This window comes from Podarcis vaucheri (genome assembly GCF_965113315.1).
Source record: "Podarcis vaucheri genome assembly, chromosome: 3".
Classification (NCBI taxonomy): domain Eukaryota; kingdom Metazoa; phylum Chordata; class Lepidosauria; order Squamata; family Lacertidae; genus Podarcis; species Podarcis vaucheri.
In genome coordinates, this window is record NC_138761.1 from 31,643,957 (window position 1) to 31,709,470 (window position 65,514).

At 44.1% G+C, this 65,514-nt stretch overlaps 1 protein-coding gene across 2 annotated transcripts; it reads right to left on the minus strand.

Annotated features, from left to right (window-relative positions):
- Positions 1-9,277: 9,277 nt before the first annotated feature.
- On the minus strand, positions 9,278-60,369 carry DUSP10 (dual specificity phosphatase 10). 2 transcript variants are annotated; one of them, XM_082217736.1, is made up of 4 exons: positions 60,237-60,369; positions 56,622-57,461; positions 18,176-18,556; positions 9,278-12,681 (listed from the first exon to the last, which is right to left on the minus strand). In XM_082217736.1, the coding sequence occupies exons 2-4, from the start codon at positions 57,418-57,420 to the stop codon at positions 12,416-12,418; spliced, it is 1,446 nt and encodes a 481-aa protein (XP_082073862.1). In that variant the 5' UTR covers positions 57,421-57,461; positions 60,237-60,369; the 3' UTR covers positions 9,278-12,415. The 2 variants fall into 2 exon arrangements, with proteins under 2 accessions (XP_082073862.1, XP_082073863.1); XM_082217737.1 differs by having other exon boundaries at positions 60,348-60,366.
- Between the last annotated feature and the right edge of the window lie 5,145 nt (positions 60,370-65,514).

The window sequence follows — 65,514 nt, forward strand, 5'->3', positions numbered from 1 at the left end:
ATGAAAAAGCCCTATGTGGGATTAATCAAAGGAAGGCAACCCCCACCCCCTTTCCAAGTTATCATTCAGCCAAAACCACATATATAGTACTATGCATTTTTCATCGTCTTGCCTTTGTGTTGCTATTAAAAATGATGGGTGATGTTTTAATGTTGCTGGAATGATGCAGCACCCTGTGAATGCTGCGAGCCTGCCAATGAGAGTGAGATAAATGGGCTAGGATTCATCAACTATTATTCATTCAAAACCAACCAGTCATAATAGTCCTAATGGGTGCACATTAATGCATTAGTCTCTCTCTCTCTCTCTCTCTCTCTCTCTCTCTCTCTCTCTCTGTGTGTGTGTGTGTGTGTGTGTAGGAATAAATGGACCCACACACAAGCCACATTCAGCCCTGATGCTGAGATCATCTAGAGTGGCCTCACAGGTCCATCCACCTCCCTAAATGATTACTATATCTTAAAAAGAAATGGAATACATCTCACCACAGTGGGGAAGACTGTGAAGAAGTGACCTGGGTGCCTGCCGAGTCTGCTTGTTTAGGTGTTAATTCTTGATGGGTAACTTCAAGGCCCTTGCCATCCCTTCTCCTGGTTCTTTTATCTTTAATTCAGACAGCACGTCAAATAGAGGGCTGTCCTCTGTACAGTAGGATGCATTGTCGCACTGGTTTCACAGAGGATTTCTGCATGATTACAGCATGGCCATGATATTGAAAAATAGATGGAATCTTGCACCCAAACATCCCCCGGAACAGAGAGAAAGCAGATGCCATCTATCAAATCTGTGCAGTGCAGTCAGCAGTTCATTCCATAATTGCTTTGTCAAGGCCAGGACTTAAGGAGGCCCCCATCTGATGCCCGTGTAATTCAGACTGCAACTGTCAGCCAGTCAAGGAGAAGCACTGCAGTTGACACAAGTTTCTTCTAACAAAAGTTTGCTTGCAATGCTTTGACCGTTTACTCCAGAGAAGTCCTACTAACTGAAGGCAGCTGAAGAAGTGACTAGAACAAACTCGTACCCAGACCCACAAAGATTGCACAGGTGAACCTGAAGGTGGCTATTTTGCAAATCACCATGTCTTTTAAAAAAATCATTGAAAGCATAGTTAGAATAGCAACAAATTGTGATTGCAGTGATGGCATAGGGTTTCCCTTTTCTTTGTTTTAAAAATGAAGCTAGCTTGAAAAGGAGGGTCCCTAGCTCAGAGGTGGAGCGTGTCCATTGGATGCAAAAGACCACACACACACACACACACACACACACACCCCGGGGATCCTGATAGCTAGGGAACACACTAATGGCAAGGTGTAGTCAGTGAAAGAGACTTGAATGATAACATGGAAAGCTATTTTGGCACTTGAAAGGAACTTGAAAGGCAACCTATTGGCACATGGAAAAAAGGCTTCAATGCATGTCCTTTGAAATGAACGGTGTGGAATTAGGTAACTAATTCTTTAAAAATGCAGCACAGACTGAGAGGGAAAATGGCAAAGACAGGTTATTTATTGGGACAGTGTGATTTTTGCAGCTGATGTTAAAGTTGCAAAACACGGGACAGAACAATGGAGAATTTCTGAAACAACAATGGGATATTAGCTCTGCCCAAGGCATGATGGAGAACAGCAACAACCAGGAAAAGATAGACACAACGTTTTACAAGGACAGGAAGAAACATCATGGACAGAAAAATTGTCACACACAGGAAGAAGGACACAGTTTGAGTGCCTCACTTGTAGATTTATATATCATGTAATGTGTCAATACGAATGGAAGTTGTTAATATTGCAGTTGTTGTATAAGGGATTGTTATTTTGACTGGAGTGTAATTGAATTTAATAAGATTCTGAAATGCAGAAATAAAGTAAATCATGAAACCATCAATTCTAGCATGCAGGCGGCCACCTAAATTATATAATTTGGTATTTGAATGATTGTGTATTAGTAATTGTATTATAATTTGGCATTGTTATAATGAGGCTATTATTGAAATGTAATTGAAAACTAATAAAAATTATTATAAAAAAAAATGCAGGACAGTGTATAGCAAGTTGAATAACATTGGTTTTGCAGGAAACTGAACTGCAGCAGAACAAAAGCAACACTGCATGTGATGCACGTGGGTTAGAATGGAAATTGATGCCTTACATCCCTAGTTATAACTCAACTAATATTCCTTGGACCCTCACATTCCAGCATTCATTTTTACCCACCTTTCTTCATTGTGTATCCTTTTCTATCAATCTCCAGTGTCTTTTTAGTTATGCCACTTATTGCCATCTGTGCCTAATTCCAAAGTCTCACAGAAAGCCTCACCTTGTTTTAGTCTACACAAAGAGCTCAGGGTCACAGAGTCCCCTCATAAAGTAACTACCGTATTTTTCGCCCCATAAGACGCACCGGCCCATAAGACGCACCTAGTTTTTTGGGGGGGAAATAAAGGGAAAAAAATTATTTCCCCCCCAGGTGCGCTGCGCTACACCAGGAGCTTGGGGCGTGCCGAGCTCAGCGCGCCCCAAGCTTCTGCGTGCTGGCAAGCAGTCCGCTAGCCCTGGGAGAGCCGCGGGGCTCTCCCAGGGCTAGCGGATCGCTGCGCTACACCAGAAGCTTGGGGCGTGCCGAGCTCAGCGCGCTCCAAGCTTCTAGGTGCGCGCAAGCAGTCCGAAGCACAGGGAGCCCAAAGCACGGGGAGCCCAAAGCACAGGCTGCCGCCCAAGCCTCACGCACCCGGTGGGACCTCCTGCCGGGAGCACGAGGCTTGCTGACACTCACCCGAAGCAGGGGGAAGCCCTCCGGAGGGCTCCCCGTGCTTCGGGTGACAGGCTGCTGCCCCAAGCCTCGCGCACCCGGTGGGACCTCCTGCCGGGCGCGCGAGGCTTGCAGGCATTCGCCCCATAAGACGCACCCCGATTTCCCCTTCATTTTTGGAGGGGAAAAAGTGCGTCTTATGGGGCGAAAAATACGGTAATTTATCCCGAAAAGGCATGATTGCTTTTAAGCAAAGTATAGAAGCATAAAAGGTCTGAGGACACTAATGGTCATAATAGCGTGCTCTTGTGTTCTGACACATGTCTGGTTGAGGCATAAAATGTCCTTCATGGCAGTTTAAGAAATGGTGTATGTTTGTGAAGCCTCTCTTATTGTGTTTTGGGGGTAGATCAGGGGTCGGCAAGGTTTACCTCACCTGGGCTGATTCACTCCAGCGGAGATCCCTCCGTGGGCCACAATTTCCGGCACCTGTGTCTGCGCAGACACAATTTTCGGCGCCTGAGCATGCACAGATGTGATTTCCTGCACCATGTAAGCGAGTCCCCATGCCGCGCTGCGCCGGTTTAGTGCAGAGTGTGGGGACTCGCCGAGTGGGTGGCTCAGTTTGGGGGCGGCTCATGGGCTGGTTAAACGACCCCCGTGGGCCGCTTGTGGCCCATGGGCCTTAGGTTGTGTTAAGTTGTGGGTGAACATATCAGACGACACAGCGATTCTTCAAACAGCTCTTGTTTATTCAGAGGCCAGAACAGAACTGAACCGAAGGGTTCAGTCAGCCTGCTTATATAGAGCTCCAGTACCATGTAACTGTAACCATTTCCCAAAACTATCCAATCACTGAACGTCACTTGAAATCCCTTATTTACATAACTATCTACAGTATCCCCCTGCTGGCCCAGGGTGAGAACTTCGATACGGTACATAACAGGTTGCCTACCTCTGGGGTAGTTCAATCCCATATTCAAAAAGGTTGAAATGCTTATGTTTCAGGGTTTGATTAATTACTCCATCATTTGCCAACAGCTTTGGGCCAGTGGAGACATTTTGATAGTGCTGTAGGTGCTACTCACAAGATGGCCATCATGGGTTGTGTGGCCACAAAATGGCTGCCACATCTAAAAGAGCAGAAAAAGAGACAGGATCACAAATTGGTATAGCCAGGCCCCTACATCTGCCACTGCAACACCCGTTCACAGAGAGAAGCTCTTTGCACTTTTCCTCTGTTCAGAAGGGAAGGGAGGAAGTGCACCCTGGTATCCAAAGAAATGTTGCCATGTTCAAGGAGACATGTCCAGTACAGGAGAGTCTGGACCTGGAACCAAACTGGAAGAGCAAACATTCATTCACACACTGTGGATTTCTGAGGGGGTATTTACTGAGACCTTTTGGGTGCACTGTAGCAGGTACTTGTGGGCATATTGGTACCTGCAGGCACCATGCTGACAAGATCTGAATTATTCACACTGGTGGAGCCTCACAAACTGCAGAAGCGCAATGCTGTCCAATGGGGTGGCAAGTCTTGCTTAAATTACCTTTCTCTGGCAGGGAACCTGGGATTTTATCAGCCATGTGGCAAGCAGAAAACTCTGGGAACTCTGGGAATTGTAGTCCTGGGAGGGGTATAGGGGTCTCCTGACAACTCTCAAGAGCCTAACTCCCAGAATTCTTTGGGGGGGAAGCCATGGCTATTTAAAGTGGCAACATAGTGCTTTAAATGTAGTGTGTGAATGTGGCCAGAGTTCCTGGAGGGGCTGGCATTGAAGTAACCTGATAGTGGGCCTCGCCTTCTGACCTATTCAGTGCTGGTTTGAACTGGAATATGAGTTCGTGGTTCTCACGTGCTTGTTTGCCTTCTGACAAAACAACATCTAATTTTGTGCCATGGTCCTGTTTTCCTCTCACTAAAGGGACCCTCTATTAAAAGAAGGGAGAGAAGGGGGGTCTTTAGGACCCAGGCGGCAGAATGAGCAGGTACACAAGATGTCACCTGGCCACAGTCTTGCCAACCATGGGGAAGATGCATTCTATTTTGGTTTAAAATAACAGCCCTGATGTCTAAACCAGCATGTGCAAATTGTATGCAAATATATGTCTTCTTTTGCGCTCTCTCTCTCTCTCTCTCTCTCTGATGCCTGACTCTGCCTTTCCACGGCCATCTCTTTGAACACATGGAATGCGCACAGCCCTGAGCTACAGCCAACCCAACACTTCAGAGGGGCGTTACGTGATTTATTTATTAGCAACAATGGATTCTTTTCATAATTCAAGCGTGTGCTCAATTATTTATTTCTCCTCTAAATAGGGAAAGGATCTTCAATATTTGATGGCCCCAGCTTCCCTAGCTCCCACTGCATTTACTAGGACCCTCCTTTCTCCTGGTACATTTCATGGACACTGGCAAACAGGAACAGATCCACAGGAGCTGTAAAAAGCTTTTAAATCTGTTAAAAGAGGATTGGACAAATTCATGGAGGAGAGGGCTCTCGGTGGCTACTGGGAATGGTGGCTATGCTCTGCCTTGAGAGCCAGTAATATTTCTTTTCAAGGAACTCTGGGAACTGTAGCTCTGTTAGGGGGTCTCTTAACAACTCTCAGCACCCTTAACAGACTCAGATTCCTTTGATGTGGTTGGGGGGAGAACCATGACTAGGCAATCCATCCATCTAAACCTTCACTGGCACATAGACAAAACTTCGAAAGGTTCAGTACAGTAAAACCGCTCAGCAAAATCTACACCTAACAGTTAAAACACTGCTGTATAATATTCATGAATCCTCATTGCGTGTTACAGAGACCTGGCTACTATCTCCATCTTATCCCCATCCTGAGGAACCCATCCATTAGGAAGGTTACCTTACTTTGTCTGAGAGCCACTGCCTGCTAACAACCAACTGATTAATGAACATAGATCGAACTGTGTGATACAACAGGTAGTGCAAAAGAACATGCATGACTGGTTCTATACCATTCAGTCCACGGGGGCATAGTCTTTCTGTGAGGAGTATTTTCTGGACTGCTCCCTCTAGCATTGCTGAAGGTAGCGCATTCAGTCTCGCTAGCATGTACGCCCTGTGTTGATTCAGGTTGGTCAAATGGGAGAGATAAGTCGCTGTTGGCTATTCACATTGCACCATTCCCAGACATGCACAGTCCCTATTCCTGATTTGGCTACTAAGTTCTTGAAATTCGTTGTCTAACAATCTACGGTTTAATGATCTCAAATGCAGCCTTTTCTGATAACCCGTACAGGGAGTCTAGTGAGATTCCTATCGGTTTAGTTTTGTTCTTAACCCTCCTGATGATTGGCATTCAGCTAACATGGCCGCAACAAGACTATTAGATTCAGATCTGTAATGCAGCCGAAAGTCAACATGGTATTGTAGTGCTTTGAATGTCTAGGGTGAATGTGGTCAGGGTCTGTATGCTGAGGTGAGCCACTCCCATGGCTCTCTCATTCTTTTCTTTCTTTCTTAATTTTTTATTTTATTTTGACAAAGTAATAATCATAAATAAGAATAAAAATGTGCACCCCAACCACCGAGACCATTCCATTGTAACTATCCAACCTCCCAAAATTTCAACACCTCTTGTGACAGTTTGACCCTTTTCCGTTTTAACAGTACAAATTCTACAAACACCCTCCATATCTCCTCAAAATCATTTCTCCTGCATATTCCCCGTCCTATCTTAATAGCACGTTAATATATCATTAATAGCTATATCTCACACCTCCTTATACCGTTCTTCCATTTTATATTCTGCTTGCCCCTTCCACTTCCTAGCTATAATAACATGTGCAGCTGTCAATAAATTTGTAAGCAAGTCTATAGCCTGCCAAACTTCCACCCCATCGTAAATTGATAATAATGCTACCTCTGGACTTTCACTCAGCTTTAACCCAGTGATTTCTGTTATCTCCTTAAACACCCTTTGCCAGAAAAATTGTACATATTTACACCCCCACCACATGTGAACATAATTCCTGTTTCCTGGCATCTCCTCCAACATAACACCGAATATTCCCTATTTATTTGATTTAATCTGACTGGTGTTAAATACCATCTCCAAACTAATTTATAATAGTTTTCTTTTATTCTTATAGACAACATTGTCAATGTACATTTCACCTCCTTCTCTCCCCACCCGCTGCCACTGCTCCACCTTTTTTGCAGTGCATGCACCCATTTTATTTTATTTTATTTTATTGCATTCCCCTCTATTTCTCTCCCTCTAGGCTTCTTCCCCTAGCTGCTGAGAGACATAGGGACACAAAAGTCATATGCTGTTGCCGTGGTTGCAGCAATGCTGGAAAGCCAGGGTTCGAATCCCCACTGAGCCATGAAGCTCTCTGTGTGACCTTGGACCAGTCACTGTCTCTTAGTCTAACTTACCCTCACAGGGTTGTCGTGAGGATAAAATGGTGAGGGGGGAGAACCATAGGTGGTGCCTTGTGCTCCTTGGGGGGAAAGCCAGATATAAATGTACAAATAAATAATATAATTGGTTCCCAATCCCTAATTTAAATCAGTGCATCCATCCTGCTTTGAATTCTCTGCTGCTATTCTAGACTGTCTTTAGGAGCAGTCCAATTCTAGGAGCCTTATCTACAAGAGATGCATGAAATTTGCTCCCTGCACATTAAAAGGTATTGGTCCAGTAACTGCAGCAAAGACTGCAATATCCATTTGACCAGCAGTCCATCTCGAAAAGATCAATACAAATAAAATAAAATAAAAAGGGAACTTGTAAATCAGCAGATATCTAGGTGGTTATATCATCTATAGTGGAAGAAGTGTGGGGAGAAGAGGAGAGAAAAATAAAATATTTCGGCTTTCCCCTTTCTAACCCAGAGCATGGTTTGCTATCGTGTTCCAAAAGAAAGAAAAATAAAAGACATCTGCTAAATAATGTGGTTAGAAAAGATTCCTCTAAATAATGCAAACTTAAAGAGCACCGATGTATTTTCTTACGAAATGACATAAACCTCGGTGGTTGATGCACAGCCTCGACTATATATAAAGCCAGCTCAGTCAAGTAGAAGTCCCCTTGGGCCTGTGGTGGAAACTTGCCTTTCCCAAATACGTTGAACACACAAGCCCAAGGCTGAAATGCAGGATTGCTGAGATCAGGGCTATTCTGGTGCAGACAAGTTATGCACTGCTGATAGGGGAGGATTAATGAGCCAGTCTGCTCATCCGTTGCAATTAGAAACAACACACTGGAACTATTCTGGGGCTGTTTCTGCGCCGAGAACGACAGCTTATCAGAGCCCAGCCTCTTGTAGGCCTCCATGGAAAATGAGGCGAGTTATAAATATAGGGTAATCAAACTGGGAGCAGAATCATACATGCCGCTCTTTGTTTATCGAGGCAAAGGGCTGTTTCTTAGCAGTCACGGAACAGTCTTCATAAAGGATAGAGGGAGCAGCCATAGCAGGATTTTTAGTGTCTCTTTATCAAGAAACTCAGATTGTCCGAGTATTGTTTACCCACAGAAGGGTGCACAACAGCTCACAGCTCAGTGGCAAGAGCAACTGATTCAGCTGAAGAAGATCCCAGGTTCAGTTCCCAGCACTGACATGGAGAGGTCTGTGGCCTCAGAACCTGGAGGTTTCATATTGCCACCATGGCTAGAAGCGTTTCCCTTCTTTATCTACAATCCCCTTTTAAATCCTCACAGAATCAGAGAATAGTAGTGTCGGAAGGGACACCAAGGGTCATCTAGCCCAACCCCAGCAGGAACTTCCTAAATTAGTATCACCACACCTTGTTGCAGTTGGTTCCATCAGTTAGGAATCTAGGGAGCTGCCTTCTACTGAGACAGACCATTGCTCCACCTAGCTCAGTGTTGTCTACCCTGACAGAAACCATCCTCATGAACTTTCCATGGTATTCAGAGTCTGCCAATGGATTAGAATTACATTTGGAAGATTCTGGAAATTTGCAACCTAAAAAATGCACACCACTGAGTGCTTAAGAGGTATGTGGTCCCTTACTATTGGCCAAGTTACATACATATAAAAAGACACTGTAAATATAACCATTGTGAAATTTGGAGAGCCCTTTCCTCTTTACGCTTTCTGAAATTTAGTCTACATGCTGTTAAGCATATGCTTAACAAATTGTTGAATGAAATGTGTGTTTTGTATTTTAGTTATTATGGTATAGAGGAATGTGCTAAGTTTAATGGGTTGTGCCCAATGTTAGTCATACTCAGCAGAAACCCGCTGAAATTAATGGACATGACTAACATACGTGCATCAATTTCAGTGGGTCAAGTTCCAGTAAAATGGAGCTTGATGCAGCCCAATATTTTTAACCTTTTCAGGATGGGTACAAAGAATTGGAGAAGCAGCCCTAGAAACTAGCCAGCTCATTTTAGTCAAATGTTCTCTCATCATTTTTTCCTAAAGTTCAGGAGCCATCTACTTGTGGCCCTTCTTTGTATTGAGGAGAAACAAAATCAAGACAGAAAGTCTACTACATTCAGAGAAAGCAAAAATAATCAATCCTTGTATAAAAATAGTTTAATAAAGGCATAAAATTTCAAGAAAATATATGTATAGTAACAACATTGTTGAGTAAAAGTGCACAGCAATTTACACATCTGGGGTCAATATACACAGTGTTCTTTTGACACACCTCACTTCACTTTATTCTGCCTGTACAGAATTTGATCTGAAGCAGCTGGTTGGGGAGCCTTCACTGTAGTACAAAAATCCCACAAAGGTCATCTAACTGGAACATCTCTCTAATCATTCCAAATTCATACTAATAGGAGGCACAATTCACTGGGAAGTTCTTCAGCATGCTCCATTGAAATGAACGGGAACTGCATAAAAGCACTCATTTTAATGGCACGAGCAGCAGAACTTTACCATGGATTATATCCAAGCTTTGGACTGGCAAAGGGAGCAAAGACTAGCACATCTAAATGAGAGGTCAGTGATAAATGCCCACTTTATAAGCCGCATCTCACACTGATGTGACCATGGCCAAAACAATAAAATAAGGCTGGGTGGGCAAATGAAGTCAGCTGTAGCTCAAACACAAAAAACTATTCAAAAGCACAAGGAGCTGGACACCAAAAGGCCTTTTCCATGTGGGTGTTAAAATTAGTCAGCGAACTAGTAGAGGAATGGGGAAAGCAAGGCTCTGCAGTTTTTTCCATGGAATGGATTGTTACTGAGCCTCCATTCTGCTTCTAGCCTGCTGTTTCCCCAATTGAAATTCTAGCAAATGCAATTGAATCATGTTTTTTTAAAAATGTGGAAAATGCTCCAAGTGGTGCAAAATGGTAATTGGTTAGCAGGCTGCTGACCAAGAGGAAATCCCACATTACTGAGGAATTCCCTCATGTTACTGATTCATCTCTTAATACTTAAAATGGAGGCATGGATACCTCCTAGGTTTGCCATATTTTGAAGAGCAAGAAAAGAGGACACTATGATGACTCTCATTTTAAATACTCCTACTATATGTAGGCTAGAGAAGCTGTGATATATTGCTGAAGGGAACTGGAGAAGAGAAGAAGGAAGCAAGTCTTCAACTACCAGTTATGTCTATGTCTCATCCAGAAAGTATACCTTCAACATTCAAGCATATGGACTATATGCTTTGAAATTCTCCCTTCAGGCATGCGGACAACTAGGGATCAGTGCATGTGCTTGGCAAGTGTTAGCGATGTGTGAAAAACCACTAGCTAAAAACCCTAGGTGGATGTAGCCTACAATAATCAATATTTTCCCTACCTAGCTAGCTAATCAACCCTTGCTCCACATATACTCATCACAAAAATAGCAGCTCTCTGGAAAATGCTGGAGATGGCAGCTTGCAGAATAAACCTGCAGTGAAAAAGGAGAATGGGAGCAATATAAAATTGACCCAAAATGGTATTGGATGTCTGTACTACAGAGTACTCAAGGCCTGTTTAAGACTGCATGGGAGCCACGAAAGCAGCATTCACCAGTGTGCCCTGTAGCTGCCATCTCGTATGAGCATCTGGACACACATATCAGTCTGGGCCAGGTGGATATGCTTGGGGTATGCCAATTCTACATGCAGATCAACTTGTTGCCCAGGCACTTTCAGACAAGATTAAACCATGGTTTATCAGACTGAAAACGAGTTATATTAACATGCATCCTCTTCCCTTTCTGTTGTGCATCTATGACTTTTCTTTAAAAAAAACCTGTCATTTCTTATTAAGTCTGAGAAACTGTTCTTTAAGAAACCCCAGAAGGTAGGGTTGGGGTCCTCTAGATGTTGCCAGCTCCACTGCCCATCGCTCTTGACCATTGGCCAAGCTGGCGAGAGTTGGACTCTGAACAACATTGGGAGGACCACAGGTTCCCTATCCCTGAGAGAAAGGGAGAAGGAAGTGTATGGGCATCATATGCATTCTTTGTCCAACAAACCATGGTTTCACTGGACCAAGGCCATAGTTAGATGAGATAGGAGCCACATGGAACATCTGCATGGCAAGTACTCCCCGCCCTTGTGCCACAATCTGTCTTCCCACCACCGCACCATGCCCTGCTGCTTCTTGCAAGTGGAAAGCTAACTACACAGGGGCGTTCACGAAAGAAATAAGGGAAAGGAGACACACGCACAATTTCTAAAACAGTTTTCATTTTTATAATCAAACTTTTTACATGAACAGAAAAACACACCAGTATTTTGTGCGAAAAAATATTTTAAATAAACTTTGCTTGTTCTTGATCTTTGTACATTCTGATATACATATTTAACAAGGTGTATGGCACTATACCCAGAATCGGAAAAGGGGAAAAAATAATTGCTTTGTTTGTTGTTGTATACCTTCTTCTAAATCAAGCCAGCCACCTTTATGCTATTTAAAAATATTATTAATATTATTAATGGGCAGCCAGCTGTAACTGGTTTGAACACTCAAAATAAAGAACTCTTTCCATTACTCAAAACTATTATTGCACAAGAAGCCAGTAAAGGCATATGGCGTAAAATGGTCATGTCCCTTGGTGTTAGCCTACCCCCAACCCCCAAATAGAAAAATAGTACCAGAAGATGAAACACAGCAAATAAAAAGATTTTCTCTAGTCAAGACGGCGAGAAGGGATTTGCAGATAGTTTTAAGCTGCTCTGATCTTCTTTGCACCAGCAAGCATTTTGCTTAGGGTTTCTTTAGCAAAGCCTTTGCAAACTCAAGGCCGCCCGTGGATTTTAGTTGTCTTTTCGCTTTTTTATTTTGGCTGGTTGTATTTTATTTTGGGAAAGAAACATAGCTGTCTTCGGTCTATGAACCTGCACAGACTACTTAGTCATAATCTCTACAAGTAGCTGAATAACAAAAAAGGGAAGAAAAAAATATATAGTGTCCAGTTTCTCTCTTACACGCATGGAGACTTTTAAAACTGGTTTCTTCAAAGCATCCCCACATCATCCACTTTTCAAGAAGGGACTTCCAAAGGTATCTTGCCCAACGCTTGTGAAGTCCTTGTATTTTTAAAACCTTTTCTTCAAAAAGGTTCCTGTCCAAAGTTTTGTCTTATAATAAACCCTTCTCAATAAAGCTAAAAAGGAAAAAAAACAAACTGGGGAAATCCAAGCCTTCCAAGTCCATGTCAAGTGAAGAATACGAACATTTTTTTTAGTCACATGCTTCTTTGCCATCACACGACAGTCTCTACCCCAATCAGCTTTGGCGTAAGAATTCGCGGCGTGACTCCGTTGTTCAGATCTTCCTCAAACTCCAATAACTGCCCCATAAAATTAAGATTAGGAGAAATGATTGGTCGCTTGCCTTTGACAAACTTATAGGCATCAGTCATGGTCATCCGTGTGTGCTTCATAAGGTAAGCGATGACAATGGTGGCAGAGCGGGACACACCGGCCTGGCAGTGGATGAGCAGGCCTTTTCCACACTGGTGAGCTTCCTCTGGAAAAAAAGCACAGAAATAAAATGTAAACATTCACTTCAGTGAGTGAAAGCCAGAGGTCAAGAGACCTGAGCTCCTAATGCATTCCTCAAAATAAGCAGCCGCCAGAGATTCACTCACTTAGAGTTGGGAAGCCTATAGCCCCTGCAGAGGTTACTGGGCTAGAACCTCACCTATGCACCTAATTTCTCTCATTTGCAACTCGGAAGTGGCCAAAAATCATTGTGCCCCTCTCCCTCCCTAGATTTGTAGATTATTCTTGCTATTACCAATTCCAGGCTAATGCATTTTTAAAATATTGCTCCCTAGAGAAATGCACGTTTCTATGGACTCACACATTATATTATACAATTTGTACTCCTAACAATGTTGGACATGTAGAATATGCTACAAACCAGCTCCTGACATCAGGGAGAATGTACTCACATGACCAAAATAAACAGCGGGTTTTGAAAACTAGGTGCATTGCCTCCAAATGATGTAAGGCTTTCACACCATACCAAGTGAACCCACAGACAGGACAAACTTGAGAATATGTAACACATGCCATTCCCATCATTTGCAATATGCAAGTCCCACTTTTTTTTAATACCACTTTGTTCATGCACATTTTTGGGGTGGTGTCTGGACCATGGTCACAATGGCCTCCGTTAGTGCACATTCTTCGTTCAACAACATAACACAACCATTGTGGAATGCCAGGGGGACGGGGGGAGCTTTAGATCTGGGAAACTGCAATTATATAATAAAACAAAAAGTGCTGATTTTATATTAAAACATAATGTCGTGGTGTAGAATGCACCTGTTCTGGGGGTATTTGTGTATGTGCACCATAGGAGGCAACTCCTAGGGGTCAAATAAAATATGTGAGCCCCCCCTCCCACTTGGTGGGCATTGTAATTCAAATAGTGTGCATGTGCCAGGTCTTGTTATCAGTTGTGTGGGGCGGGACTTGCCTGCTCCCCCCCCCCAATATTTTATTCAAGTTGGCATCCTGGGTACACATTCACATTGATCTTCTCTTGAAACACAGGGAACAGCAAGGAGGAAAAATGAAGTGCTGCCTTAAGGGAAGGGAAAATCATTATTAGATAAATTCTGGGTGGCAGATGTGGTTTGTTCTACATGCCACAGGTGACCCTCCCCACACAACCTTTTCTCCCAATAGCCCTTCTGATCTGGTAGGGGGGAAATATTCATCTTTTTTTTTACACTCCAGCAAGTCATGTGTGCCTTTTATCCAAGGCTCACCAAAAGCCAGCGGAATTATGGAAACCACATAGAATCCAGAATTTTTGTTTCGAAATTGTTAAGTTTTTGTCATTCATGAGTTTTGCAAGGGCCAATTCACACATTAAGGGACAGGAACCTGGGAATGCTGGGAAGCCACATTCCCCCTGCAGCAAACCTGCAGTTCCTAATGTGTTGAGCGTGTGCTTCTCCACATTTGCATATATCTTTAGCTGCATAAAAGGTGATGTGAAAGTGACCTTCAAAGTGACCTAAGCCAGGTGGATTGGTGGCCTGATCCAGCACGGCTTGTCTTACGGAACCAGACTGTGCTTCAGGTTGATTCTTGGGAAGGACACACATTGATTTTCCACAGGCCTTCTGCCTTTATTTCAGCCTTCATAAAACCCTGCTTTGGGAGCAGGGAGAAAATCTATTTAAGACACCCAGATCTTTGCAGATCCAATTTAAACTGTCCCTAGGGCAAAGCTAAGCTCTGACTAGTTACTTAACAGAATATTTATCCTACTAAAAAGTCAAGACAAAGAAATATATGTTCATCAAACATGCAGGCATAGCTCTAGGATATAGTTACCAAAGTGAAAAGGGTGGGGTGTAAGAATTTAATATAGATAGATGATAGATAGATAGATAGATAGATAGATAGATAGATAGATAGATGATAGATAGATGATAGATAGATAGATGATAGATAGATAGAATTGCCCATCGTATAGCCTTAAGTGGTATTTAAGAGACAGTCTGTAAAAGCATTGGTTAAAAAAGGACCAGTCAAGAGTAGACATTTTTTGCCCTCTATTTCATTGTCCTCCCATATTTATGACACAGTGGTAAAAGAAAGATGCAAAAAGGGACCAAGATTTCCAAAAAGACAACTCTGCCTCTGCTTTCCTTTATTATGAACATCTGCCATAAACACAAGAAGGCATTAACGGTATGTTAAACAGGAAAAAATACTGGGCCTCAAAACATTGAACAAGCTTTTGAGTTCTCCAGAACTCTTCATCATTGTATTGTATGTCTATGCAAAGTCTATACAGCGTGGGGGTGGGAGAGGAAAAACACAACAAAAGAACTTTAAAAGCTTGCTCACTATTTTTGTGATGTTTTGGTTGGTCCAAATAAAAGGAATTGCTCAACTGTGGATTTCAGAACTCTGGCACTGAGTAAACATTTTTGTCATTTGGTGAGATCAGTGACTTCAAGAGAGAAAGGCTTGCAATCTCCTTTGGTTGTGGTTAAAAGCAGTTAAATTTTCAAATGGGAGAAATCCTGTAGTCGTATCTCTTACTGTAGTAGAATTTAGGATTAGTAATATCAGGTGGTACCTTTCTAGGAAGAAAGCCACCAAATTATTTTTCCCTGATAGGAAGGATAGGAAAACTGACTAAGAGCCACAGCAGATCAGCCCAAAGGCTGATCCTCCTTCGTACAGTGACTAATCAGACGCCTCTGGAAAGCCCCCAGGCATGACATGCATGGGGGCAACTGGCTTCTCTCACTGCTGATCATCACAAAAGGTTTTTAGAGGCCTAATGCCTCTGAAACCAAAGGTAGTATACAGTTAGGGATGGGGAAATAAGTTGTTCAGTCTGCTTTTCACAGCAGACTGATGTGATCCAGTGCTCCCAAAAATGCAGGCAGATCAGAATGTAAATCCCCTGTCAATTATGTACTTTTCTAGATGTTGCAGTATAGCTTGTGTGCAGATTATGTGCACAAAAATATAACTTTTGTGTGAGAGATACAAGCAAATTGTATATGTTACAGATTGGAGAAGCATTAAAAAGTGTGCATTCTGCATACAAAATGCACAAAATTTAAATGTGGATTATATTTATCATCTATCGATCTATCTATCATCTCCATCCCAGAACAAAATGAGCCTGTGTCTGAGCACCATCAAGATTGAAATGAGAAAGAGTTAGGCTGTTCAATCCATCTCCTATGTAGAGCTGCCATGACTAGCAGTCATTGATAGCCTTATCTTCCACGAATTGGTATATTCCTTCTTTTTGGAAATATTCACATTGGTGGCCATCGCCACATCTTCTGGCAGCAAAATCCCCTATTTCTACAACCCCTTTAGCCAATATTCTTACTCTGAAAGGTAAAGCCAAACGGGAACGCCCTCCCATCAGATGTCAAAGAGATAAACAACTACCTGACATTTAGAAGACATCTGAAGGCAGCCCTGTTCAGAGAAGTTTTTAATGTGTGACATTTTAATGTATTTTTAATCTTTGTTGGAAGCCGCCCAGAGTGGCTGGGGAAGCCCAGTCAAATTTGTGAGGTACAAATAATATATTATTATTATTATTATTATTATTATTATTATTATTAGTATTAGTATTAGTATTATTTTCAGTGTATGCCCTAGAATACCCCACTGATGTCACCTTCTGTGCACTGGGGTGTTCATAGAAGCTCCTCGCTGTTTATACTGTACAGTGGTACCTCAGGTTACAGACGCTTCAGGTTACAGACTCCACTAACCTAGAAATAGTACCTCGGGTTAAGAACTTTGCTTCCGGATGAGAAGAGAAATCATGCTCCAGCGGCGCAGTGGTAGCGGGAGGCCCCATTAGCTAAAGTGGTAAAGGTGAAGGTAAAGGGACCCCTGACCATTAGGTCCAGTCGTGACCGACTCTGGGGTTGCGGCGCTCATCTTGCTTTATTGGCCAAGGGAGCCGGCGTTCAGCTTCCGGGTCATGTGGCCAGCATGACTAAACCGCTTCTGGCGAACCAGAGCAGTGCACGGAAACGCCGTTTACCTTCCAGCTGGGGCGGTACCTATTTATCTACTAGCACTTTTGATGTGCCTTTGAACTGCTAGGTTGGCAGGAGCAGGGACCCAGCAATGGGAGCTCACCCCATTGTGGGGATTCGTACCGCCGACCTTATGATCAGCAAGTCCTAGGCTCTGTGATTTAACCCACAGCTCCACCTGTGTCCCCCCGGCTAAAGTGGTACCTCAGGTTAAAAACAGTTTCAGGTTAAGAACGAACTTCTGGAACGAATTAAGTTCCTAACCCGAGGTACCACCGTATGTCATATGTGGAGGTGGAAGCAGGATCACACCCATTGGCCCCACTCATAATGTCCACATGTTTCTGGCTTCCTCCCCACTAATATCCACACATTTAATGCAATGCACCAATGAGTTGCCAACAGATTAATGCACTGCAGGTGTGACTGTGGACATGATCTTCCTGCCACCAGTACCCAATGGCTTGGCTTTTATGTCAGCCTATGTTTCTCATTCTGTCCTCCCTCTTGCAGCCACATTTCCTACCCCCAAAGCCTCAATGCATAACTGAGGCTGCAGGAGGTTGCTGGGGGCACTCATTTCCATGCAATTTAATTCCAGGAAAAAGATCCATTTGCAGCCACCTTAACCAAGAAAATGATGGAAGTGAAGTGATGAAATTTGGGATGTTATACTGGCATACTGTTCTTTCCTGAAGAGAAGCACACATGTGTGGAAAGGGTGTGGGAGGAGCAACATTGTCCAATGACATTTGTTCTTGTGTCACACCATGGCCACTGTTGGGAATGATGTTTAGTGTGACATGCTGGTATATCCATCAAAACACTGCTACTCCATAACAGGTACTGCAGTGTGCAAGGTGCAGAAGTGCTAGTGTTATAATCAGGAAAACAAATACAATATTCCCCATGTCCAAAGGCAGCCAAAGTGTGAATGTGAGAAACAGGTGTTTTGCAAACATCTGGCTCATACGAGAATGGGCGCTGTCAGCAGCTGCCCATTTAGCATGCCCCCTCCGGAAAACACAGGTGTGCTCCTGAAATCTTGCAAGTTTAAACACAAATGCACATTACAGAATCAGAGTTGGAAGGGACTGCCAAGGGTCATCTATTCCAACCCTCTGCAATGGGGGAATCTCTTGCCCATTGTGGGGCTTGAACCCACAACCCTGAGATTGCAAGTCTCATTCTCTACCAACTGAGCTACCCCAGCTGTCATTATGCTGCATAATGTACAAAGAGGCCCGGAAAACAATAATAAAACACGGGAAGCGACCAGATTTCTTTGGCAGCCCTACCATAGGCTGATGGAAAGTTCTGCAAGCGCCGAAATGCTCAGACAACAACACAACATGATAAAGCTGCTTCCCACCCCCTTGGGCAAAGATAATCAGTTCCACGCCTGTCAGCCCGGAACTAAATGAATTTGCTCCGCCAAAGCAGCCATTGCGGCCGTTTTGCTAGGATAGTTACCAATGAATTCGAAAGCCTCTTCGAAGTACTGCCTGAGATTCTGCTTGTTGCTGTCTGTGGCCGGGAGCCGCTTGTAGTTGAGCAAGCCTTTCTCGTAATGGTAGAGAGGGAGGTGAGTGGTGACGTTGATGACGTAGCCGATGTTCAGCCGCTGCATCTTCTCCAAGTCCTGAGCGTCGTGCTCATTGCCAAGAAACAAGAAGGGCAAGATGGGCGTGAGCTCGGCGTTCTCAATGTCTGGGGTGGTCGGGATGGACTGAGGTAGCGTGCAGGTCACCGCGGCGGCAGCACCGCCCCCTCCTCCGCCTTCGGGGCACTCTTGGAGTTGGAGGGAGTTGTCACAGAGGTTTTCGTGGTTCTGTTTAAAACTGCTGAGTCCACCTGCAGCACAGAGAGATTTTAAAAAGGAGAAGGTCCTCTGTGAGATATTATTTAGTTAGTATCATCATTATTAATATTTATATCCCACCCATCTACCCTAAGGAGCCCAGCCAGACAAGCACACAAATGATAAAATGTTGCAATTCCATTATTATTATTATTATTATTATTATTATTATTATTATTATTACCCTGCCCATCTGGCTGGGTTTACTCAGCCACTCTGGGCTGCTCCCAACAGAGTATTAAAAACACAATAAAACATCAAACATTAAAATCTTCCCTAAACAGGACTGCCTTCAGATGTCTTCTAAAAGTCAGATAGTTGTTTATTTCCTTGACATCTAATGGGAGGGCATTCCACAGGGCGGGCACCACTACCGAGAAGGCCCTCTGCCTGGTTCCCTGTAACCTCACTTCTCGCAGTGAGGGAACTGCCAGAAGGCCCTCGGAGCTGGATCTCAGTGTCCAGACTGAACAGTGGGAGTGGAGACACTCCTTCGGGTATACAGTGGTACCTTGGGTTACATACGCTTCAGGTTACATACGCTTCAGGTTACAGACTCCGCTAACCCAGAAATAGAACCTCGGGCTAAGAACTTTGCTTCAGGATGAGAACAGAAATCATGCTCCGGCGGCGCGGCAGCAGCAGCAGGAGGCCCCATTAGCTAAAGTCGTGCTTCAGGTTAAGAACAGTTTCAGTTTAAGAACAGACCTCCGGAATGAATTAAGTACTTAACCCGAGTTACCACTGTACAGGGCCAAAGATATTTACGGATTTAAAGGGCCAGCACCAACCCTTGGATTGTGCTTGGAAACGTACTGGGAGCCAATGTAGGACTTTCAGGACCAGTGTTATATGGTCTTGGCAGCCACTCCCAGTCATATAGATGCAGACTTGGAAATATTTCTACTTGAAAGGCTTGTTGGAAGACAATGGTCTTCAGTAGATGGTTTTCAGTGATGGCACCTATGTGATATTTAACAGAGCGGAAATTCCAAAGGGTAGGGGAGGCGCCTCAACACTAAAGTTCTGAGTTATACACTGTGTAGAGCCTGGATAGCTCCGTTGGTTAGAGCATGGTACTGATGGCACCAAGGTTGCAAGTTCGATCCCCATATGGGACAGTTGCATATTCCTGCATTGCAGGGGGTTGGACTATAGATGATCCTCAGGGTCCCTTCTATGATTTACCCATTAGATTTGGAGGTTTGCTTTCAATCAAACTCTAGGATCTCCTAAAGGCATCTGCAGGAGGCTCTCAACTTCCGAGTGCACTGATTGATTGAGTATATAAGGGGTGAGATGAACTTTCTGGTATCCTGGTCCCCCAACTGTAGGGTGTTATACACTGGTAGCTAATTGGCACACAGAAAAAGTGGAATACTCCCAATACTTACCTGGGAATTGTAGTTTGTTAAGGATGCTGAGAGATTTCTAGAGATTTCTAGTACTGTCTCCTAACGACAATTAGCACCCTGGACAAACTACATTTCCCAGGTTTATTTGGTGAAAGCCATGCTTGTTTAAAATGGCCTGCTTTAAATGTATAGTGCATACGCAGCCTCGCCTACATCCAATGATTTCAATGGGTCTACTCTGAGTCTTACTAACAGTGGATATCACCCAATATATTTTAAGCATGCCTATTCTGAATGCACTCCAGTGACTGCTAAACTATTTTTCAAAAACATAGTTTTTCAAACTTTAAACACACACACACACACACACACACGGTTGTATTACACAGGTATTTTATAATTTTTTCACTTCCCAGATAGCACTTTTTTCAAATGCAGGAAAGGGCTAAATAAATACCGCCCCACCTCTCTCAAGTCAGGGAGATGATCCATTTAGATTCCACAATAACATTTTTGTTTTGCCTGTGAAATGCTAACACTCCTTAGGTAGTTCCATAATTGATTATTCTGCTTCATAAAAGATGATTTCTCAAAGAGTGAGGGGGTGAGGGTGCTTCCAGACGCTTGAAGGGTGAGGGGGTTTCAATCAATGCACCCCAGAGTGAGTCACTTTTTAAAAGAATATTGTCCTAACGTACTTTGGGATTTTCCAATCTGTTGTCTAACGCTGTTCCACAAAATCTGAAGAGAAAAACAGAAGCTTAAGAACTTTCTACACCTCGTTCTGAGATGACATCAGCTCAGGCTCCCCACCTGCCTGGTTTCCATGGCAATTACACAAAGACATACAATGACATCAGCTCGGCATGACATCAGCTCTTTGAGTGCAAACAATGCAAGAAGAGCTACTTTGTTTCAGGCCTTTTGGTACAACTGTGTTCTTGGGAGCCAGTGATGTAATGCTAACAGGTGGTTGGAGCAGCATTTGCCTAACTGGGAGGAGGAAAAATACAGCTATATCCCTTGTGTACACATGGGTGATTATAGGTTAAGCTTTCACTAACGGCATGTGAAATAAGGCACTAATGCAAGAGCAATGTAGCTTTATGCAACTGACAAAGATAAGAGAAAATTGCAAGAACCAGAGACACCTTGTCTAAAAAGTGATGTAACTCTTGGAAAGAAGGTTGAAAAATAATAATAATTGCTTTTGGTAAAAGGCAAAGGTTCAAACTATGGCAGCTAAGAGACTTTCTATTAACAACTCTTTATATTCTTATCTTGTCTATAAGCCTATGTGCCAGAATAAAAACCTTTAGACATTCCAGCTAAGATCCCCCCAAACATAAGACACTTATATTTTATAACAACAACAACAACAATTTATTATTTGTACCCCGCCCATCTGGCTAGGTTTCCCCAGCCACTCTGGGCGGCTTCCTACAAAGATTAAAAATACATTAAAATGTCACACATTTATAAATTCTGTGAACAAGGCTGCCTTCAGATGTCTTCTAAATGTCAGGTAGTTGTTTATCTCTTTGACATCTGATGGGAGGGCGTTTCACTTTAACGGAGATGCTTCTACACCATGTGAAATAATGAAACACTAACCGGTTATTTTAAGAGAGGAACACAAGGTAATAAGAACACAGGTAAAGAGGTGATGGACAGATTAGAGATCTGATTAGCCTTTTGGCATTTTTGTTTGCTCGCTTATGAATCAGAAAAGGCATTTCAGAAAGTTTGGAGTAAGTGAGCTTATTTTGCTTTGGGCTACATCCAAGGCCTTTATGATCCCTTTCCCCCAATTCAGAGCAAAGGTAGTTGGATAACTATTTTTACTTATGTCTTCCCTTATTACACAAGAAAGGTTAGTAGCATCAATAGATCACAACTCTGGCTTTAACCACAGCTGCAAACATTTTTTCTACTAACTCTCAGTGCTTATTTAACCATACCCAATTGTTCTTTTTGGGGGAAGTAGGGTTGTCACTCCCCTCAACACACTGGAAGCCAGTGCAGGCTGGTCCATTAATGCTAAAGGGGCACAGGCCCAGTAGCCTCCGTTTACCCTCAGTCCGCCTCAAACCTACCTGCCTGCTTGCTTACAAGCAGCCTGACAGCTTCCTCCTCTTTAGTTTCAGTGCTAAAACAAACTTTGTAAGAGCTCATCAGGGAAGAGGGTGGGGGAGAAGATTAGAATTAGTTGGCTCTGCCTGTCATTGGCTCCAACTCAATCTACCCTTAGTTTCTGCCCTACTAGTCCCAATGGGCACCAGCCAATCGGGACAGAAGCTCCATCTCTTTAACAGCCGCAGGATGGCAAATTTCAATCTGTACAGACTTTCTTAACTCTATACTTTCCTGATTCATTTTCCTTGCTATGCAGCTCCTAAAAAAACCACAGAGCCTCTGCCCAAAGAGAGGGAGCAACCTTAAATACAACTTCAGTACTTCCTAGAAATATAAGAGCATTTCCCACTTACAAAAAATGTATTATTAGGGGAAATTTCTTGCAGAAAATTCTATGTTATTTCCCCTAACATTTGCATTTTGGTGCACAATACACACATTTCTTGCAAACCCAAAAGGAATTTGATTTTTTGATGGTTGCTGCAGGAGAGAGACTGCGAGGAACAACATGGGAGAGGTGTTTCTAGGACTAAGGTCAAACTGAAGCTCCCTTGTTCTTATTGCTTTAGGATGTTGCATGTTGCTTAAAGAATCTTGTTATATTTACAGTATTGAAATATGGTTTTTCGGTAGGTTGCCATATTTATGTTTTGCTATGTTATTATGAAATGGTTTTTGTAGTGTTTGAAATGCATCCCTGCTTCTTTGTTGTGAGCCACTTTGAGCATGTTTTTTGTTTGTTTGTAGAAAATCAGCATACAAATAAAATCAATAAATAAATGAATAAAAGACAGCTATGTTTCACATTGTTTTGAGAAGTGCAAATTAGGTAGGTTCACCTTGAAATGCAAAGGGAAATCAAATTCCTCCTCTCTCTCTACTAAAATGGCAAGCAAGCAAGGGAATGCAGCCACCTTAAAGGGATACCAGTAAAAGAGGTAGCCAATAGTCAACCCTAAGCCTATACAAAAACACCCTTTCCTAATTCCAAAAAGCATAGGGCCAGGAAAGTCACCTGCAACCATAATATGGGAGAGGGCAGGCGATTATGAACAATAGAAACTGATGAAGGCCGCAGCATATAAACATTTTAAATCAACAGTGCAGATTCCAAATTTCTATTTCAGGGAAGTGTACAACAGTAAATAGCAACAACATAAGCAGAAGTGAATAATACAGAAACACAGAAGTACCGTATTTTTCGCACCATAGGACGCACCGGACAATAGGACGCACTTTGTTTTAGAGGGGGGAGAACAAGAAAAGAAAATTCTCCCCCTCTCTGCCCAGCGCCCCTTCAGTGAAGCGGCAGGAGGCGCTGCACAGAGAGGGGGAGAACTTTCCCCCTCTTGTTTTCCTGCTCTAAAACAAGGTGCGGTTTAAGGTGCGTTCAGGCGGCTACCTTGGAAGCCTGGAGAGCGAGAGGGGTCGGTGTGCACTGACCCCTCTCGCTCTCCAGGCTTAAGGTTCCTTTCGACCCGCTCTTTGGGGCTGGCGGGGGGAAGCCCACCACCAGCCCCAAAGAGCAGGTCAGGGAGCAGAGGAAAGGGGCAGCAGAGAGGCTCCTGCCATAGCCGCGGGTCACCTCCCCAGCCGGGAGAGCGCGCGTGGGCTAAAGCAGCCCCCCGTGACCCTCTCCCAGCTGGGGAGGTGATGGCAGGAGCCTCTACAGCCCCGCGTCACCTCCCCAGCGGAGAGAGCGTGCACGAGGCTAAAGCAGCCCCCCGCGACCCTCTCCCGGCTGGGGAGGTGATGGCAGGAGCCTCTACAGCCCCGCGTCACCTCCCCAGCTGGGAGAGCACGCACGAGGCTAAAGCAGCCCCCCGCGACCCTCTCCCGGCTGGGGAGGTGATGGCAGGAGCCTCTACAGCCCCGCGTCACCTCCCCAGCTGGGAGAGCATGCGCGGGACTATGGCGTCTTCGCTCCATAGGACGCACACACATTTCCCCTTCATTTTTGAAGGGGAAAAAGTGTGTCCTATAAAGCGAAAAATACGGTACTATACACATTATTTTTAAAAAGCTGGGTAAATAAGAATGCCTCAGCTACTGTCTAGCAGGCCTCCTTTCCCCATACAGAGCAGGCCAGTCTTTAAAACCCCCTGGGGAAACCATACTGATTGTTCAACGACCACCCCATTGTGACTTCCTACAAGGCAGAAGTGCGCCTCCTGTGGCCTAACCCTCTGTAGAGTCCTCCCTTGTGTAATTCATGAGTTAGAGACTGTCATGACCTTTAAACACTTCTGCTTTCTTGGACTCTTACAGTTTTTATTTTCGTTTCATTTCGTTTGTTTGATTTGAGATACTGCATTTTATTTCCCTCTTGCTTTGAAGGAAATTTCACTGGCGTGTATTGTTTTTATGCAACCCACTTTTTGCATAAATAAAAGTGAAAATCAATAAAATCAATAGAAATAGACATTTTTATTCTATTATTAAGGAGTATAACAATTGTATACCTAAAGCAAAACGCTTGTGAACCAGGCATGTCTCTATGGGGAGGGCATCCCGCCTCGCTGTGGAGACATTCCTGGTTCACAAGCATTTTGTTACTTTAGATTTCCTGAATCCAGGGAGGGCTTCTTAAGGAGTGGTCTGACTACTGGCTTCCTTCAAGCAGGCAGGGACCATCCCCTCTCACAGGGAGGCATTAACCACCTCCCTGGTCCCAGCCGAGAGTGGCAAGAGTCCAGAGCACAGGGGGTCATCCTGAGTGATCCAAGTACCTTGTCTACATGCACAAACCTTACTAACTGAAACTCATCCGGCACAACAGGACTAGAGAGTGCTCTGGACACCCCTTGAAATTAATCTGCTGTAGTAGCAGAGTCAGGATCCTGGGGGATGCAAACAATTTTCAAAATGCTTTGCAAAAGATAAAATCTACCCAGGAAGGACTAAAGTTTATTTTTTAAATTGTTTTTATTAAAGATTTTCTTGGGTTACAAAATTACTCACATTGTCTGTTTTCTGATGATAAAGTCCTTTTTTTCAGACCATTCCTATTCAATATGATACTTTGATACTGTATACAGTACAGTCGTACCTTGGAAGTCGAATGCCTTGCAGCTCAGACATTTTGGCCCCTGAACGCTGCAAACCTGGAAGTGATTGTTCTGGTCTGCGAACATTCTTTGGAACCTGAACATCCGGTGTGGCTTCCGTGGTTTCCAATTGGCTGCTGGAGCTTCCTGCAGCCAATCGGAAGCCGCACCTTGGTTTTCAAACATTTTGGAAGTCGAATGGACTTGTGGAACGGATTTTGTTTGACTTCTGAGGTATGACTGTATAAGATTGGGGGAAGAGACATGGAGAGGGGGGTTGTAAACTTCCATTCTTTTACATACTGTACATGTGAGGTTTTACAACAGTAAACAGGTTCAGACAGTCCATGCTTAAAGCATGGAGGGGGGAAATAGGAAAACTGGCTAAAGCAGATACATAAAGGCTTACATTCAGCATACATTTATTTATAAATGGAAAGATTAATGTTTTTGGAATCTGACTGTATCAGTAACAATATGTATTGAAGTCCCCGCCAAAACATGCACCTGGAAACTATTGGGTTGCATCTGATGAAGTCAAACTCAGAGTTGTCCCATTGAAAAATCAACTCTTTCAGTTGATCTGCTCCAAGTATGACTTAAGACACAATCCATTGGTTGTAGCTGAGTTCAGAGTATGTTGTTGTTTCTAAACATATCTGTGTCATCATGTTGTTAGCCAGAGAGTAAACCAAAATTATATCCTGCTTGGACATTATTGCAAGCAAGCTCACAGAGACCACCCAGTTATCTGAAGCTATCTTTTGGATATATCTATGCAGAATCAGAAAAAAGAAGTTATCAGATCCTTTCCGCTAGCAATGCCTCACAGCCCATCAACAACGATCATGGAATATGTGCTGCAAAGTTCACTAACATCTAGCGATGGCATTAAAATATAAGTTCCGAGCCTGAAAAACAAGCACTTGATATTCCAAAAAGTGTTGCCGTCCTTGCCTATGACAGTTGATGAACTTTATATTTAAAAAATGTATTTTCAGCATAGCCCATTCCTGAAGGCCTTGGGGCCTGTGCTGTGTAATGTTTTATAGCTCCAATGATTTATTTTAATTCACCCAAAAGCAAGTTAACCAACCACCAGAAAGCCCTTCTTCTCCCAAGGACTTTCTGCAACACACTCTGGTTTATACCAGTTCAGCTATGTCTTCATTAGAATGCACCGCTGAGGATAAAAGATCCTCACCAAAGCTAGTAAATGATCACGATGATCAGTAACAAGTTGTGTTAGGGGGTGGCATAAAGAAGGCTCAGTTTCTTGGGGTTGCAACCGACAATTCTCTCATGCTGCCTCCAACCTTTCTCTGTGTCCTATGTAAAGCAGATATGGTAAAGCTCTTAGACGTACAGTGGTACCTCAGGTTACAGACGCTTCAGGTGACAGACTCCGCTAACCCAGAAATAGTACATCGGGTTAAGAACTTTGCTTCAGGATGAGAACAGAAATCGTGCGGCAGCAGCGGGAGGCCCCATTAGCTAAAGTGGTACCTCAGGTTAAGAACAGTTTCAGGTTAAGAACGGACCTCCAGAACGAATTAAGTTCTTAACCCGAGGTACCACTGTAATGGGTATTCTTTGTTACAGATAGGTAGCCGTGTTGGTCTGCCATAGTCAAAATAAAAAAATTCCTTCCAGTAGCACCTTAAAGACCAACTAAGTTAGTTCTTGGTATGAGCTTTCGTGTGCATGCACACGAAAGCTCATACCAAGAACTAACTTAGTTGGTCTTTAAGGTGCTACTGGAAGGAATTTTTTTATTTTGGGTATTTTTGTGTTTAGGTTGTAAACCGCACTGTGAATTTTGGATGAAGAGCGGTATAAAAATTTAACAAATGATAACAATAATCTCACAAATGCCAGACCTCAGCCTGCCTCTGAACCTGGCTGGGATTATCGCAAAACAGTACCATTTTAAAGCAAGGGGGGTAAGTGCTATGCGGATTTATGCTGTAGAAGTAACTTATACTTATTTTACTTATATGATGGCAGCTTTGAGTGGGTGCGAGGGGAATAAAGTTTGGAAAACTATGCGATTTTGTTCATACTCTCCACTTAAGGCAGCAGGCCATTTTGGAAGTTCTGAAGTTTCCCCAGCATCACCCTTTTTTTAAAAAAAAAAAAAAAAGCTGCAGAAAACATGGAAACATTATCCTGACATTGGGTGGCGTTCATCCTCCCCACTCTCTGGAAATTCAGACCGGAGAGATCTTCTTGTGGCTCAAACAAAAAAGAGCTATCAATTTATATAACAATTTATATAATATAGTAGCCTCATAACGTCAGATCTATTCCCTCCAGCAGTGAAGCTGCTGAAGCTGACAGTTCATTCACAAACGCTTTGCTTAGTTCACTCTCAGAAGAGCCTCTGTCTGGATGGTCGGAGTGATAAAGTGGGTGGTGTTGGACTTAACACAGGCAGGAACTGGGTTTATATGCCCATTCAAGTTGGTAAGCTCACAGGCAGACTGACCTAGAGTAATAGGGTGGCCATTTGCACATGTCAAAAAGACAGAGATTTGCACAAAAATTGCACATGCCAGTTGATATTGTAAGTATAGATGCAAATTTAGAAATAGCTGCTGTATTCTGCTGACAGCACACAGAATGCTCTAGTAGGAATCCCAAAGCATGTCCACTCTCCACAAAGCAACAATAACAGCAACAACACCACAACCCTGTACCTTCATGGAGTTTTGTGGGGGGAGGAGAATGAATGGCTGCATGCATCAGTTTCAAAACTAAAAGGACAACTAAACTTTGTGTGTGTTTGTGTGTGTGGATCCTGTCCTAGTGCATCTTTTTCTCCCATGTTTATTTTTAGAGTCACAGCACTGCACAAGTTAAGACTTCAAGATAGAAGTTCAGCTGCTGAGCAATATTAGATGATTGACAGGAGATGGTACAGATTGCATTAGTTCAGACAGTCTGGGGATTTAAAAGCCTCCGAATGGCAAAGAGCTCTGCGCACCAGACGGTTATTTCCAAAACTGGTATCAAATAAGTAACACTGGAGCAGTAAATTTCAAAATGTAGGCATATAAATACACACACACACACACACACACACACACACACACACACACACACACAGTTTTGAGTGCACACTTGTGAGGTCCTGCAAGTACAGCCTGTTTAAGAACTGTGACCTCATTTATTTATACTGCTGCAGAAAGCCTTGCCAGAGCAACAGCTGATGACAGCCTTATGTATTTTTCCACTAAGCCAACAATTAAATGGCTTCTGTGGTTTTAATGAGCAGAGGACATTATGTCAAAACTGATTCAAAGCATGAGATGGTTGAAGGATAAGGCAATGTCATTTAAAGTACAGAAAAACAAAACACACACAGCAGGAATATACTTTGAGCTTGGGACCTTTCCGGGATACTGATCTCTGTAAGAGTATGAAAAATTGCTTAAGCCAATGTGGAAACACCCGCTGGTCCTTGCTTAATGGGCTAAAATTTGAAGTGTCATCACCAAACAAAAATGTTAAGGTGGGGAGATATGAAAAAAAATGTTCTGTAAGCCACTCACGTGTGCTGACTCTGCTCAGGCAATCAGTCCTATTGCATTCAGTGTGGTTCATTCCTAAGTATGCATTGCAGGGATGGGGAACCTTTGATCCTCCAGATGCTGCTAGACTACACCTCCCAGCATTCCTGGCCATTAGCCATACAGGCTGGGGCTTGTGGGAGTTGGGAGTCCAGCAACATACAGGTTCTTTGACTTTTAGGGTATAGGACTGCAGCCTTACTTGTTCATTCGAAAGTGCATTTCCAGGCATAGGCACCAGGTATACAAAATTGTACTCGCCAGAGGTGGTGAGAGAAGAACAAAAGATATATGTCATTAACTGGGAGGATGATGGGGAGGAGGGAAAGGATCCTGGCGAGGTGTGTAGCCAGGGTTGGGACATGCTGAAGCAAGGAAGGGTTGGGGAAGGAAGCACAAACTGGGTGACTGAGGGTGGCAAGGGGATGGAGGTCAAAGCACAGGAACCGGAGGAGGAGGACTCACCACCAGATCCAGAGAAGACCCTGTCTCCACAAACACGGCAGGCTCTAAGGCCTAGGGAGCAGCAGGAGGGGTGCTTTAAGAGGCCGAGGCCTACAGCCCAGCTTCCTAGCTGGCCAGGTAGGGGTTGCTAGCTCTGGGAGAAGGTGTGTAATTCCTCTGCTAAAGTAGGTTTGGAACAGGTGAGGGTCACCTGCCTCGTGATGCAACAATAAGTATGCAAAGTATGAAAGGGAAGCAGAGCTGAGGTGCTGTGTCTGCTCAACTTCCCCTGTTGGTGGACCTTGGCTTGGATTCTCCTGGACCTCTACATGACTGTGCTTCAGGTTTGACTCTGGACTGCATCCTGACTGCTGGACTTGGCTAACTTGGCCTGACCCTGGACAGTGTTTCCTGACTTTTGGGCTTTGGGCTTTGCTTGCTTGGATTGATGCTGGGACTCTGAACTTTGGACTTGACATACTGACTTGCTACCAGGTAGGCCAGAGGTTTAGGACAGTGTTTCCCAACCTTTTTTGGGCAAAGGCACACTTGTTTGAAGAAAAAAATCTCGCGGCACACCACCATTACAGCCCCGTGACGTCAGCGCGCAGCGTCACGCCGGGAGGGACGCACGAAAGTGAAAGTTTTCAATTTTTCCCCCTCCCCCTTGCCGGGGAACCTCCAAGCTTTGGGGGTGGGGGGGGAGGAGGCAGCGCAGCAAAGCGAGGGACTGAGGGACGGCGGCAGCTGAGGCGGCGGCTGTTGTGGTGGTGGCGGCGATAGCGGGCGGAGGAGGGGGCGGCGGCGGGGCCGGTGAGGGAGTAGGGTTGCCCGGGGCTTGAGGAGCCGTCGCCGGGAGTTGCTGCTGCTGTTGTTGCTGCTGCTGCCCGGACATGCCGGCCTCCTCCTCGTCCGCTGTCTCGCGCTCCTCCCTTTTGCACGCGCTCCCCCTCCGCCGCCCCATTGGCTGGGTCCTGTCAGCTGATCTTCCTGTGTGTGTGTGTGAGGGGAGAATGGAGAGAGAAACCTCGGCACCACCACCGCGGAGCCGTCCCCGGCTCGACGCGGATCCTCGCCGCCGCCGCCTCTCACCGCCCGACTCGCCCGCCTCCCTCCCACGGCACACCAGCCAACCTCTCACGGCACACTAGTGTGCCGCGGAACACCGGTTGGGAAACACTGGTTTAGGACAGCAGAAGTCAGTGGTGCTGTCAGGGCAGGCCTTGGGGACTGAAGCAGGGCCCTGTCCTGCAGAACGAGCCATGATAATTCTTGGATTACAGTTGCTGAAGTTCTACCTGTTGGTTCTTGGATAGAAGCCAAGTGGACTATTATGTTTACCTTCCACATAACCTTTACAGATGATGCACAATACAGGGCTATCAACCTGCAGGGCACAGGTTTCATTAGGCAGGTTGCCCCATGTGTCAATTATAATTATGCACAAGGCAAGATGAAACGCTCCAGCAGAACTCCAAAAGGAAGACACACTCCCTTCTTGCTCAAGGCAAACTCAATTCAAGTGAGTCTTCATTACAGCCTCCACCAAACTTTTAAAGTAATTTCACCCACCAGCGTTAATCCATCAGTATCACCCAGGGATGTCAAGGAGAGGTTTGCTCTAAGGAAATTCAGCCCTTGGGTTTTAACTAAGGCAAACCACTCTGTTACTGTCTTATTGTCTCTGGCAATATCAGAAAATGGAAAAAGTACTACATATATCTTTAGGGTTACCACTAATCCGGATTCCTCATTGTTCTTCTAATCAAGCCATCAGGCATTCTGGTCAAGGAGGTCAGGTCAGGGAGGTCAAACTATTCCATAAAGGGAGGGAATCCAGGTTTAGAATTTATGTTTGACTCACAGTGTTATTTTTTAACTAACGTTTGTACTTCCATTCTAGTTGTACAGTTTGCACTGAAGATCGGAACAAGGAATGGTTAGGTCAATGGAGGCTGAAGCAATGATAAAGGGTTGATTCTCGGCTTCTTGGCTGAACTTGTGGGAGGGGGAGAGAAATGGATCACCAATTATTATGTCCAGCATCACCCTACCTAGAATAAGCCTTTAGCCTTCCTATGATTCTTACAGCCAACAGGTCCAGAAATTTATTTTCCAGCTCACAGAACCCACCTTGCTACATCTTTTCTTTTCAGAATTCAAAGTTAAATTACCTTTTGTCCTCCAAGAGAAAAAGGGGGAAGCTTGTTATCTTAGTTAACATCCTTCCACATACACACGCTCTGAAAAACACACACAAGTTGTTCAGAAAGCAAAAGACATCCAGGCAGAGATCAAGGGAGCTGAGAACTCTAGATGTAATTATTTTCCCCAATACAGCCATTACTAATTTTGAGAAGTAGTAAAAGTGCAACATTGATAATAATGGAGTACATTTGTGCACCTATATCTGCATTGTATAATTATCCTAATCAAAGATTTGTGGCAGAATTTTATGGCCGAATCCTGCGTATATTTACTTGGAAGTGGTCCCACTGATTTCAATGAGACTGGAAAACACTAGAAATGTGTACAAGTTTTCAGCCTTAAAAGCAGCAACCTTTGCTTAATGATCAAAGAAAAGGAGCACCCTCACACACTTCAGCCTGTGTGTCATCATCTCTACATGTGGGGTGGGCAACAAGGGGCATGGTCAGGGACCACATGTCAGTGGGCATGGCCAAAATAGACCATGGGTGGAGCATGGGCTGCAGATAGGTAAGGCCACTGATACTCATTCCTCTGTATGCTATCCAGCACCACAGGTAGACTCCACTCAGCCTGCAACACAATGATTGGTCAAACTGGGGGAGTGAGATTTACCTGCAACACTCAGTGGGTGAGGATTCAGAAGTATGGGTGGGCTTGTAAGAACATCTGGGGACCCAAGGTTGAAAAATGCTGCTCTAAAACAATACTGTGATGACTCTAAACAAACTGTACTATAGAACTTACTCTATAGGAGGGATTGTGGTTTCATCGTTGGTTGCTTTTTTAAGATAAAGGAAGCTAACACTGAAAAGCTGGGGCGTGCAACCAGCAAAGAAAATCAAATGGCAGGCCTCTGCAATAAGAGGAAGTGGGTAACCTGACATGTTTCCACTCTTTTAAAAAGGCCTACAGGAATTGCATAACATGACAGCTCGAAGCCTATGGTGGAAGAATGCTCGAGATCTAAATAAGAGAAGAGACGTGTGTCAAGACAGCATGAGTAGAAGATAGTTGTTCATCACCACCACCAGTAATGTTACAGTCACTATCCAAGCATTGCTTTGGATTTTCACAGCTATGTTCTACTAGGGTTGCCATGCACCCAGAATTTCCCAGACATTGCCAGGATTCAGCCATTGGAAACAGTGTCTGGGCAGGAATTGCTTTAATTTCCGGGAAAATCCAGACTTATGGCAACCAAGTGTGTTTTAATAGATCTTGCAAAACTAAAAGAACCTCAACGACTTTGGCCAAAAACAAAAAGCTCAACAACGTTTGTGTCCGGATTTCCACTTTTTGAAATACAGCAACCCTAGTTCTACACATGCTCCAAAAACCTAATGAAAACAGAGGCTGAAAAGCATAGGGTTCTGCCTGCTGTCAAATAATTGTTCTCTGGAGCCTTCAAAATGCACAGGGTTCTCCGCTGTGGCAGAGGCGCGGCATGGAACAGATATCTAGATTCTTTCCAGAGCAGAACACAGGCATTTGTACCTTTCTTTAAAAAGTACAAAAGTACAAACTTCCACAGCCCATGCAACCAACAGACGAACACGGCAAAAAAACATTGTCAGTATTTCTTAACTCTCCAATGGGGGTGGGACACTTGGGGCCCCCCAAATCATTTCTGGACTCCAACTCACATCAGCCTCAGTCAGTGGCCAGGGATGATATGAACTGCACTCCAGCTATATCTGGGAGGGGGGTCACAGGTTGCCCACCCCATATACTCTGCAATAGGGGGAGAAAGATGTGGCAGCTAACTGACAACCAGAAGAGTTCCTTGGAAGCCACATTTTTCCCGAGAGCTTCAAAGGAGGAAAAATGAAATTCCATTAGGACAGTTCTTCCTCCTACCCAAGTGTCAGAAGAGTAAGCTCATAGGCGTACTCTTGAGTGCCTACTCAATTCCAATACTCAGGTTGTGTGTCATTTGCCACTAGCCGTGATGGCTATGGTCTGCCTCCGCTGTCAGAGGCAGTTTCCCTCCAAAGACCAGTTGCTGGAAATCACAGGCGGGAGTGTGAGCTGTGCTGCTTATGTTTCGCTTGTGAGTTTCCCATAGGCATCTCTGGTTGGCCACTGTGAGAACAGGATGCTGGACGAGATGGGCTTTTGGCCTGATCTGGCAGGATTCTTCTCTTCTCAACGATATAGCCAGTATTTATTAACAACTACCCAAATTACAATTCCTAGACACTGACACACACCCAACATCTCCACCATTAATACTTGAAATGCAACATTCCTCACTAAGCTTCCATTCTAGAAAGTTAGGGTTAACACCAAATGGATTTGTTTAGACATGGGTTTTATTTATAGCAAATGGGGGTGAAATTCCAGGATCATACACGACCTTATATACCATAGTCTCTTTCTAAGTATAACTGTACTTGGGTACGCATATCTAAAAAAAGATTCAAGAACCACTGCGAATTATACGAACTTTCACTTCAGATGTAGGTTGTGGGTAGATGTGAAATTCCCCTGCAGCACGTTTCAGGTGCAGGAAGGAGACCAGAGGTGCAAGAGGGGAGCTCAAACTGGGACTGGATACCAAGCTCTTACCCTACAATGACAGAGTGTCATTATAGGCTTGTTCACATGTTACTCTTGAACACAGGTACAAGCAATCTCTGCACAAGTGTTTCTATGAGAGTGTCCACTTGCTGATGGGCGGGGTGTAATTATTATTATTATTATTTATTATTATTATTAAGCATGTGAACACCACTTATGTGATAAACATAGCATTGCTTTAGGGGCTTCAAAGGGGGTATGGAAACAACCAGCCCTTAGCAGCTGGCTTCATACACCTCACCTCCACCGCCCAATATAACTCCTCCAAAAAAATGACAATATGCCCCGTGTTTTACTTTTGAAATCAAGCTGTGAAACAGGAGGCATTTTGACTAAAGCGCAGCCTGTATCAAATGTATGAAGGAAGCACATGGATAATTAAATGTCCCTCCCTCCAGAAGCTGAGCACAATTGATGCCAATATCTACTCTGTCCACCATTTTGATGGTTTTATGCCATGAAGCAGTCTATAAGCTTGGTTCATAATAACACACATTTTCCACTCAGAGGGGAGGAGGAGGCAAGTGTGTATATTTTACGCATTTAATTTTTATTTATTATTACGTAATAAGAGAGGAGATTCCTGCTAAACACCAGGAAGAACTTTCTGACAGTAAGAGCTGTTTGACAATGGAACTCTCCCTCGGGAAGTTGCGGACTCTCCTTCCTTGGAGGTTTTTAAGCAAAGGTTGGGTGACCATCTGTCATGTAATGATCTAGTTAAGATCACTACATTGCAGGGGGTTGGACTAGATGACCGCTGGGGTGCCTTCCAACTCTATGAGTCTATGGCATTTATATCCCACCTTTTCTCCAAGGAGCTCCATGTGGCATACATAGTCCCACCCTGTTGATATTACCCTCCAGTCCAGCATCCCATTCTCACAGTGGCCAACCAGATGCCTGTGGAAAACCAGCAAGCAGGACAGGAGTGCAAGAGGCCTTTTCCAACCTGTGGCTTCCAGCAACGGGTACAGTGGTACCTCAGGTTAAGAACTTAATTCGTTCTGCAGGTCCGTTCTTAACCTGAAACTGTTCTTAACCTGAGGTACCACTTTAGCTAATGGGGCCTCCCGCTGCCACCGCCGCATGATTTCTGTTCTCATTCCTGAGGTAAAGTTCTTAAGTGGTGGTGCTACTTCCAGTTCTTAAACTGAAACTGTTCTTAACCTGAGGTACCACTTTAGCTAATTGGGCCTCCCACTGCCACCGCCGCATGATTTCTGTTCTCATTCCTGAGGTAAAGTTCTTAAGTGGTGGTGCTACTTCCAGGTTAGTGGAATCTGTAACCTGAAGCATCTGTAACCCGAGGTACCACTGTATTCAGAAGCATTACTGCTGCATATGCTTTACTCACTCGAAATATTTTGCACATGTCACACAACCAGCCTCAGAAAAAAGAACTTCTGGAACTTTCTACAACATGACATGCTCCTCAGAATTGTCGGCTGTGACACATGAAAGGCCACTTCACACAGGCATGGACATCGCTCAGAATCTAGATGATTAACAACTGAACCTGTGAACCACACGCCAGAAGAGGGGACATTTGCCTGAGGTTTTCCCATCTGCAGTTGGATTTACAAAGCCACTGGTCACTCGAATGTTTCAATCACAGAGTGACTCGACAAACTTGCGAACCCTGACACACTTGTTTTTGGAAAGCAGCGATACATTACACAATGCTTCAAAATCAAGACGTCTCTACCTTCTAGAACAAGGGTCATTGTTGCTGTTGGGTCTACAGCCATTAGTCCTGCAGGCTGAGGCAGGCTGGGAGTACAATGGGACAGCGTTCTTCAACCATGGGTCTCCCATCATTCTCAGCTCACTTAGCCAGTGGTCAGGAAATATGGGAGTTGTAGTTCAAAACCTGGGGACACAAGATTGAAAAGCACCAATCCAGAGAGCCCCATATTAGCCATCCCTACTCCTGCTTTGCAAGGGTTGTACTAGAAGACCCTCAGGCTCCCTTCCAACTACAATTCTGTGATATTATCAGGCACTGAAATGCTAGATCCCAAGCGCTATACCTTTTCAGAATATCTGAACCCATAAAGGTAAAGGGACCCCTGACCATTAGGTCCAGTCGTGACCGACTCTGGGGTTGCAGCGCTCATCTTGATTTATTGGTTGAGGGAACCGGCGTACAGCTTCCGGGTCATGTGGCCAGCATGACTAAGCCGCTTCTGGCGAACCAGAGCAGCGCACGGAAACGCCGTTTACCTTCCCACCAGAGCGGTACCTATTTATCTACTTGCACTTTGACGTGCTTTCAAACTGCTAGGTTAGCAGGAGCAGGGACCAAGCAACGGGAGCTCACCCCGTCACGGGTATTCGAACTGCTGACCTTCTGATCGGCAAGTCCTAGACTCTGTGGTTTAACCCACAGCGCCACCCGCACCCCATACTTGCTAGCTAAGCTGGTAGAGGACTACACACTGAGGCTGTTTGGAGCACCCCCCAAGTGCTGTGCAGGGGACAATATCACCACTCTCTGCATGCCTTGGAATCCTTTGTACATGTGCTGAGCAGCTTAGCAGCACTGGCTTTCTCTGTGCTCGTCCAAGATCAATTGAGGAATCCATTCTGGGTGCTGCAATCCACTCCAGAGTTTGGGTAGAACAGAACTGGATTCCACTCTCCACCAAAAACTCCCCAAGCAAAATTGCTAGAGAGGAAGCCAGTTATCTAATCAGCCAAATATGTGCAGTTTGAACACGAGCGCCTATATTAGTTACACAGCAGCAACTAGCACACTGAGAGAAAAAGGGTAGGTGATGTTTGCACTGTGGGAAAGCATGCAACTCATACGAATCCGGTTTCTCTCCGTGCTCAGACAGCATGTGGCAGAGGGCAAAAGGGTCCGTTTCACTTTTCCATTTCTCAAAGGGGTTTGGAAAGAGGAGCCTTCTCCATGGCCCCTCCCGTTCCCAATCGCCAGCATTCAAGCACATCCACCCGAGTTAAGCTGTCAGGGTGAATAATTTGCAGCGCTCTGGAACAAATGAACTGGGAGCGTTCCATCCACTGGCAAGGTCAATTCCCCACCTCCACCCCCATTCCATTCGCTAGTTACCTGGAAAGGCAGGTTCATAAACAAACTCAGTCCTAAAGTAGATCATGACATAGCACTGCAGTCCCTTTTGGGTATTCGAAGCAGCTAGTTTATAAAGGATTCATACCCCTGGGCATAGCCAGGATTTTTGTTAGGGGGGTAGGCTTTTGTTAGGAGGGGGCAGAACCTCAGATTTGTATTATTTTGATTGATTGGGGGGGGGAGAGTTGCCCCCTGCGTCCCCCAGCTACACCCATGTCCAGACCCTGCCCTTTCATCATTCTTCGCAGAGTGCCTTCTCTCCACAAAACCTAGACTTGGGGTGGGGAAACATTGCCCTCAGATGCTGGAATTCCAATTTAGCCAGTGTCGCCAATAATCATAGGCGGTGTTAGAAACTCAGATATATAACTGAATTGCCAAATGGTGTCTTAAACCTAGGTTATGGCCGCCACTATGGAATATCTAGGCACCATTCCCCACCCTGTGGAGTTTATTGTTGTCATTTCTTTACCGTTTTGTATTTTAAAGAACTGATCTCAAAGTGGTTTACAACACATTAAAACATCAAATAAAACAAATTTAAGCTTCAAGGAAAATATTTCAGGTCCTGTTCTAAGTGATATTTTGCTCTCCCCCCCCCCCCCCGTCACCAGCCTGGCATGCAGAGATCTCCACAACTGGACATGAGGTAGTCACAGAAATGCACCTGGCGCCTGGCTAATTTCTAACACTGATCAAAGGTGGTGGGAGTTGTAAGTCCAGCAACATCTGAAGGACCATAAACTCCCAATTCCTCATTTAGAATCATAGAATTGTAAGTTGGAAGAGACACACAGGGTCCTTTGGTCCAACCCCATAGAATGCAGGAATCCTGCCCTCAGCTATCCCTGGGTGGGCTCGAACCACCAGCCTTCTGGTTAACAGCCAGATGGACACACTGACCAATTATGATCATCATTTTCTTTTACTCCCAAGTTTCCAGTATATGAATGCAAAACAAGGTTCTATCAACTAGAAGTTGAAGGCGGGGTGGGGGGGTGGGATCAGGATGAATGCTGGGTGGGAAAGAAAATATAAGATTTCCCCCACTTTTGAGCTATTGCTATTCTTTAACTGTACTTCAGAATTTAGTTCTCTCCTCTTCTATCACAAATGCATACATTAATTAAAATGTATATCCAGAGAGATATTTGTTTCTGCATGACAATGCTGAGGTGAACATAACCATTTAAGACTAGATGAAAGCAAACATTCCCCCCTGTTTTCCCCCAATTAGCAAAACCTAAGAAACCTTAAGGCAATTCTGGGATGATGCAGAAGCCTGCAGCTATATCAACATGGGTATATTTGGAATGACTGTTTGAATAAAGCTAGGGCATTCATATTTTTAAAATACATAAATTAAATATGTGCTGTGTGTGCTAAATTGTACATAATACATGTTGATGTTGCTGTCTGCCGAAAAGCAGAGTTGCCTGTGTTGGTTTAAGGCTCAACCCTTGAACTCCAGACCAACACAAGACAACTTTTTTTGGAGGATTGTGATTGCTCCAAGTTACCCAAGCATCTTCAGTCTCTAAAGCAGTGGGACCTTGCCTTTTACAAACTGGTTGCTCCAATGGAATCTTGCACCTGGGGTCAATGAATCAGTTAGGTTTCACTGGGCTGGTACAAGCACTTATTGAAGCCATATTGCTGGTTCTTATCATCGTAGTTTAGAACCACTGGCTGTAGGGATTCCTCCATGGTGGAGAAATGGAAGAAATAAGGCAGAACAATTCCAGGAAATTTCTTTCACACAGAACAGGATGATGGATATTCTGGAGTAGCAGCAGTCTGAAATAATTTCCCCCAATAAAGCCCATGAATGCCCAACCTCATATTTTTAAGATGACGTTTTTATTCTGGAAGGTTAATAACCCCTCAACACTGTAAACTGATCTCAGTATGATTTTGTATTGTTTACAATGTTGAATATTAATGGTGGAGTTGTTATAGCTATATTAGTAATTTACTGAGTGGAGTATACAATGCTAAAAATGCTTCGAATTAAAGAAAAGCAGGAGGAAATGTCTCTCTCATCTTAATCATGATATAGTGTTCTTTTGGTTTGACTACATATTCATTTCTTTCCAACCTCTGTTTACAGTCCCCCAAAAGTTGTGTGTGTAGACCTGCAATTCCTGATTAACATGTCAGATGAAGTGGACTGTAGTCTACTAAAGCATATGCCATAATAAATTTGGAAGGCTTTAAGGTGCTACAAGACCCACTGCTATAGTTGGGAGAAACTTGGTTTGGTTTCCATTCTAATTCATTAATGGCTCAAATTCACATATCCCATAAGAATGTACAAACCAAATTGCTTCGATCTTCCAAAATCCTCCAATTTTTGTGATGCAGTTCTCCAACTAATGTATATACACAGTGCATATTAGGGAAATGTGTATGTTAAAAAAAATGCATTTATTTGTGAAAAATCAAATATGCAAAAAAGCAGTAAACCGGGGAAACTACCTGATCCTTGGGATCCCTTCCAACTCTATGATTCTACATTCAAAAATGTGTCCTGTTACGAGAAATGCAGACTAAAATAATGAATTCTCATTAAAGACTTAACAAACTGATGCAGAAAAGTGGTGAACCGAATTCAAGATTTGAGAAATGATAAAAGTGAAGAAACTGACAGATCCTTCGATCTGCTTGCAACAGCTGAACATGGTTGTTCCTCTGGAAGTCGTTACAGATTTGTTCCCCCCTCTTCAAGTCAGCAGATGCAACAAATATGTTAGCATGTAATATCTAACTAGGTCTCAGAAAACCCTTTCTCTAGATTAAAGGAGACCTCTCTTTCTAACTCGAGTCACTGTAGAGAACTACTAGATCTTTGTTTTTGTTTGTCCACTGGGCTCAAGGAACCCACAGGCTGATTAAAGCAACACAGAACTAAAAGTGCCATAGAATTTCCCCTGAAGCAAGACCGGAGCCAAATTTGGAGGCTCCTCTGAAATGAAACATCTGTAGCAATTTCTGAGAAAAGATCTAATACTTCAGTTAAGATCAAAGGTATTTCCTGCCAGGGAAGAGTTCACACCCCTCTAAGCGAAACAAAATACTCTGCCGATAATAGAGCAATATTAGAGACTAGGACACTCTAACTTTACAGCATCAAATACTGAGTAGTACAGTGGTACCTCAGTTTAAGAACAGCCCTGTTTATGAACTATTCGGTATACGAACTCCACAAAACCGGAAGTAGTGTTCTGGTTAGTAAACTTTACCTCCGTCTACGAACGGAAGCTGAATGGTGGAAGGGCACCGGCGGCGGGAGGCCTCATTAGGGAAAGCTTGCCTCGGTTTAAGAACGGCTTTGGTTTAAGAACGGACTTCCGGAACGGATTAAGTTTGTAAACTGAGGTACCACTGTAGTAGTCTAGTGTGCTAGAGAGGTGTCACCGCATCTTAAATCTGGACCACCAAATTAAAGAAATTGCTATCAGATGGAGAGAATTTCAGAGGAAAGGCAGTTCAAGGGGCTTGATCTAATGAAAGTTTAACTAAGAGAAATGAAACGCAAGAAAAAAAGATTGAGAATGCCCCCTTAATCAAGACAGACAACAAAATGCAGTGTGGAGTATTCCTGTTCACTGTTTTAGCCAGCCAGCCAGCCAGCCAGGCCTTTTCCAAAAACACTCCCTTTGATTTCTACACCCTCCTAGTTTTTTGCTCCAGTAGTCAGCATTTCGCACTCAAGGAGCATGTTCAGGCTAATTTTGGGTCATCCTCCCTCTACACCCAACCCTTAGGATCCCCTCCCCAATGTTTTCCTGCTCCTGCAAATCCTAGGGTTCTCCCAAGCCCTCTGATCCTATATGGCTAATAAGGATGGGCACTTTTGAGAATGTGTGCACTAGAATCTTGCAATATGCTTTACATGTGGCTGCCTTTAGAGAGACCTCTAAAACTCCAAAATGGTACAGAGTGCAGCAGGAAGAATGCTTATGGGAATTGAATGTCAGAGCATTTTGACTACCAGCTCCCATATGTATCTGTGCAAATTCTACAACCAGTTTCAGAAGCCCTGCACTCTAGTCCATCAATAAAAGGGGGTTAGGACTGATGGGTACAAGGCCTCTTTAACTGTGGCTCCATATTTATAGAATATGTTTTCTCATGAAATGCACACGGCCCCATCATTAATGACTTTTCAAGGAAGTCTCAACACATTTTAATTTTGATCCAGTTATTAACTGCCATGTCTTAATGGTGTTATATTGCTCATTTTCCCATTTTTGAATACACCACCTAGATCTTGTGTGTGGAACCTTTGGACCTTCAGCTGCCGCTGGGCTACAACTCCCATCATCCCTGGCCGTTGACATGCTGGCTGGGGATTATGGGAGTTGTAGTTCAACAACATCTTGAAAGCCAACAGTTCCCTACACCTGACTTAGAGGAAGAACTGCATTTCAAAATTCAGAGAGGTGCAGATTTCCAAGGGTGGCTCTGTTTTGGCCCATGTATCATTTCCAGAAGGGCAAATCAAATAGGTTCATCTTCAAATGTGAACTGAACTACATTTCTCCCCCCCCCCTTCTCACTACTTCTAGTACACCTACATGGTACCACATCTTCCTTCCATCAAATTCCTCCTCAAGACCTGCCTTTCCTGTGGAGCCTGGGAACAGACTCCCCACAGCCATAAAAACCAAGCGCAAGCATGTGGAAGTAAAACAAATGCATACAGGCACATAGGCCCCATTTACGCAGTTGTTACATTTCAAGGCACCAAGTGCATCAGTGAAATCCTGTATATTTGAAAAGCCTGCAAACCCCCCATTCTGTCTCTGCCCTGCCCCGTTCTGCTCCCCTTTTGGTGACATTTTTGGGTCACTTCCTGGTTTGGTGCACTGTGTGTATGTGCAGTTGCATACATAAAAGTGGGACTGCCTGTATACTTACCTGTCTCCCTCCTTTGTCTTCTCCATGTTGAATTTTAGACTGTGGCCAAGACCTGTCCTCTGGTTTGGAACAAACCAGTAATGAGGCCATGTGGACATTCTTGGTGGAAGAACTCACAGCAGCTCATTTTGCCCACCATCTGTGATGAGGAGTGGGGCAGAAAATAGAGGGGCACCAACTGAAAATACAGTATTCGACTTGGTGGCTTCAACGTTTCTAAGCTTTGTTTACAAAATGCATGTTAAACAAACATGCTAAACTAGGTCACTCTCCAGGGCATCGGGGGGGGGGGGACCCCATGCAAATTAACCTATGCAAATTAGCCTAATTTGCACAGGATTTTTCTCCCCAGAAAGGAAAACTTATATCACTGCCAAAGATATCTAATTCCCACTAAAGAGCTCTCTGCTGGATCAGTACAAAAGCCTATGTATTCCAGACCACATTTCCATAGCGATCAGCCAGATGTTCCTGGGAAGCCCAAAGAGGTAGGGACCAAGGACGATAGCCCTGTCCTGCTCTTCCTTTCTGCCCAGCTGTGACTTTCTGCCCAACTTTAGGAGGATTGGAGCCTATTCCCTGTAGAGTCAATCATTACAATGACGGAGTGGCGGATTGAAACAGGGATTGCAATGTGGGGACCTCTGCATGATCTTTCACATGCTGAACAGAAGTACAGAAAGGCCTGCCACTTCCATTGTGCTCACACCCTGAACCCTCTGCATCTGTTACCTTATTCCCTTTCGCCAAGGTGATTTCCCCTTCCATTGCAAAGAAGCACAAACCTGAGGATGCTGGATAGCTCAGTTGGTAGAGTGTGAGACTCTTAACCTCAGGGTCGCGGGTTTGAGCCCATGTAGGGAAAAAGATTCCTGCATTGCAGTCCCTTCCAACTCTACAACTCTATGTGGCCCTTCCAGTTGTCGTTGGGCTATAACTCACGTTTCCCCCAACCATTGGCCATGCTGGCTGAGGGCGCTGGGAACTGTAGCCCCAAAACATTTGGAGGGCCACAAGTCCACCATCTCTGCCTTGGAGCAGTTCTGCATGCAACCAAATTGTTCAAAGGTCTATATATTTTCCTGGGCTTTTTGCCCACCACTACATTTTCAGGATCCTTACCCTTTTCACAGAAATATGCTTTCCTTGGATGATGGGGGAATGTTAAGGAACAGTCTCCCTCGGGAAGTTGTGAACTCTCCTTCCTTGGAGTTTTTTAAGCATAGGTTGGGTGGCCATCTGTCCTGGGTGCTTTAGTTGAGATCTCTGAATTGCAGAGGGTTGGACTAGATGACCCCTGGGAGGTCCCTACTCTGTGATTCAAAAGCATATTCTCTGAAAATTACCTATACAGAACATAAATGTCTATGTGTTTCGACTCTGAAACAGTGGAGAGGAAATCCAAAAGAGCAAGGCATTAAAGCATGTGCCTCATTTTTTACATAAGCTGAAGGCGCTTTATCACTTTGCACAGACTTAGTCAGCACACGTGTCTGCACTGAGCACTCAGAAAGGGACTTGTATGAAATATTAATCTGCCCATTTGGGGATTTTAGTGCTGATTCGCGCCTTCATCCAGCCAGCCGGGTATTGGTATCTAATGCAACACTGACTGTTTGCCCTTCATTGCAGCCCTCATTCCGAAACAAAATCAGCAGCTGGCGCTGTCATGTGGGGGATTATGTGAGCATTAAGACAACACAAAGGGCAACATTCAGCGATTTGGAAGAGGGGCGATGTAAGAATCTCCTTGGGTGGATTTAGAGATCTGAAACCCTGTGAAAGGTAGAGAATGCTCATTTTACTTAAGCCGCAGGTTTAATTAAAAACAACCATGTTTACAACAACTGTGATGCAGAAGTCAGCTTTTTTTACAGCAAGGAACAGAGCATCACCACATCCTAAAGTCTACAGATGAAGTACAAGAGCAGCAGCCGGCCAAAAGTTGGCAATCCCAAGTGTGCCCTTCCCTCAGCTGCAATGTTATCTGTGTTCTCCTTCTCCAGCATTTCTCAAAAGGCTTGTGACTAAAGCTGGGGAGGGGAAGAGAGTTACTTTGCCCATATAATAATTCTACCCTTTATTCATTATGTGGCCCTGGATCCCAGCCAACGCTAACACTAAAATGGAATTGTTGTTGTCTGGAAACAGGGCTGTCACCACAGGGGAGGCAGGGCCCTTCAGGGATATTCCAGGCCCTCACCCTGGCTGCTCAGCTCTCAGCAGGAAGCCATCCCCTGGCTTCTTCACTCCTGGATATATACAGTAAGAAAAACCAAGCAGATGGTATTTGAGCCTACTCCTCGCTCAGTAGTTCTTAAGGAGCATTGATGTGTACTCCCCTACTCTCAGTCTGAAATAGTACAGTCCAAGGGATATAGCCTGTGATTCCCCTGATCATCAATTTCAGTTTTAACTCCCAGACTTCCTACATCAAACAGCCTGTTTTTCTCAAGATGAGCATAAAAGGGGACCAAGTACGTATTCCACTTGAATAGTGAACCAAGCAGTGTTCAAAATTAGCCAGGTGCATTTCACACTTGGCTTTCGACCACTTGTGACCAAGTGAATAAGCGTGGGCTCCAGGATTGTGCTGACATCTCCACCATCCGGAGGTGCCTGCCATAGGATCTGGACTGTTTTCGCACACTAATACCCCATTCTGTAGAATTCTCTCAGTTATATTTTATCTGCACAATTGGAATGAATTTCTGGAACCAAAAAGTTTTACTATATGCTGGAAGCCACCCAGAGTGGCTGGGGCAACCCAGTCAAGTGGGTAGGGTACAAATAATAAAATTTTTATTATTATTTCTGTCTGTCAATCCTTTAATAGGCATAGCAAATCACACATTATCAAACAAACACCATATACAAATTGTGCAAAATACGAATTCAGCATAACAAGGTTATTATTTCTGTGCAGCCTGAGCAGGAGGCCGGAATGTAGATATGTGGACTGTCCCTGGGTCAAGTGACTTTTCTTCTTTAAGTTATTAGAGTTCTTAACGTAGCTCAAGGTTGTCATCTGAACTAGCCAGATGCTAAACTGATAATCTCAGTCAGTCCATCATTTGAAAAATAAGACTTTAGAACTCTCTTGCCCCCAAATGGCAACTAGACATTCCGTTTTGGTGACTGCAACCTTGGTTTAAGGAGCCATTTGGTGCATGGCTTATATATACAGTGGTACCTTGGGTTATATACACTTCAGGTTACGTGTTTTCGGGTTGCGCATCGCGCCAAACCCAGAAGTACCGGAATGGGTTACTTCCGCGTTTCGGCACTCGTGCAGAAGTGCTAAATTGCGCTTTGTGCTTGTGCAGAAGCGCCAAATCTTTACCCGCTTGTGCGCAGACACAGCACTGCGGGTTGCGAACGCTGGGGGTTGTGAACACGCCTTCTGCATGGATCACATTCGCAACCCAAGGTTCCACTGTATCTGAGTTTCCAACACTGGAACCAAGGGTGATAAAAACATTGATGGCCACCAGTTTAGATGGCATTAAAAAAGGACCAGACAAATTCGTGGAGGATAAGGCTATCAGTGGCTACTAGCCACGATGGCTCTACTCTATAGTCAGAGGCCGTAATGTTTCTGAATGACAATTGCTGGAAACCACCGGAGGGACAACTGCTCTTGTGCTTGGGTCCTGCTTACCAGTTTCCTACAAGCATCTGATTGGCCACTGTGAGAACAGGATGCTGGTCTCGATGGGCCAATGGTCTGATCCAGCAGGCTGTTCTTGTGAAATGCCAAAAACAATGCAATCATTTTTGACACACACAACAAATGGCCTTGCCCAAGTGAGGGGGACCATCTTGATCTCTGCTTCTCAATCTTCACGTATTCTGAGAACACAATGAGGGTTTAAGAATAAAAATGGCACTCACACACCATTTTTAATTTCGAATGTGCATTTTGAAAGCCATTTCAAAAGTATAATTCATTTAAAATTGAAAGAAGCAATCAAATGTCCAGTGGAAGAAAACGAATGCTCCTGGCAAAGCTATTTATATGAACAAGCCTGGCAGAGGCCTAAAAGCTGGAGAGAACAGCCAACAAGAACCTTGATGGAAAATCCTGGCAGGACATGAGAAAGCACACGATAGAGCATGATGAGTGCTCCTGTGGGGAGGAACATGGCACACACAGCCCCAAGATGCCTTTGTGTAAATATTGGCATCTCTTTAACTAGGAAGTAGCTCACCAAGTGATTATGTGTTGAAGCAGTGAGTGGAGTTCTAGCCCATTTTACAGAGAATCCAAAATTTAGGGATGTAGAGAAAATAATTGACTGGATAGCTCAGTTGGTAGAACAGGAGATTCTTAATCTCAGGGTTGTGGGTTGAGCCCCATGGTGGGCAAAAGGTTCCTACATTGTAGGTGTTTGATGACCCTCATAGTCCCTTCCAACTCTACAATGCTATGATTCTCACTCAGGCTGACACTAGCAAGACTGTCTTGCAAAGCGCTCCTTACAGTAGTGTGGTCACCTTCTAGCATCCTTACAAGTAGCATGGACAGCTTTGCTGCAGGGCAGATGTGGACAAGTTTTAAAGGGGTCATCAGGGTAGGCTCAGATAACAGCCTAACCCTGGTAATTACCGGTAAGAACATAACAGGAGCCGGCTGGGTCAGGTCAGTGTCCCATCTAGTCCAGCATCCTGCCCTTACAGTGGCCAACCAAGATGTCTATGGGAAGCCTGCAAGCAGGAAATGTGTTGGTTGCCTGTGGGACAAGTTCCATGGTTTAACAAGGTCTGCATTCATGCCATGTGGCTCCTATAAGCAGGGACCATGGGACTTCAAAAGTTGCCTTATAGGTAAAAAGGTAAAGGTAAAGGACCCCTGGACAGTTAAGTCCAGTCAAAGGTGACTATGGGGTTGCAGCTCATTGTGCTTTCAGGCTGAGGAAGCTGGTGTTTCTCCACAGACAGCTTCATGTGGCCAGCATGACTAAACCACTACTGGCGCAACGGGACACCATGGCAGAAACCAGAGTGCACGGAACCACCGTTTACCTTTCCGCCACAGCAGACCCTATTTATCTACAGTCGTATCTTGGGTTAAGAACTTAATTCATTCTGGAGGTCTATTCTTAACCTGAGGTACCGCTTTAGCTAATGGGGCCTCCCGCTGCCGCCGCTGCACAATTTCTGTTCTCATCCTGAAGCAAAGTTCTTAACCTGAGGTACTATTTCTGGGTTAGCAGAGTCTGTAACCTGAAGCGTCTGTAACCTGAGGTACCACTGTACTTGCACTGGCATGCTTTCAAGCTGCTAGGCTGGCAAAAGCTGGGAGAGAACAACGGGAGCTCACTCCGTCGCAGGGATTCGAACTGCTGACCTTCCGAACTGCTAAACCATAGCACCATCCGTATCCCAGGTCATCAATTCCTGTGTTGTCCCCACTGACTGACGGCAGCTCTCCAGGGTTTTAGACAACGTCTTCCCATGTGCCTGGAATCGAAGTAGGAACCCTCCGCATGCAGCTCTACCACAGCCCTGCTCAGAATCTGACAATGGGGGGGGGGGAGCCTATGGTCACCTTCACTTCTCCTCCACATCCATTGACATGTCCTGCTGACAGCCTTGCCTTGCCCGCTGGATTCAGGCTCTAGTAGTCAAGGTTCAACAGTAGCCTATCAGGCTGAGTAATAGCTCCTTGGCAGGGTTCTACAGACAGGCCTCCTAGAAAAATGGGAGGACACTGCCTGGGCTGGATTTAAAGGGACAGTGCAGAGAACACTTAATATATTATCCATTCAGGGGCCCCTGAAATTGTAGCAATGAGTTACACAGCAAGGTCTGCCAACACCTGTACCTGCCAGCTTCTAGGAAAGAGCATAACATAGATTATTTATGAGCTTTCCAGGACTTTTTCATCCATTATGCTTTCCATTCTCTCACAAAAAGACACTGCTGTGTCTAGTAATTCGCAAGCTTCCCTTATGGAAATTCTGGACCCTTAGATTAAGAAGCTAGCCTTGCACAGGGTCCCTGCATGTATAAAAACAGCCCCCTCCCAATCCATTAATACTATAATTCCATTCTTTCTCTAAATGAGCAGAAGACTGCATGAGCAAATATCCTCCAGAGCCCCGTAGCCAGAATTATTTGATCCTGCAACATTGCCCCTCCAACATTGCCCCTTCCACTTTCCAGCACAAATGCCTCATTTCATTCATTGCTCATTTTAACCCAATTTAACATCCACCCTAACCGTTGTAATACTGGGATGCCTCTTAATCGGGGTTTACAAAACCCAGGAAGCTATACAAGTTAGATTGGCAAACCTCAGTACTGCCAACACTGACTAGAAGTGATTCTCCAGGTTCTCAGACAGGAGACATTCCCAGCCCTACCTGGAGCTGCCAGGGAATGAACTTGGGACCTTCTGAATGTAAAACAGCTGCTCTACCACTGAGAGCCCTATCCCAACCTAGTTAAAGGCCAGCTCCAAGTCGTATTGGCCACAGATTAGCACTCATGCAAATGTTAAACACCAACCACAGTTAAGGCTGACAAATGAAGAGCGGCAAGTTTTGTCATCCGAGAGAGGAGTGCACCAGTCCCTTAACCGTGGTAAGAGATTAGCAAATATTACATCTGCATTGGACTAAAGGAGCAATTGCTTTTAAGCCGATATAGCTCTGAAAGTTTGTAGAACATGATCTCAGTAGTACAATCTCACTAAGCCACCTCGGTAACACCAAGTGTGAGTCATCTACTCGTCTTTGGGGATGACAACCCTTCCAAAAATTGCTCAGAAAGCAAAGCTTTGCTCAAAGAGAGTTGTCATTTCGCAAATATCGCACCATAGACTGTTCTCAGTTCTGTATCAGGAGCTGCAGGAAGAAAAACATGATGTTCAAAGAAAGGAATCCGCTCGAGAAACGGCTTTTTGGTTAGAAGAGTCACATGATAGGTATCTTCTTAAAGGGACCGAGGAGGAAGACTGCACACGTCAAACTAAGAAGCCAAATGCAGGAGGAACGGCATGGAGCACAGCTGAGACCGCCCAAAATTGCAGCAGGCTAGCTTGGGACTCTCAACCACCATTCACTCTTCTGTTATGAAGGGGCCACTCTCTATCAAAGCTTGTGATTTACAAGTCAGAAACAAAAACTAACCATGGATTAAAAAAAACCAAAACATTCCATAGCTAACATCTCAGGAACGTTCCAAACGCCTTTGGAGCAAGAGGGAAAGGATAAGTGTCAGGTGTGACAATGAAGAATTTCAGAACAAGGTGCACTGAAGGAGGGAGAGAGGGCTCACCTGAAAATATCAGCATAAGTTATCCATTTGATAGGAAAGAGTGTGTCCATCTATAACACCTGTCCCAAGGTCACTGCCATTGTATTATAGTATAGCAGCTTTGCCCACCAGGTGCCCTACAGATATTTTGGACTACAACTTCCATCGTCCTTGACCACAGGCCATGTTGGCTGGGGCTGATGAGTCCAACAGCAACTGGAAGGCACCATGTTGAGAAAGGTTCAGCCTCAAGACAAATTTGTTATTTCTGTTTTAAGCAGCAGCTGTGAGCCATTCATGGTTCTTGCAGTGGCCTACTGGTCAACATGTCACTTAACTCTTAAGAACTGCAGCCGGGCTGCAAAGAACACATGGCTATGATGCTCCATGCTCTGCTAACTTGCAGATTGGATTATTGCAGTGCACTTTATGCAAGGCTGCCCTTGAAGACAACTCAGAAACATCACCTGGTCCAAAATGCAGTAGCCAGACTACTGGCTGGAGTTGCCTTTAGAACTCTCATAATCCCTGTTCTAAAGTAACTGCATTGGCTGCCAGTTCATTTCTATTCCCAATTCAAAGTGCTTGTGCAGGTTTTCAAAGCCCTAAATGACTTCGGTCCCAAAATATCTGAAATAGCCCTTCTTCCCCTACGGTCCCTCTGGCATTAAGATCAGCAGAGGGGGGTCCTCTTGATAATTCTGCCTCCCTTCGAAGTTTGAGGTGGGAGGTGACATTCTCTATGGCAGTCCCTGAGTTGTGGAATTCCCTCCCCATAGAGGTGAGTCTCGCTTCCTCATTACTGTTTGTGGCTTTCAGTGAATGATGATGAAGATATGGCCCTTTATTCTGGCCTTTGACACGTGTGAGATAAGTGTTTCAAGAAGACCCACCCTGTTCATTGTTTGAACTGTTTTTTTTAATTCTGAATTTTAAATTGTTGTAACCCACCATACGATTATTTGGGTAATAAATACAACAATAAAGCAGATGACTATTAGCCCTTTCCAGTGCTGCATTTCACCCAGCAGAGGTGATGGGTAAACAGTGGTTCTCAGCTTTAGCAACAAAATCATCTCCTCTGCAGGCACAAGTCCCTTGCCTAAGCACGACTCCCTTGAATCAGGGCCACTTCATATCTACTCATTATAATGCGTGCACAAGCTGTTAATTTTGCAGAGTGCTTTAATGTATTTTTTCTCCTTCGAAACCCTGTTAGAAAGTCTCACTGTATAAAGCATGGGACCAAGGCTCCAGTTCATATTTAAAATGAGGAGCTCCAGGTTCAAACGCCTGCTCAGTTATGGACTCTCGAGGAGGCAACCACTACCTCAAAGACTAACCTAGATCATCATATCACGGGAGAGAATTGGGTAACCTGAGATCCTTAGAGAAAGAGTAGCTAATCTAGTGGCCCTATGCATATTGCTACAAATACAATTCCCATCAGCCAGAGAGACACAGGAAGAACAAGCTAGAAATGTAATGAAACCGAACCGGTGTTTTCAAATCTATATTCCAGTGGACACATTTCAACTGTATTTTAACAAAAGGACAGCCTGGCCTTCTATTGGAATTGCCACATTTCTGCACATCACAGAGCACTAGCAAAAAAAAGAGCACTAGACGTCTAGAACAGGAATATATATTTGATCGAGGTCACCAGCCAGAGCTGTAAATTAAGCCTGTAATTTAATCCCTAGGGGCCAGGTCCCTCTGATCAGTTTCTCCTCTGTGTGACACTGTACCACTGAAATGGCAACAGAGAGCTGCCTGCTTGACAGGCAGCACCAAACATGGAGAACATGGCACTGGATCAGTGGATGGGGGGGCGGGCGGGACAAACTTGGATGGGGCAGTTAGCAACCAATGTTTACAAACATAAACCGGGGAGATCAGATGGGCCAGCCATAAATTATGACTGGATCGCAGTCAAGGCAAGAGCCTCACTCAACATTAAAAGCAAGAGGGGCTTTAGAGCCCAGCTTCAGTTTTAGTTCAAACTCTAAAAACAAAAATTGCATCACATGCGGGACATTAAGAGCTACTGAAGCATGATGGAAAAAATTCCATCCGACAAGTGAAATTGAATAACAAACACCTCTCTGGCCACACTGCAAGCACAGATGCTGAAGCAGAGCCTTATTATGTCTCCTCGGTCCAGATCACACTTCCAAACAAGGCAGGGATGAGAAAGGGGCTTTTCGTTTGTTGTCCTCGCCTTTAAGCACTGCTGCTTTAAAAAGAACATATGGAGATGTGGCCATCGCTCCCTTTCCTGCTCACTCTTTTTTCTGGCCACCGTTAAGTAAAAAAAAAAAAAAAGACCTGCAGCATTAATCCCTTGATCTCTACCCACAATTTTTCCTAGCTGGCAGAAGGGGAGAAAAAAATTAATCTTTTCTTCTAAAGCTTCTTTAGATCAAGCGGCTAAGTGCTTTTGGCTAATTTTAAAACTCCCAACTTCAGAGCAGGGCCAGAACAGCGTTTGCTGGGTGACATTGTGAGGATTCTTTCCCCTCCCAAATGATGCAATCAAGGACTAAGAGGCAACCTAAGCCTTTGAAACTCCGGGGACTTCATTCCTAAGGACTACCTGTCATATTTCAACCATCACATACACATATTCACTGTTCTATTGGACCCCAGTTTTCTAATAGTTAAGGCAGAATTCCAGCAGTGCACTAAGTCATGGATTTTTGAATTTGTGTCTCTGTGTGTGTCCTTTCACAATTCCTATAGTCTCAAGATTGCTAGCAGAGATGGTAATTTGAGATGGATTATTTCTCTATAATCTCTGTTCTCAATAGATAGCCTTAGTGATACAACATAAGCTAAAGGTGCACATAGAACAATAAACTTATTATTGTGCTACTCAGATGATATTCACATCTAAAACATATCTAAACGGGATCATTCCTAAGTAGCTTCACTCCAGATGTCTACCTGTGCAAAGGAGCCCATCCTGCTGGTGGCTCTGTGTTCCAGATGAAGTGCATAGAAGTCTTTGTGCATATGGAATATGGATGCAAAGCCGTATCACTGAAGACAGTCACACTGTATGTATGGACACCAGGAGGAGGAGCTACTCGAGGGTGTGGCTACTCAGTCCCCCTCTTCACATGTTGGTTTTATACACAAATACAGTAACTAACCATTTAAAAACATTCACGCACCACTTAATGTTTCAGAAACCTCTAAGTGGCATAGAGTCTAAAACACCAAACAATATATCATTATAACAGAAGCATAGCCTAAAAACAGGTCACCACTTTGAGTAGAATTTCCTCAGGTGATACAAAGGATTTCATGAGTCTGTATGAGGGCAGGAGGTCCAAATGGGGTGTTAATATAAGTTCCAGCAATTATCACTACAATTTACATTCCACATATACCTTCTTCATGTTGTTTATCTGTTTAGTACATTTATACCCCCACCTTTCTTCTGTCATGGAACGCAAGGTGGAAATGATGGGGACATAGTTCAGCCCAGACTCGGAGGTCCAGCTCCAAGGGCCTTCTGGCAGCTCCCCCACTGCGAGAAGCGAGGTTACAGGAAACCAGGTAGAGGGCCTTCTCACAGTGGTGCCTACTCTGTGAAACGCCCTCCCTTCTAATGTCAAGGAAATAAACAACGATCTGACTTTTAGAAGACATCTGAAGGCAACCCTGTGTTGGGAAGTTTTTAATGTCTAACATTTTACATTTTTTATGTGCTTTAAGCCACCCAGAGTGGCTGGGGAAACCCATCCAGATGGGCTGGGTATAAATTTAAAAAATCATTATTATATTATTTAAAATATCTGCGTGATGGACTTAATTTGGCAGGTCTTCAGAATATAAGAAGAGTGGTGTTAGCTGTTGGACTATATTGTGTGCAAACACAAACCACAACTTAACAGTAAGTGCAATCATGTCCTCCAAGAGATTAAGCTGTGTTAAACACCTGTTTATCACCACCCATTTATTAGCGCTTAAAGTGGTGCGGAATGCCATCCCACTTCTTTTCAGTGAATGCAACAGTCAGGCTTCATCTGTAACAAAGCCACCTCACCAGTTCTTCCCCGCACCCCTTCCTACTTATGCTGAGCCTACACATATTCCTCCAGAAGGCAGGGCAGGGCAAGTAATTGAAAACTGGTCCATCTACCTGATGGTCTGCTCTGCTTGGTTGCATCTCTCCAAGATCTCAGGCCAAGGTCTTCCCAAGGCCTATCTGGAGATGCCAGGGATTGGATGCCAGACCTTCTGCATGCAAATCATGCACTTTACCACCAAGTAAAGTTCTTCCCCAGTGTGTGATGCAGCTCTCATATTACAGGGGAAATGATGCCGTGCCCCCTACCTTTCCGATTGCCTACAGGTGGGCCATCATACTTCAATCAAAGCAAGTCAGAAGCTGGAGATTGTGGTTTTCATTAAAGGACCTATTACTTTTCCTCCCCATTAAAGAATTAAAATAAATTATTATATTCAGATCCCAACTTTTCTGCTATAAAGTCATGGTAGCATACATGGTTCTGAGTGAGATGAGTCAGATCCTAAGATAGTCACCCTGGGAGTATCATTACTGAGTGGGAATTTAAACCAGAGTCTTCCTATTCCAATATTGTGCTCACAATTCATTGGTTCCCACAAGGATTATAACTCCAACTCCCATCAGCCCCAGCCAGCATGTGTAGCATTCAGGGTTGGTGCATGTTGTAGCCCACAACATCTGCAGGGCCACAGGTTCCCCAACTCTGCTTTAAAAAGAGATGCTAATGGTTGATATGGGACCTCCCTAGTGCCAACATGTGCTCTGCTAAGAAACTGTGGCTTCTCCCTAAAGAATGCTGAGACCATCGGGTGAATCAGATTTTCAGCCTCTAGTTTTTTGGTTATATAGTCCAGCAGTTGCCAACCTTCTGGGGGTTTGTGGACATATTCTGGAATTTTGAGAGGTGTGCTATAGAAACTACCCCCTCTGGTTGATTCCCCCTACCCCTTTTCCCTGGATCACACCCACCACCCTGACAAAAAGAGAGAAAGCCAACACACACATATATATTATTTGCTTTTCCCATGGGGTCTGGGTAAAAGCTGGGTCCACTAGAATTAAAATGGATTTTACAGAATTTGCATGAATTTATGGCAGGCCCCCCGAAACATCACCAAATTAAAGCTTACACTGGTAGGCTGCTCCGTACAAAAATTTGCTTAGGTGCTTGCCAGCACCACAAATACATTGACGCAAGGCACAGATCATGATTTGTACAGAGGATGACAACAAAACCACCAAATCACAGAACACATCTATGGACACAGATGTGACCTATGATTTGGTACTAGCTTTGAGGGGAACCTTTGCAAAATTATGAGCATCATACCATCTGTGCCTCAAACCCATGTTTTCACATCATTTATTTAAGGCTACTTATATACTGCTTAATTACCAAAGTCGGTATGGTGTACATAATTAAAAAATGTGTACTAGATAAGATCATTTAAAACAGACATAAAAATAAACATGGAAGTACTGAGTCTTTTACCTTCAGTCAAAAGACAGATATGATCTGATGCAGGGAGGAACCCTTTACAAATGATGCAATTTCATGAGGATCATGTGGTGGTATGTGTATGGGCCCCGCCACAACCTTCTCTCTCTCTCTCTCTCTCTCTCTCTCTCTCTCTCTCTCTCCAGTCTGTCTTCCAAATCTTGTGGCACCCTCTTCTTCCCGCTATCCTGTCTACCCCCTTACTCACTATACTTTCTTTTCAGCAGCTCATGTAATAATCTGAGTTTTGAGAAGCATATTGATCTGAAAGAGGAAGTAGAGAACATTTCTTCTTTAAACTTCCTCCTTCAGTTCTATGCACTTTTCAAAGGAAAGAAAAAGGTACCCTGCCCTCACCAACTCATTACAAAGGGGTTAGCAAGGAGGGGCTCAGAAGCAACAGGAGATGTCCTCAAAGGCACCATTGATCCCTCAAGTGCCACACTGGTGACCATAACTCTAGCCACTGGATCTATGATCACCTATTCCTGCAAATGACGTTCTAGTGGTTAAGTTTCTCAATCACAATGACCTTGTTTTATTGCATGACGTTTGTCTAAAACTATATTCTGTCAATAGATTAATGCAGTTCTCGGTTGCTGTATGTACACGCAAAGTCATAGCTAACCTTCATGGCTCACTAAAGTAAAACATGGATGCTAATTAGTTCTAGTTAATACATGAACACACACAAAAAGGCACACAATTACTTTAATTGCTGGTAACAGTTTACTGTAGTAGTTACCAGTGTTGTCCAACACAACACTAAGCCCATAAACAGGCAATCCTAAACACACACTCACAATTCCATTGCATTAATGAAGCTTCATAGCTATGTACTGTAAATGTGTTCAGGTTGCTGGGCCAATAAGATCAATAACCATTTCCATAAGCGGGCCATCTCAACCATATTACCTTTTAGGAACTCTGTTCCATCATTTCATTTCAAAGTCACTCTGACTATTTCATATGTTACTAGAAAGTGGCAAAAAAAGGAACTGTAGTTGACTTGCACTACCTCCACAGCACAGTGAGCAGAACTCATCTTACTAGCTTCAAGACCCATGATCTCCATAAGCTACCTGGGCCCCATAGCTTTCAGAGCTTTCCACTTCCATGTTCAAAAGGAAACAAGGAAGCAGGAAGTTTCAGTCACTTGCCCTTCTTCCTCTTTGAGCTCATGCTGTGAAGTGGCTAACAAGAGACTCATCAGTCTTCAATGTAGTTCTCGTCAAGGTCAAGCTCTACTCCTGCCCCTAGATTCGCTGATGCTACCGAGTTTGCCTTCTAATTATTCTGGACCCAGAACATTTTCCAACATTCATCTCCAGCTTTGCTAACATGAAAGTTATCTGGTGTTTTTTTTGCAAGGGACCTGAGAGTTTAAGTGCCAAGGACAGTTGCTGATTCTTTAGGGTTTTTTCTCATTTCCAAAAAGGATGTCCTCATTTGCTTCTGTGAGCTAATGCGCCTCCACATAACCCACCAGCTGTTGAAGAAGGCATGGTTCTAACAGTTACCACCATTAAGACTGAAAGAAAATATACAACAGGCTTAACCAAATGCCTCTCCAATCTCTATTAGGAAAATTATCAAGCCCAGGATAAATCCCGCAAAACCTAGAAGTTTGCATACCACATTGTGAGCATTAATCCCAAGGAAAGGCACTCTGTCCGCTAGTGTTTGGATTAACCTTAACCTCACAACCATATTAAGAAATGGGAAAAGGTACCAAGACCACATCCTTCCTTTTTCAAGTCCTCCTACATCAAGAGATCACGAACTATCTCCACAAGAACATACAGAGCTTTGCCTTCCCAGTGGCCTGGCAAATCGCTGCATCCCTAGAAAAGGAGAGAAGAAAGGCAGCAGAATATGGGTCATAAATACCTTTGAGAACCAGTGGCTCCTTGCCTTCTCGCTTGAGAGACTCCAGCACTATGTGCAATGGCTGCGAAGGTATGACTCTGCTTGGCTCATTGGTATTCTCGTCATAAACAACTATTTCTTTGGAAAAGATCCTCTTGAAGGAGTCCTTGCCTTCCCGGCAAGAGATCAAGTCCAAGACGGTAATCTTGCCTTGCTGAAGCCTTCGCCGGCTGATCTTGTCAGAGCAATTGATGTGGACAGCTCCTTGGATGTGGCTCTTGTTGTATTCCATGAAGGGCCGGCAATCGATGATGACCGGCCCTTGGTGGCTCTTGCTGCATTTGGTCATCTTCTTTGCCAGTTCATTGGGATAGATGATTTTGACACTAGGCAACTGCTTGGTTGGGCCCGAGACCGGGCTCCCCACACCGCTGGAGGGACTCAACGGGCCAGAGTTCTCATTGTTGTTGACCATTTGGTTAGCAGGGCACGTGGTCGAGGTTCCTACGTTGGCAGAAGTGCTGCTGGTGCTGGCTTGAGTCTGGGCCTGATTGTCTTTGTCGTACGTTGCCACAGTGCAGCAACTGGCACTGCTGCATCCACAACTCAAGGAGCGAGCAGAGCCGTTGGATGAGGGCATATACGTCAGATTCGCAGCCTTGAGGGACACAACAGCTGTGCTGAGGAGACTCACGTGGCTCTCACTGGCAGAAGAGGCAGAATCCAGATAGCTGGAATCTAAGCAAAGGTTGAGATCCTGAGGTCGGACGGGCCTGGAGAGTGCCACTACTACCCTGTCGTCTAGTGGAGATGGAGGCATGAGGAAGCTGAGAATGGCAAGTCAAAAGGAACTCAAGCTCTCTGTTAAAAGGGGGAGGGAAATAAAATAACAATAAGAAAGTATCTCGCAACACACAAGAGTTCCATCATTATTCCCGGATAGCAATGCTCTAAATATTGTTGATCAAATGCTTTGTTTTTCATAGAACAAGGTGAGAGCCATTCTAAAAGGCACACAGTCACCAAACATGGAATCATAAAACTGTAAGAAGCTGGGAAATTATCTATCCCAACCTTTATGCCATGGCAGAAACTGCCACGCATTGGCTGCCTCCAACCCAGGATTGCGAGTCTGCTGCAGTTGTGGGGGTGAACAGTAAATGCTTGCTGGTCACTAACAGAATTCAGCTTCAGCATCTCAGCCTGCACTTACATTAAAAAGCTATTTTATAGTCCTTATGATTGATAAAAAAATATATTAAGGGCTATAAGTGGTCAGTTATCAAAAAAAGCAGAGAAGTTGCTAAATAAGCCTCCCAGAGAGTAGAGGGCTTCTGCACCCTGTAGGGAGGGCGAGATTTGGAAAAGTGGTAAAAAATGATATAATAAATAATGAAAAAAAGGGAGATTGTGCAAATCTTAATTGGCATAATTTATGCAAATTTTAATTGATATGCACATTGAATCATTTTCTTCTGCTGCTGCAGAAATTAGGTTAACTTGCTGCAGAATGTTGATGTTTTATCTATGTTTTGAGAATATTCAGGCCCGATGAAGCCTAACCTAAATAGTCCACATTACATAGGCCAGACCCCAAAAGGTACTTGCAGAGCAGCTACCATCATGTACCCAAGGCTTTCTTGCTCCAAGGGAAGAAAGCTCATTGTGGAAAAGAACCTGCCCTTACTTTATCCTCCCTTCTGCAAATTAAAAATAGACAGAAGCGACCAGTGTGATGTTAACAATTATCAATAATGCAGGGCAGCCAAATCTGGCCTGAGGTGATGTTCTAACTCCCTCCTAGCACACAGTTTTCAATATTGTTGGCTTCCTGTAAAAATCCACCAAAAGGGGGGGGGGAGAGAGAAAAAAGTTCGCCAGTAATCTGAACACATACTGAAAAGAAATGAGAGATAAGAAACAGAGGCTTCCATGCATCCCTTATGAGCAGAACTGCTATTCTGGAACTGCCATTTATTCAGATACAAGCACACACTCATAAAATGACAGGCCTGGAATATCAAAGAATTCAGGTCCCAACCTTCCTGCTCTTATACCTTAGTTATCACTACCATAACACAAGGAGGGACAGACTGAGATGATCCACTGTCCTAAAATCAGAGTTCCCTGCAACTCCCACCCCCAAGCAAGTTCATAATATATATTGGTTTTATGGCATTCGTTTAATGACCAATTACGTTGACATTTGGCAGAGTCCAATTGAGGTCAGTCAAATGACACTCACTTTTAAAAAAAAGTTATTACATCACCCTCTCAGCATCTTTTAAGGCTGAAAGGGTAAGCATACTTATCAAGAACTCCCATTTGACTCAAAAAGGGATGGTGGTTTTTTTTTAATAAGCTTGCTTAAACTGGACGAAGTACAGGGTGACACAAAATTAAGGACAGTCATGTGGAAACGTGTGGTGCCTCCAGTCAAAGAACAACCTACACAATTTAACTCAATTCAAAAATACTTTTTTTAAAATGTGAATTCCCTTCCCTACATTCTATCATCTGTTTTTATAATCTAACTGTGTCCTACCCCCCCCCAAACCACAATACACACACTTTCCATTAGGATGGGTCACTATCCTAGGATAAGAAACCAGAAAACATAAAAACCCCATCTACCTCCTCCTGAGGAGGAATGGAGAGAGAGAGAGAGAAGTATTTGCAGAATGGGTTTAAATTGTGACCAGAGGAAATACCATTTATCAACTATGGGGAGTCAGAAAACATGAATTAAATAAAGGGAGAGGAAATGTAATATATAGAAAACAAGTTTCCTTTCCCCACCTTCTGTTTGTGAAGAACAACAAATAAATGTACAGAGAAAAACAACACAACACCATGCATTCCTGAGAAATAAGAGAAGCAAAGATCGGGAGAAGAGAAATAGTACCCTTTTTCTTTTTTACAAAAAGAGAAAACAAGGGGTTAGTTTAGTAACCAAATCACGTGCGAGACCAGTAACGTTATGTTTGAGTTTGGTTTTTAAATGTTTGGATTTTTTTTTTTTTAAGAAACTAATAAAGTATTTGGAGACCGGCTAAGGGAACCCTGTTTGCCTTAGGATGCCAAAGATATTTGGGGAGCTCTGCATCTCTGCAGCAGAGGTAATATATTTCCAGCCAAGCCATGAAGTCAGACTTGGGAGTTAAAAGAGCCCAGCCAAAATGAGGCACCTTTTCACGCTCACCGATCCGGAGCTGGTTCAGGACCTCACGGAGGGGGGAGGCGTTTTACAGAACAGGCGTAAAAAGGAGGGGGGAGGAAGAGAAGCGCTACAAGAGATGCTGCTCCGGAGAGCCTCTTCTGCACTCCGATCCCCCCCTACCCCCCTAGATACTGCAGCAATCCCGGACGAGAAAAGCCTCCGTTTCTGACAATCCAGTCGGTGAAACGCACGCAAGTCGGCGGGCTCCAAGCGCAGACCGGCGCGGGGACGGATAACAGTGCTAGTACCTTATTTCCCATTGCTCCCCAACATTTTTTCGCATTTCCCAGTTTGTTTCCAAACAGGCATCTCTCTCTCTTCCCCAAGACAGGGCAGATTATTCTAGGAGACGCTACGCGGTCGACCTACGCACCACAACCGCTCCTCTCCGTAAGGAACCCAAGTCTCCCACTTACTTCATAAAGAAATATTTCCCTCCAGCACCCGGCGCTCGTCTGTGGCTATCGATTTACGCATTAAGCCCCCATTCACTCGGCTTCATTGATCTCCACCAGCAACATACTTACTTTCTCTTTTGCTACACAGTAAATGTAAGGTTCGAAAAGGGCGTGGCCGGGGGAGGGATAGACAGCGCGCTCCCCCAATAGGGGCTCTCCGGGAGGAGCTGCTCGAGCCCCCCCTCGCGGGGATGCCCGGGATTGGCGGCGGGTGGGCAAGGGGGAGGAGCCACTCAACTCTTAAGGGATGGCTCGCCCGCCACTGCTTCGGGTCCTGTGTCAGAAGCAGCGGATGGAGTGATGTCATTGGCAGCCAATCAAAGGCACGAGTGGGCCAGCCGGAGCCGGAGCGGAGCAGCTGCTCTCTATTTACATGTAAACTTAACCAGGAGGATGCGGTTAACTCTTCCCTGCGCGCAGTTCTCCATGGAGCATACTTTTAACTGCCTTCCCCCAATGGTCTTTTTTTCCTCGCCCGGCACCTTCGCTTAAATATCTTTATTCGCTCTGCCCGTATTTCCCCAGCTTCGCTTTCTCGCCTCCTCTCCCTTTAAGATCCACTCCGCCACACCCCGGCTTCAATGAATGAATGAATGAATCAATGAATGAATCTCACGTCCGCTGAATTCTTCTTACACAGCAGGCGACACACCAGAAGCTTGAATGGTGATTAGTTGCTGAGTTGGCCACCTGAGGACCACGCAGCAAAAAACAAAAACAACTCTCCGAAACGATGCCGTTTTATACAATTTTCATATTTACCTGCTATCGCTCAGAAACTGAAAATGGGGGGGGGGAGTCGATAGGAGTTACGTGCCTAGATATGGTAACATCCCCCCCCATCTGTTTCATAATGAATGCAAGGGAAGGGAGGGGACGGACCAGAGAGCAAACTGCATGCATAAGCCATTCATGGTAAATTCTTTGAATAAGAGACCCAAAATGATGGGCTGAGACTGCAGTCCTAGGTGTGCTTTAGTGGGAATAAGTGCCATTGAACTCAAGGAGACTTCTACCAAGACATGCATAAAATGGCCCAGTAAATCAAATGTTCTGGATATCCCTGCATTTTAAATATATCTGCAGAACCTTCATTTTGCAATAATCAGACCTGCACCATCAGTGCTCAAATTGCAGAGGTTGGTGGACATACTGCTGCTGCAGCAGCAGAAATGCATCACACATGCATAAGAGGCCCGAGGTCTGTTCAAAATTTGGAGATGCTAATTTAAATGCACATTGAGGAATAATCATAGCAATTTAAATAAAAATAGAATGCATCTCATTATAGTGAGGGAAAGTGACCTGCTTGCTTGCCTGCTCTGTCTTGCTTTACAGTTGCTAACTAGCGAGTAGGCAAGCTCAATGCCCATCCTGCTCTCCCTTCCTAATGGTCTTTTATCATTAAATCAGACTCGGTCTGGACAGCCCATGGAAAAGAGGACTGGACTCTGTAAACTAGGGGGTGCAAAGATGGAATCAAGCCCCCTTACCTGTGGTGTTGGTTTTTGAGAAGGCAGTTGTCAAGAGGCCTAGTTCTTCTGCTAGGCCTTGCCCTCCAAGGATGGTTCTAATGGGAGCTTAGACTTCTGGGTAAAGAGCTGAGCTCATGAGGAAGCTGTTTCTTGCTTGGCTAATTGCCAAGTGCTCTCATGGCTTGCACCTGTGTGTTGTTTTGTCTTGGCTGAAGATGGCCAGTTAGCTAGTTAGGAAAATTCCACAGCTTTGTAGTCACGTGTACACTCAGAGACTCTCAGTTCTGGAAAGTTACAGTCTAGATGACTAGTTGTTGAAGACCTGCACTGGTTGCTGAGCCACAAAGTTACCCATATTCGCCTTTTGTTCCATACCTTCCTCATTGGTACCTTTTGTCAGGTCTTTAATGGTTAACAATGTATTAGACTGGGTTAGCTTGCATCCTTAACCATATTTTCCTGCTCTGTTCTCCTACTGGTAAACAGGTTCCATTCTATGCTGCTATCCTGTTTATTGTTAATAAAACCTCTGTTTCCATTCTGGTGTTTCCTTGGATTAAGCCTCAGTACTAAACCAGTCCCTTGGCCTTCTTGATCTAACCTGCTACTGTATAATTTGGTTTTCTGCTTGAAACCTCAGAGGCAGAGAATGGTACTTTGAACTCTTGATTCTTGGGATCTTAAAGATGTTTGGTGTACAGCCTGAGAATCTCCTGGCTCTGATTGGGTGGGATGACAGGAGAGGCAATAGCTTCTATGGGCAAGGGTTGGTTTTAACTCCTAGACTTTCTGGCACCATCTGAACCAACAAAAGCTCTGACCTGGGTTTTGTGGGCCAGGTTCAAGACTGCAATAGTGGGAGATGATTTGCCAAAAAATGGGGTGTCAAGACATGTAGATTTCACCCCTACCTTCAAGATCTGTCAATAAGTACGGATTTTTGTGAGTTCATTCTGCACTCCATGTCCATTCCTAGTTCAGCATTTGCCTCCCTACTGGTAACATCAAAGAGAGCAGTGGAAGCTAGTAGTGGACTAAGGTGGATTTTACAAGGCCTTGGGCTCCCTAACAGACTTGTACTTTGATAGGGTTACCCTATCTTAAAGAGCAAAAAGAAAACAGCCTGAGCCACTGCCAGTCTGAGCTGGGGAAAGGGGTGTGTGGCTGCACAGGGTTGCTGACGTACCTCTTTCCCTGGCAGCCCCAGCACAAAAAAACCCAGAAATTTCCTTTAAATTGTAAAAATCTGCCCAGATGGGCATGTTGGCCCCAAAAAGAGGGTATGTCCGGGTTTTCCTGGACATATGGCAACCCCAAATTTGAGCATGGAAAGATAAGCACTGCACTGTCTGTTACGCAATGGTCTGAGGACCTCACTGTCTTTGCTACATTAGAACATTGGTGAAGGGTAAAGGGGACCCCTGACCATTAAGTCCAGTCATGGCCAACTCTGGGGTTGCGGCGCTCATCTCGCTTTATTGGCTGAGGGAGCCGGCGTACAGCTTCTGGGTCATGTGGCCAGCATGACTAAGCCGCTTCTGGCGAACCAGAGCAGCACACAGAAACGCCATTTACCTTCCCACTGGAGTGGTACCTATTTATCTACTTGCACTTTGATGGGCTTTCGAACTGCTAGGTGGGCAGGAGCTGGTACCGAGCAACGGGAGCTCACCCCATCGCAGGGATTCGAACTGCCGACCTTCTGATCGGCAAGTCCTAGGCTCTGTGGTTTAACCCACAGTGCCACCTGCGTCCCACACATTAGAACATATTTCCTATAAATGACAATTTATATGTGGATAGTGATGTGGACATCTGGGTGGCTTGTATCAACTTACATGTTTAATTTAAGATGAAAGTTCTGGTATCCTTAATTTGAGCTGATGACATTATTTATTTATTCCCTTTCCTTTGCTTTTTTATTTTCTTTTCACCATTGTTAAATCTGCTAATGAAAAATTAATTAAAAGAAAAAAGTACTGGACTATATGAGGTATTGCTGCAAAGTGTTTTGAGAACTTATAAAGTGTGATAGAAATGCAATCAACAAGCGACAGATGAGCAGACCTGGTATAAGAAGCTTTAGTTGTTTTTGTCATCAGCGTGTTTTGGTTTTAGATTCTTTTTTGGACACACACATGTCACATTGGCCATATGAATAAACTAAGTTCAGTCTAGTGGAATTACTGACTGTACATCATGATTATGATAATTAAAAACAGCATAGAGAGTTTGGAATACAAGGACAACATAATTAAACAACACAATAGCCATTTACAGTAATATAGAGCTTTCTGCACCAGGTCCTTAATCTTAGCTAGCTAATTGGCAGCCAGTGCAATTTTTTCAGGAGTGCTGTGACATTGCTCCAAAAAAGAAGAAAAGAAAAGAAAGACACAGTTGAGCCACTGCATTTTGTATTAGGTGCAGCTTCCAGGACAATATACAAATACAATGACTGCTTACACCGACTGTTCAGTTTGCCTGTTAAAAGGCTAGCTGTGTTATTTAATTATGAATTAATGTGCATCTTTCTCAGACTTTGCCACCAAGTGGAAAACACATGGACAATAATTTGGGAGGTAGCACTGTTAAAGAGGGATTTGAAGTGACTGCCAAAACAAAACAAAACAAAAAAACCCCCACAGTGAAAACATAGGCTCAATTTTGGAAATCACTCTGGCAAGATTAGAGAAAAATGTGGGAGGAAATATACTGTTTGTATATATTTGCATTTAGCTACTTGCTGGATGCAATTTTGGTTTTAGTTCTTTGGTCTGGCCAGCTATTGAAATCTTGCTGAATTATGCTGTGGTTTTAGTTAACTAATCTAGTTCTTTGCTTGCTAGACTCCAAGGGCGAAAACAATGACAGATCCCTGTTCACTGCACTGCAGGTAAATGTGTATCCGAAATAGGGAAATGTAGATTTAACATGGGTGCTTCAAGGGGTATCATTTGTCTATTTGTACTATTCATAGGACACTCTGTCATGGAAGTTCTCTGGGTGGTTTACAAGATAAAAACAAGTTAAAGATGTAGGACCAACCGTAGGACCAAAAAAGACCACTTTAAATACAAAAGAGCAGAGGAAAAGATATATAAATAACAACACAAAGCAGAAGGATAAATATTTACAGAGGTAAAGCAAATTGCCCCATGTTTAAGACCGAAAAAGTGGTTTTGTCTATTTATTTGCACTCCAGGCAAGGCTTCACTTGCTTACATTGACTGGGGAATTGAGTTACTAACTTATAAAAGATGTGAAATGTTGCTGTGATCCAAAATTCATTCATGGAAAGCTAATCTGCTTCTCCTAATTGCCAATGACATTATTTCTTTATTCAGGTTTCCTAAATAAACCCCTCTGTTAAGACTTCACAGGACGAGCCCAAGCCAGCTATGGGCAGTTTGAGATGTGCCCTTGACATCTTCAAAGCCAGTTACCAGCAGCGTGAAGAGTCTGCACATTGAGGAATGAAAGCCTACATTTATGAACAGACCTTGGTTTTTTTATAATGATGATGTGCAATATTTCATACCAATTTTCAGAAGGCGTGTAAGTTTTTAATCCCTTCTGTAAGAACATGCCCAATAAATTAAAACACAATTAGCAAGAGAGTAGGCCAGCCCCTGATCTCAACTAAACCACAAAACATCATTGATTCCTGCCCCCCCTGCAAATAAACATCAGTGGCTCTGCATCTATGCATTTGTAAAGTCTCCTTCCCAGAGGCATATATCTGATTGCCCTTTCCTGGT

Excerpts from the sequence above, each read along its gene's own strand:
- DUSP10 (XM_082217736.1), bottom strand. The coding sequence starts at position 57,420 with ATGCCTCCATCTCCACTAGACGACAGGGTAGTAGTGGCACTCTCCAGG. Across the intron at positions 18,557-56,621 it reads GGAGCCACTGGTTCTCAAAG|GTGGACTCAGCAGTTTTAAA; the intron begins GTATTTATGACC and ends TCTGTGCTGCAG. Across the intron at positions 12,682-18,175 it reads AGAGGCTTTCGAATTCATTG|AGGAAGCTCACCAGTGTGGA; the intron begins GTAACTATCCTA and ends CTTTTTTTCCAG.